The 72,089-nt window shown below is 41.2% G+C and overlaps 3 protein-coding genes across 3 annotated transcripts in view; 2 read left to right on the plus strand and 1 right to left on the minus strand.

Moving 5' to 3' along the window:
• Nucleotides 1-4,572: 4,572 nt before the first annotated feature.
• Nucleotides 4,573-21,374, plus strand: LOC134535385 (talin rod domain-containing protein 1-like). Its single transcript, XM_063374458.1, has 4 exons — nucleotides 4,573-4,788; nucleotides 15,570-15,782; nucleotides 18,251-18,460; nucleotides 21,054-21,374. Exons 1-4 carry the CDS (start codon nucleotides 4,738-4,740, stop codon nucleotides 21,372-21,374), a joined length of 795 nt encoding a protein of 264 aa, XP_063230528.1. The 5' UTR covers nucleotides 4,573-4,737.
• A 3,719-nt stretch (nucleotides 21,375-25,093) lies between these two features.
• Nucleotides 25,094-52,995, minus strand: LOC134535047 (transmembrane protein 161B). The gene is made up of 12 exons (XM_063373886.1): nucleotides 52,919-52,995; nucleotides 50,565-50,668; nucleotides 48,965-49,121; nucleotides 40,159-40,272; nucleotides 39,929-40,008; nucleotides 38,349-38,564; nucleotides 36,858-36,974; nucleotides 34,521-34,661; nucleotides 32,642-32,816; nucleotides 31,190-31,286; nucleotides 29,456-29,601; nucleotides 25,094-27,393 (listed from the first exon to the last, which is right to left on the minus strand). The coding sequence occupies exons 1-12, from the start codon at nucleotides 52,919-52,921 to the stop codon at nucleotides 27,274-27,276; spliced, it is 1,470 nt and encodes a 489-aa protein (XP_063229956.1). The 5' UTR covers nucleotides 52,922-52,995; the 3' UTR covers nucleotides 25,094-27,273.
• A 10,171-nt stretch (nucleotides 52,996-63,166) lies between these two features.
• The window catches only part of LOC134535048 (protein O-glucosyltransferase 2-like), an 11,891-nt gene continuing 2,968 nt past the window's right edge, over nucleotides 63,167-72,089 (plus strand). The window contains exons 1-5 of the mRNA XM_063373887.1: nucleotides 63,167-63,409; nucleotides 65,502-65,707; nucleotides 67,493-67,704; nucleotides 69,877-70,124; nucleotides 71,287-71,524. Of these exons, the coding sequence (XP_063229957.1) occupies nucleotides 63,228-63,409; nucleotides 65,502-65,707; nucleotides 67,493-67,704; nucleotides 69,877-70,124; nucleotides 71,287-71,524 (1,086 nt within the window). The 5' untranslated portion in view covers nucleotides 63,167-63,227. The remainder of the gene's footprint in view (nucleotides 63,410-65,501; nucleotides 65,708-67,492; nucleotides 67,705-69,876; nucleotides 70,125-71,286; nucleotides 71,525-72,089) is intronic.

The following is a 72,089-nucleotide window of genomic DNA, read 5'->3' on the forward strand; positions in this document are numbered from 1 at the left end:
TGGTATAACATGAAAATAACGCATTTTCCAGCATGTTACTATCCAAAAAAAATATTGCGTTAGTATTGCATCAAAAATATAAATGGTACAAACGTATATTTTAATTATTATTGTCTAGATTGTTAACATTTAACGTTCACGTCGAAGGCTTTCTGGCAAGCTGCTGACTGACCTATCTTAAATACACCCTCTCCCGATGTGGAAATAGGACCCTATGGGACGTCCATTAATTACGTGAGGCGATTTTGGCGATTTTTCGACCCCCTCCCCCCCTTTACAACAACACACGTGGGATTTTTCAAAACGAGTATTTTTAGTGTAAATACGTTAATCTGTGCTTGATTGCGTTGGATTTAATAAAAAAAAACATAATTATTTGGTTAATTATTTTTATTTAAGACTAGTATTTAAGACAGAACGTAGTCTAGAATCAGAGTAAGAAAATCGAACAATAAAATACTTAAACAGGAACTACTAAAATTTCGTAAAAGAACATTCATTCTAATTAAGTCCACGGGGACTCGTGTGTGATCTCAAGAGTGGAAACTGGAACCTACACGTCCATGTGATTTTCAGTAAACTCATCTGCTTCTTTCAACCTCGCTCTGGATTTAGCCACTCTAGACCGTTGTCGCTTGCACACAGAAGCTCAGTAGCTGGACGTGTGACAAGCACTTTGCTGGTGCACTGCGGACGGCAAGACGGTGCTCTGCAGCTCTTGTGACGGATGAGAAGTAGAAACCGCGTGGTACATAACCTCACTTCTACTATACAGTATACAAAATCTGCCTTAAAAAAAAAAGCTGATACTTTGTAGCTGTCTTTTCAGCATATCTCAATCAAAGTCGCTGTTGAACAAATTACTTAAATTTAAAGATTTTTTTTCTTTTTAGTTCATGCAATTAAAGAGTGTTTTTTTAAATATAATTTTATTATGTGAATAGTGTAAGGGGTTAGCTTTATAATTGTAACTAATTTTTGGCATGTGAACACTGTGATTTGAAATGTCAAAAGTATTTAGATAGACTTGTGAGATAAAATTTGTTAAGTGTAATTTATGTTCCATTGGAATTTTTTTGGTTCTATTTTTATTCAGCTGGAGATCGTGATTTAACATCATGCCTAAAAAATTTTTAAAAATAAATACAGAAGCAGATAAAAGGTATTACCAAAGGCAACATGGGAATAAACCGCCAAAAGAGGCGACAGGAAGTGCCTGTGAAAGGATGCGAGAGAGTACAGGTCGCAAAAAAAAAATGCCTTTTTTTTAATTTAAGGTTATATCAGCATCCTTACTATTCTCAATTATTATCTCTTGTTCAATTAAAAAAAAATTATTAATGATTTCTCTTTTATCTGTACCAAACATGCAAGAAGTTTCGCTTTCACGCGTGGACTCTACGCACGCATCACCCCCCCCCCCCCCCCCTCCTCATCCGGGGGGGAACATGTACTCAGTGGCGTAGCCAGGATTTGTGTATGGGGGGTGTTAAGAAGCATGGCCCCCCAGTATTAAAGCGGGGGGTCCGGGGGTCCTCCCCCGGGAAAATTTGGATTTTAAGGTGTAAAATGAGTGCTATTTTAGCAGTTTTCGGTTCTTAAATTTAAATATTGTAATGGTAAAAATTTTATTAATTTTAATATGAAATTTGTTTGAGTGATAAATAAGAAATTAATTAAAGATTTTATGCTAAGGGGTAGGGGGGGGTTGAACCCCTAACCCCCCCCCTCAGGCTACGCCCCTGCATGTACAATGCCGTGGAGGGGGGGAGGTTCACGGACGCGCCACTGACCAGCGATGAAAAGGTCGCCCGCCGCCGAACGCGAAAATCAGGGACTTCCTGACCGGCATCGCGTGCCCCTGCTTCCGGGCCAACGGCCCTCCTCTCCCCCCCCCCCCCTTATGTGGCCGTGACGTCGCAGGAAGTGGAGGCGGTCAACCACCCTCGGCGCGAAGGGGGAGTCACTACTGCCGCCGCCGGCCGCGCTGGGAGGTGTCGTGGCGACGACCCGCCGCCGCCGCATGGGCCCCGAGACCTGCCGCCCCCGGGGGCGGCGCGAGGAGGCGGCGTGGCTGGGCGCCAGGGCGCTCGCCCTCACCTGCGAGCTGTGCCAGCGCCGCATGCAGACCGCCGCCGACATGCTCCTGCTCACCAGGTACATACTCACTCTCCGCTGCTCCTTCACGGGGGATGCTGCGACCCAACTGAACACTAAGTGTGTAAACTGCTACATAGCCCGATCCATTGGTATCACCTGCTTGAAGAAATGTTTAGAAAAAAGTACATTTTTGAAGATTTGAAATTGAAGCGGAAGGATAAGGTGGTTACACTAGCATCTGTTTCCTGTTCTCTTAAAATCAAGGACAAAAAATTTCACAATAGACCCACTCACTCTATTCCAACGAGTTTGCATCATGAAGCAATCAGAGGCTGGCCTCAGGAATTTGTTCGAATATGAGCTAGCCCCTTTTCCAATGTCCATTCACAGAAGAAGGTGTATGCACAAGGGCAGAACGTCAATGATGTTTATGTAATTCAGTCCTATGCAAGAACAAGTGGACTTTGGCACCAGAAAATGCATTGTCATTTATGGTGGGTACTTGCTTCATAAAGTTGTCTGGAGTAAGTCCAATGAAGCCACATTTCAGTTTAGGTAGGGAGAGTAAGTAAGTCTCAGGCCGAAGCCTATACGCTCTGATCATGCAGGGTGTTAGCCATGCAGGAGAGGTAGCATGCACCATGCGCCAGGAGGGGGGATTGGCCTTTCCATGGCTGCGATTGGCGCCAGGGCTGACTCCCCTCACTGACTACTCTAGACTAAAAACTAGACAAGTTGGGCCCAGGTAAAACCTGCATGGACACAGGCAAAAAAAACCTGGGCTCTGACACGCGGGATAAAAAAGTTTCATGCATTAATATCAAGCAGGATGCTTTCGGGAAATCAGAAGGATGGATCTGGAAGAAGAGTTGGACAGAGTAGAAAAGAGTCTACCATGCGGGGGTTGGGGGCTTGGGCATTGCTGTGACGGGAGTGAAACCTCTTTGGCAGTTCAGACCTCGACTCGCACGTATATCGTAAGGGTTAAAACGTCAGGAAGATAACGAAGACAAATTTTCTAAATAAATATTACTCACTGTTGTAATACTCGCATGATAAACATAAACTGTGGATTTTTACTGTTTCATCAAACAATTCTGCCATTTGTAACACGCCATACCTTTGAACGAAATATGAGATTAATAACAGGTAGCGCTATCTATGCGGGAAATGCAGGGACTATTTCAACAGCACTCTCTACGCTGCTTGTTCAACAAAGAAAAATCGCGAGCACACGGTGGTAGCAAATATAAAATGCATGGCACTCACAGCTAACTGTATAGGATACCTATAACTATTTTCTGAAACAAGCGCATGCGCACTTTCTCTGTCTTATTCTTTCGTGCATCTATTTCTCTCGGCTTTTTTTTTTTTTAGGGTGGGGGACGAATCATCGTACAAAGACGAGAAATAAAAATGAGCCCAGCAATGTATTACTACATAAAATTATATTATTATTTTAACATAGTAATTTTTTTTTTCCGTGATTAAGTTTTAATCACATCAAACTTCACCCTCAAGCTTTACTAGCGCGCGCTCTACTACTATACTACGCTGCCTGTTGAGAATTTGCAAGGATAATGTGTATTATAATAATAGTAATGCTAGTTTTTTTAGGTATTTTAAAATTTGTGATATTTTGTTACTATAGCTATTTTAGTTCACCAAAAATATTTCAGGGTAGTTTCACTATCATAAAGGATTATTTGTGGTGTGTACACTAATATTATCGAAACACACTATATATGAGCTTATGTTGCTACACGTGGGTTCGCCATTTTTGTTGCACATTTCCGTTCTTCACCTTCAGATCTATTTTCACGGAATTTCTCCTACCTATGCCGTATTCCGAGAGTTAAGATGTTTACACTTCAAAAAGTATTCTTACTTATTTTAAGGATCGGTTTAACTCACCGTCACCGTGTTAACTCAACTCAGCATGGCTCGCTGCCGGGACACCGTGGCTGCCCGCACTCTGGGACTGGTGGTTGCACGTTCTCCCGCCAGGAGCGCTGAACATGACAGAGGACCCGTGTTGTTGTCTGCGGCAGCGACCCGCGGCCCGTGAGGACGCCCAGCCTGTCGGTGTTCGGGCAGAGCGTGGCTCGCTGCCGGGACACCGTGGCCGCCCGCACTCTGGGACTGGTGGTTGCACGTGCTCCCGCCAGGAGCGCTGAACATGACAGAGGACCCGTGTTGTTGTCTGCGGCAGCGACCCGCGGCCCGTGAGGACGCCCAGCCTGTCGGTGTTCGGGCAGAGCGTGGCTCGCTGCCGGGTCACCGTGGCCGCCCGCACTCTGGGACTGGTGGTTGCACGTGCTCCCGCCAGGAGCGCTGAACATGACAGAGGACCCGTGTTGTTGTTTTCGGCAGCGACCCGCGTCCCGTGAGGACGCCCAGCCTGCCGGTGTTCGGGCAGAGCGTGGCTCGCTGCCGGGTCACCGTGGCCGCCCGCACTCTGGGACTGGTGGTTGCACGTGCTCCCGCCAGGAGCGCTGAACATGACAGAGGACCCGTGTTGTTGTTTTCGGCAGCGACCCGCGTCCCGTGAGGACGCCCAGCCTGTCGGTGTTCGGGCAGAGCGTGGCTCGCTGCCGGGACACCGTGGCTGCCCGCACCAGGGGACTGGCGGTGTTGATGAGAGACCTGGCGGCGCTGGTGGGGCGGGACAGCGCCGAGCACGACGAGGTGAGCCTTCGAGGGGGAGACATAGCAACTGAAAGACGCCATATTGGTTTCAACACTTTTCATGCCATACGAAATTTTTATCATTTGACTAGCTGCCCGACCCGGCTTCGCACGGCTATACTAATGGAAAAAGAATTATGCCACATCTCCCATTTACAGTAATGGTAAATAATAAAAAATTCTGTGAAAATTTATTACAATGCTGTATAATGTACCGATGGTTTCCCGACTCGTGCACGCAACATAAAACTGATGTACCCGTACTTCGCTACGGCAGTCTACAGGCAGATCACTCTTGCGCCGCTCATAATACATGCCCCTCGTTGTGGGTACGCCACTGCCGCGCGATGCCTGTTGCCATGGAGACGCAGAAGGCATGAACAATGCAAAATACTGTTCTCATGCAGACAAAGTACCCACTGTTGCCTGGTTTTAACCACCTATGCTATGGGATCTAATTTTCGGAAAATGTCATCCTGCGTAACATAAGGAACATTACTGTGAAGTTTCAAGTCTGTAAAATATATATACTTGAAAAAAAAGGGCAATTTTTGATATTTAAAGTACTTGCAAAATTTCAACGGTGATGAGGACTGCACTAACAATGAAATAGCCGTTGCCATAGAGACGAATGAAGCATCAACAAAGCAACAGCCGTTGCCATGGTGATTTCCTACCAAAAACTGGAAATAAAAAAAAATTTAGGGGTGGACTACCCCTAACATTTAGGGGGATGAAAAATAGATGTTGGCCGATTCTCATAGATACCGGATAAGCACAAAAAATTTCATCAAAATCGGTCAAGCCGTTTCGGAGGAGTATGGCAACGAAAACTGTGACACGAGAATTTTATATATTAGATATTGAAAATTTTTCTTCCTCAAGAGAGATGTCGCATATAAAGAAATTTTCATAGACATAGAACGGTATTACAAGACACAAAAATAATGGTTTTAGGCGTGGTATTCCAAGACATTGGGGTATAGTATCGAATAAGCACTACCTTGTTTGGGATACAATTGTTATCTAACTCGCAGATAATATTCCAGAACATGTGCGAACCCAATCCCTGTTGGTAACGAAAAAGCAACCATTTTAATGAACTCTGCCCTGCACGAGGCTAGAAACTGATTTCAGTGCATTCTAGTGTATGTTTGCTTGTGCCAAATATCATACAGGTAGCAGCACTATCGTGATAACTAAATTGGGGGCGCGGAAGACTACCATAATGGTAGTATTCCGCCTGACCTCTCCGAAAAAGGCGGAAAAGTACCATAACGGAAATCTGCCATTTATTCAAAGAACGAGGTGGAATTCTGCCATATTTCCTTATACGCTACATGGAATGAGTATAGCTGCTTTGCTCTCGAAGTAGTGTATAGAATACGTCGCTAGGTAGCACTGTTAACCCCCTAGCTGTTTCTTAGGTTAACTTAAAAGGCCACAGATAGCGCTTCTGACGGTTACTTTCTGTAGTTCCAGTCATAAATCAACTCAACAGATCGCGCACTAATAGAAACGAAAGTTTCCAAAAATGGGTTATAGGAAGCAGCACTGTATACTTATAACCGCGATCTGTAAAAATAAAATATGGTAGTTTTCAATTATGGCACTCTTCCTCCTGTTTTGACGGGGGGCGACAGAAGACTGCCATACTGGAAGACTGCCATAATGAAATAATTATTCCGCCTGGGGGCGACGGAAAACTACCATAAGTTAAAACATGACCACCATAAGTTAAAACATGACCATACAGTCCTAATACTCGATCGACATGAGTAAATTGTCTATTATCTTAGAAATAATTTGTATAAATAAGCAGCATCTAAGTCTTGTGATTCTAATTGGGTTTCAACTCCAGGCCACTAGGCAGAAAATCACAATTCCCTGACAACCGACGGTCAAGTAAGTAAAATATTGTATGATTTATATCATTTGTTTGAAATTCCACGACAAAATATCACCATCAGGTGTATAGTCATCTAGGTATACTACTGAGGTGGTAATTCATTTGAGTTTATTTTATGTAATGTCTATCAAAAAACAATAAAATAAACTTAAGCATTTCACAAAAAAATATATATTTACATTACTACATCATTAATAATACCCACATTATGTTTCTGATGGGATATTGGGGTTCACTTTTCGTGGGCTGATTTCACTACTACCTTACTTCTTAATGGCTGTGGTGTTTAAGTCATGTTGGGGATGTTACAGGGGCCATCATTATGTTTTTAATATGTGCTGTGAAAACCATTAGAAGAGTATTTAAACATATAGATGTACAGAAAAAAACAATTGCAATTAAGAATAGATAAAAACAATCACAGCATTTCCAACCTGTGAACTGCGAATACGGAATATTCGTTATACGTTACTTGAGAACGATTTACGTTTGCTGTTTAAGTTTTACTGATTAAGAAGTTGTGAAATTAGACCTATATTTTAACTGCCTCAATGACTAAGAAATAATGTAATGAGCTGGTTAAGTGAAACCATTTCAGAATATTAATTAATTTATGAAAGCCTTGAAATCATTTTTATGTATGTTTACCAGGGGAATAGCCTATTTCCAGTATTATTTTTCTTCCTATTCTTGTCTGTAAACATATTAATAGCGAGGTCAATGCAGACGGCAAAACACAACGCCACAGTAGAGCGACAATGTGAAAGGAATCAGCCATGACCTACAGTACGGAACCATCCTACCATTTTCTAGAAAAGATCGGTGGGACTGTATCGAGACTTACGGCCATTGATTTCACGTGAAACTTCTATGTCAGCGAGTCGCTTTTAGTGTAATGGTTTAAAATAAAAGCAATAAAAATGAGAAATTGACTACGTACTAAAAATTTTAATTCAAAACAGACACTAAATGGTAGCTTACCATCATTTCAATTAATATTCGGAAAACATTCGGTTTAACATTACCCTATGATATGATAACTGAGATACCGTAGGCATAATATAAAAATTTATGTTTTTTGGTGCACGTACAATCTGTATTGCCCAGTGTTATCAGTTATCTAAACGCAATCACAGGAATCGTCGCTATCACATCTGAGTCGTGAGCTACACTAAACAGAAATATTTTTTTCCGAACCTAAATTAAATCTAAGTGTATTTGGGAGGTCTAGGTAAGGAAGACTTAAGTGCGTCTCAGGCCGAAGCCTATATAGTTAGTAAAATGTTAAAGCAAGATGATACAGATCTTTTCTGGTACCCATATGTTTTGCTGTGATTTTTAATACGTTTATTTCAAAATCATATGACAATTACCACTCGGGATTTGAACCTATGTTCTCTGGAATACGAATATAGTGTCTTACATCTCGGTCCATAAACTTCGATAGTGTATCTTTTCTCATCTTAAGATTGCCTTGTAGTTATTCCTTATGCTACAGGCGTGACTGTACGATCATTGCATAACAGTACAAATACATAGTTTCAGACTTTAGTACTCCATGTAGGCTATCATCACATGTCTTGAAAATTATAAGTACAACTATAAAAAATTACGGTCTCCAAAATTTTTATTCACGTCTTTTGAGTATGTCGTCTTGTAGTGTGTGTAACTACATGTGATTTTGTTTACACATTTACCATAGGTGTAGACAGTATTTGTGGAAGGGGAGAGCAGAAGCCAGTCCCTCCTCTGGAAACTCTTTTACAAAGACAGTGATTGAAAATACATTTTAGGTAAGTTGACGATCCCTTAAGTACTTTTTGAAATTCCTGCCATTGTAAGTTTGTAAAATAAAATTCTTGTCTAAATAAATCTGGCCACCCTACTCCCCCCCCCCTTTTTTTTTACTACACTCTTGAAACTTATTGTTACAGAAACAGGTTCCTATTTTGAATAAGCTTCTCTGCACTAATACCTGTGCTTTGTTAACAGAAGTGTAAACAAATATACACATAAAACAAATAAAACACAAATCTGGTTAAAGAAAGTATCTATGTGAATATCAACAAATTCAGTGAAGTTCATTAAATAAAATTTCAACTGACAAACAACATTTTAAATAATAGGTAAATTAATTCAAGATGTAGTTCAGACAAACGCCATTACTCATGTATCATGACAAACCTCAGTATGTTTGTGCCTTAAGAAGTGAATAGATCTCTTTCCCGAAACGTTGAAACTGTTCTCTTAGGAATCATATACTTTGTTAGTCTGCGCTATCATCGTTGTGGTTTTCATAATATCTGATTTTTCGCTCAACTGTTGCTTACGTTATTTGTCTGTGCTGTCATCACTGTTTCTTCACATCGCTAGGTTCACCTGTGCATCTCTGTATAGCCGTTATTTTTTTTTTTTTTTTTTTCAATTTATATGTTAAGTTTCATTTTTGAGTTATTCTGTTTGTCGTTGTGCACCGTAAATTTTCTTGGTAAATGTAACAAAAATATTCATGTAAACTTTCATATTTGTTAATTTGTACATTTATGCTTCGTGTTGCCCCAGTACCTCCAATATTTAGTTATTTGCAAACAGTTGTTTGAATAGCTTTCCAGTTAAGGACGGTAAAACAAAAGAAAGCCAAAAGTAATTTTAAAAAGTTAAATTATATGTGGCTTTAAAACCAAATAAATAAATTGTGTATACAATAACTTCATGCTTGTAAGCATACACATATTTTAAATAAACACAGCCTTTTAATATCTAACATTTATTTCAACAGTGCAAGCTCTCACATGTATTTCTACATAATTATTGTACAGCGGGACTGTAAGTTTGTTTGCAGGAAATCAACTAAAAAATTGCCAGACTAGTTACACAAATTATATTTCACTGTTATGATTGTGTAGTGTAGTTTATTGGCAGAGGACAAGCAGCACAGGAGCTCTAGGGGAGACATTGGCTCGTACATGGAATGTTGTGTCTTTCAAAAATATATATATTACCATGCGTATAATATTGTCGCGGTTCGAAATTTTGCAGGATTGTTGAAATCAAATTTAGGGTCTTTACTGACGGGACTCTGGGCTGGCTGCTCTGTTCACTCGTCAGCGCAAGTGGCGTGACCATGTAATTGGGGCACGGGGCCGGCGCGGCGCGCTGCGGGCTTGCAGATTTTTGTTTGTTGTTCGGCCGCGCGCGGGCGCAGCAACGGGCCGCAGTTACTGGGGCGCGCTGTCGTAACAAGCCGCGCGGTGTGGCATGCACGTCGGGGTAGAGGGGGGGTAGCCTTCCCAGATGTTCTAGTTAGTTGTTTAGTAAATTTGGATTCAATAACGAGCGGTTGTTATGCTAGGCGCGGCAGGGCGCACGAATTTAAGCGCAAGTGAGTGGTAGCTCGGGGCTCACTCTGGCGGAAGCTATGGCCGTCGCCAGTGGAAACGAGTCGTTTAGTTCGTAAGTTTAGATCGTCATGTAATCGTCTTCAAGCTGACTCTGGCGGGAGCTAGGTCTCTCGTCAGAGGTCACGATTAGTTAGAGTCCTAGTTTTTAAAATGTAATGGTCGTTCGGGTTTTCAAGGGCAGGAGAGGCCCCTACGTTAGTTTTTAAGTAATCGATCAAGAAAGGCTTATTGGAAAATGTGAGCATAGAATTATCGTTGTCTTAATTTTAATTATAAATTAAGATGTAATCGGAAGGATTAGGGAAGAGCTTAGTGAAGCCTCTTTCTCTCTTGTAAGGTCGTTCATTAGTAATTAGGAAGTAATGAAGAGATTGTTGTAAATTTTAATCCCGCTTTGTAAATGTTCATAAGGACTGATTTGGATTATTTGACTTTAAGAATAAAATCATTTTAAATTAGTATTATGTTATTTTGCACAATCTCCTTAGTTCAGCTCTCTTCCCAGACATCCTGTACGGGATGACGAACCTATTAACTTCGATCCAAGATACATTAAAGGATTTTATGAATTTAAGAGAAATTGTGAGTAATGCCTTTCGCAAAGTATGAAGCCAGCAAGCGAGTGTTTTTATGTCACGAGCTACGATTCTCTCCCCCCGTAACTTTTGATGCTTACGACTTAATTACGACTAGTTTTTTTTCCCCCGTGACAATATTATCCTCCTTCATTAAAACTGTCAAATCAAATTGACATTAATTTTTTTTGTGCCTTACAGCACCTATAAACGAATTAAGACTTATGGCATAAAATAACAACAAAAACACATACACTGATACACATCAATGCGAAAAAAAAAACGCACAGATAAAGATCATGTTAACCAATTGGTTACTTTGGTTTTCACAAAAATCTTGAACCGAAACTAAAATGGTGTATACAAAATAAATATTTTGGGGAGTATATTTTATAATGGTTTTAAAAGTGTCACTAATTCTGTAATTGCAAGTTGGAATTCTTAATCCAAACTGAGTCATTATGTCTGAACCAACAAAAATGGTGATAGAATGTATATAATAAAAAGTGCATCACTGATCGAACGTCTAATAAATAGAAAATGCAAATAGGTTATATAGGAATGTAGCATATTCAAAATAATTTAAATGCCTGAAATATTTAAATATTAATTTAATAACTTTTTCTGCATACTTTCAATTATTTTCTAATTAAAATTATTGATACATTTTAAATGTATAAAGATCTAAAGATCTTCATGTGTTACTAATAGTATTATCTACATATTGGTATCTATATAATCAGAGACGTTTGCTATCATGAAAATCAGATCTCGACAGCTGAAATATTTTCACAAACATATTTCCCAATTATATCTATATATTTTTTCATCAGCATCCTTCATCAATTCTGATTACAGTGTGGATATCATTTATTAAATATTAACGAGTAGTTGAGATAAACTACTACTTTGCCATGAAATTGCATTTGCAAATTTGACTGAAAAGCGTCTATTTGTAAGATAATTAAAACATATATATATACACCACGCATTGTTTGACGAGGCTTAAAATTTATAATTTTTTATAATAAGATTGTGTTGGAAAGTATCAAAGGCTTTGCTCATGTTGAAATAAATTCTTTTTTTTTTATGTTTGGATGTTATACTGGTACATACACACACATACGATGTGGTTTTTCAGAAATAATATTTTTAGGAATAAAATTCATGTGCCTATAAAAATGTTTTCTTCAAAAACACTACATAACAAATGTATTAGTTTGTAAATAAATTAAACTGTCAATAATGCTTCAAGAAAATATATACCGATAAATGGTTGAACACACAACATCGGTATACAACCACTCACTGACTGATACACACTTAATTAAAATATATGTTATGTTCAAATGTTTTAAATGTTCGTTTGAGCTTTATTTATAACATGTTGGAATGATAATGCTACAGTTACTAAAACGCTACAAAACTAATATATATATTTTTTTTGCAAAACTCCGTTCCCCCGGAGAAACCCCCGGAATGGCCACCGCATGGGGAGCCCAAGAAAAGAAACGGGCTCCCCATTTGGAAGCCACCTGGAAGGTTTTTTTCTGTTCCACCCACCGTTTCTTTTGGTAGCCTGACTTGTTGCAAGGGATTGTATTCATACCAGAGAAAATGCCACCATTTTGTCTGGGCAATCCGCCTTGGAGGAGCCGGGGCGCGAACCCGGGTCCTACAAGTCACAAGGCAGGCGCTCTACCCCAGAACCAGAGTGGTAGAGCGGATACTTGCAGTCTTCTTAACACTGACATGATGTTATTCCACGAGTTTACTGTATTTTCGTGTCATTAACACGTGCAGTACGTGCAGTAACATCTAACCTCGGTAAGGGCTTGTCCATTAATCACGTGATGTTTTTTTTAGCAAATTTTTAACCCCCCCTCCCCACTAGTGATTTGTGGTGAGGTTCAGACTACCCCCCCCCCCCCCTCAATAAATCACGTGTATTTTTTGGTACAAAATATTTTTCAAAAATTCAGAATATTATCTTTAAATATAGGTATAATCTAATTTAATTCTGGAAAATTAAGCACAGTGATAAAAATGTCCAGACACACATTAAGGTTGCAGGTTTATTCTCACTAGCATACAAATAATAAAGGAAAGGCTTATATGTGATTTACGCATGTATTCGGCGCCAAAATCACAGTCTTACTGGCGACTGGCAAGCCGAGCCGGGTGGTTCATGTTGCGGCGGGCGGGGATATTGTTGCCCGGCTACGGCGAGTCAAGGTCACGCGTCGCTTTTCGGTTTAGTAGAAATCGTGCAAAAAAATAAATACACGTGATATCTCTCTACACCCCCCCCCCCCCTCCACCATTGTGATATTTCGTGATTTTTTTCGACAAACCCCCCCCCCCCCGCCCTTTCAGGCCTCACGTGATTAATGGACGATCCCTAACGAACAAATTTATGTTTTCTTATGAACCCAAATTTTGTCTTGGAATACCGATCTAGGTGTTGAATATGCGACAACTGTACCCTAACTGTATTCCTTGTGTACGATAATACACGGCCTGTCCTTAATTTTTAGAAAACCGTTAGAAAAACATTACATCACGCCAGTTAGCCGATCTAACTGGTGGGGAGCTTCACTCCCCCGCCGAACAACCATTAAAATTAATTCACATTATTTTTAATGTCCGCTTAGTTTGAAAATATTTATAATGTAACTGACCTGACCTAATCGACCATTTTAGTTCCTACTGTTCATCCTTTGTCCCGGTTTGTTTGGTCTGGTCAGTTACATTATAAATAATTTAAAACTAAACAACCATTAAAATTAATTCACATTATTTTTAATGTCCGCTTAGTTTGAAAGTATTTATAATGTGACTGACCTGACCTAATCGACCATTTTAATTAATTAGGCATTCACGAACATACGGCAAAATTAAAAATAATGGTCACGATCGAATGATTGCACATGTCTTGTATTGCAAAATCATGTCTGTAGAAGAAACGTTAATCGTTTGACATTTCCGTGTGACTCGTGTGGAGTACATTTCACAAACAAAAGTAATTTGATTAGTAAAGTATTTGGAATTTATTATCTCCGCCGGGTTTAATGAAAAGAGGAAGTGAAATAGCATATAATAAAAGCATTTTCGGATTTTTAGCATTTTTTCCCCGCAAATACCGCTACTCTACATATTTTTATCATATCATGTAATTTAACGATCGTCCACCGATTTTCAACACAATCGGTACGGTTAATTAAAAGTAATGTTGAATATTCAAATACGTTTTAAAACTTCCACAACACAAAACAAAATTGTTATTATATAACATCTGAAACAATTATATCTAAAATGGCCTCGTGGCCATGCGGTCAGCATCACTGACTTCCAAATCAAAGGTTGACAGACCGAATCTCGGCCGCTGCAATACTTTTTTGTACTTGTAAAAATAAATACGGCGCGCGCGTTACTTCAAAAGTAATAAATATATTTGAATTAATGAATGCAAATAAAAGTAAATTTATTAATTAAATTGTAGATTACATTTTACTCCTTCTTTGTATCCATACAAAATAGTGATAATTCAATAAAAATGATTCAATTTTATTCATAAAAGTATGCAGTGGTAGATTTTATCATACAAAAGATAGAAAAAATAAAAAACATTTCTTCCTCAAATAATATAATTTTTTAATGCCTAAATGGTTTGGTTTCAAAAACCTATTACGGCTCAGTCTCAGGCCGAATATGATATTTCATTTTCTTCTGGATCAATAATTTCATCAATGTTTTGTTATGACATTGTCACGTTTAACTATCATCCGTAAACCGACTTTACAGACAACTTTTTTTTTTTGCTCTTTCGTTATAAGTGTTGGACCTTTCGTAAGCTCTCAGTGGCAATGCTGCGAACAGATAAGTAAGATGTAGCAATCATTACATTACTCCTACCTGATACCCCATGGTAACCACATTGCCATAACATACGGCATATTTCTGGTTCCATGAGGTAGGTGGCTGTCTCCACATTCAACCCTGCTCACAGGATCATATTGGCCTCGGGGGGAGTGGTTGGGAGGGGGATTATAACCACTTTGCCCACTGTTTTCTTTTTCAAATTCTTACCTTTTGTTGTTGGGAATGATAGATTTTTTTAAAAAGATTTTGGGACCACCAGATCTTCAGAGACGAGCAGGATACCGTATTTTTTTTCCTCTGCGACACAGACTATGTACCATAATTTTGTCCTGATAGCGATCATTGCCACAGTGCGTCCAGCCACGCAACAGCATTTCCAGTTTCTAGTCCGACCGAATACGTGGGTAATATACCTACGAATATGTGTCTACAGGATAGTAAAGGTTGTATCCTGAAGGGCTAAAGTTTAACTTCCAAATTCTGCTGAGTAATATGGCGTATTCTGTGGGTAAAAATTTTTATTACTTAGAGTTTATATGTAATTGAAGTCTCTGATACAGCACTCCTAAACACAAATTGGATACCAGTACGTCCGCCATTATTTATATTATTTAATATAAATGTTAACAGTAATTTTTTTTAATTGTGGGTTTTGAATAGATGTACATTAATCAGTAGGGACACCTGTATTTCGCGAATACATTTCATCTCAAGGTATTTCACAAAATACTGTAGCTTTTCTCCTGTGGTTATTGGCTGAGGTCGGTGAGAGGTGTCGTCCCGCTCTTGACGGGGCCGATGAGAATGTGGTCACCATACTGCTGCACCCTCACAATTTGCCACGACTCTTAGAAAAAGCTACAGTGTTTTGTGAAATACCTTGACATGAAATGAAATCGCGAAATACAGGTGTCCCTATTAAACAGGGATAAGAAAAACTATTCTGGGTGAGGATAGAGAGGGGTGCATTATGACGTTGCTGTACCAGAGAGGGGGTGGCTCGTCGAAACGCAGGCGCGGGCGTGCGTGGAGGAGATCTGCTCGCTGGTGGTGTCGCTGACCGAGTGCAGCGCCCACGCCGGCTACCTGCTCGCCGTGCTGCAGGAGGGCAGCTCTCCGGAGACCCCGGGGCCCGTCGACCGCTACCAGGTGTGCCGCGCCGCCGCCGACGTGGCGCACGGCACTGCGCTGCTGCGCGCGCACCGCCTGCCCACCATCTCCTCCTTGGTACGTACCATGGTATTAGGAAAGAGAGAGGTACGTACGGCTCCAGCTTCCCTCCCGCGCTCGGCCAACCGGCTGCGTACTTCGCCTTTCCACGTCTCCCAGGATATTTTGACTTTTCACATGGGAATTGCCACGTCTCCCAGGATATTTCGTCTTTCCACGTGCGAATTGCCATGTCTCCCAGGATATTTCATCTTTCCATGTGGGAATTGCCACATCTCCCAGGATATTTCATCTTTCCATATGTTAATTGCCACATCTCCCAGAATATTTGTCTTTCCACATGGGAATTGCCACATCTCCCAGAATATTTTGTCTTTCTACATGGAAATTGCCACATCTCCCAGAATATTTCATCTTTCCACACGTGAATTGCCACATCTTCCAGGATATTTCATCTTTCCACATGGGAATTGCCACATCTCCCAGGATATTTCATCTTTCCATGTGGGAATTGCCACATCTACCAGAATATTTTGTCTTTCCACATTGGAATTGCCACATCTCCCAGAATATTTCATCTTTCCACATGTGAATTGCCACATCTCCCAGAATATTTCATCTTTCCACATGTGAATTGCCACATCTCCCAGGATATTTCATCTTTCCATGTGGGAATTGACACACCTCGCCATTTGCCACATCGCCATATCTCGCCTTCCTACATGGGAACTGCAACATCTTTCAGCATTTTTAGCCTAATTACATAGGTAATTGTGACACATACCAGAATTTCTCTCCTTTGCACGTAGGAATAATTTCTCTCCTTTGCACGTAGGAATTGCAACATCTCCCAGCATATTTAGCCTTTCCACATGCAAACTGCAATATCTCTGAGTATTGTGCCTTTCCACGTGAATAATTGCGAACCATCCCAGCGCTTCCCGCCTTTACACGTAAGAATTACATATCTTGCTTTTCCCAATGGGAACTGCAACATCTCCCAGAATATTTTGCCTTTCCACATGGGAATTGTAATGCACCTCCCAGTATATGTCTGCTTTACACAATGGGAATCGCAACATTTTTTTTTCTATTTATATATCTTTCCCAGACAAATATAAAAACACGCCTAGCATTTTTCGTCCTTCAGCATTAGAATCGCAATGCGCCTTAGAGCATATCTACACTTTACACACGGTAATCGCTACACACACCTCACAGTGTATTTGCCCTTCCAAGCTATAGTTCCCAACACGCCTAGCATATTTTTTCTTTACACATAAGAACTGCAATGCATCTCCCAGCACATTTTGTCTTGCAATGCGAGAATTTCCGCACTCTCACCATCAGAAAATCACAGACATGCGTGACAATACAAGCTGATTTTAAAAACATGGGTTGCTGTAAAAAAGATTTTTGTTATGCCACCCTTAGCATTATCTTGATGTCTGGGGAAATGCACATATTTAATTAGATGAATTACTCATCTTCAATTTGGACACTACCATGTGGATGGGCACATGGACTTGGCTAACGACAATTTACATACAAATAAATTCTACAAGAAATAATTTCATTTTTTAACTTTTTACAATACAAATATGGGAGAAATACCGCAGATTTGTACAAAAATACCTTTCCCACTCATAATTTCCGAACAATTTGTCAGAATGGAGCAGAGGCGGCCCAGTGGATGCCTGGGAAGTTTTGGGTGGTACGACATACCTGCCAGTTAAATGGGAAGTCCTGTATTTTCAAAATTAATAATCTGAGTGGTGACTATAAAAATAATATGGTGGAGAAATGACGATAAAAGTGTAATACAAGTGGTTTTAAGAATCTGTACCAGTTGTTATATGCCTAAACATTACTCTGAGAACACTCCTTTTAGCCATTTCAACTGTTCTAAAAAAATACACTTCCAAAACTTAATTCGGAAAACAAAACCATTTATCAGCCCTCACCGACATCTTAAATGGTATTCGTAAACAGACCCCATTCGAACATCTTGAGACGTTTTCAAATTGCGTGGTTTTTCCTGAAGCTCTGCACACACTATGTGCTCCGAGGCAAGGGCGCAATAACAGGGGGGGGGGCAAGGGTATTTTGCCCCCCCCCCCTCTGAAACCTTGAAGTGGGGGCAAACGGGGGCAAAGAATGTGCTGTGTAATCAATTTTTAGATAATAAAACTGCTTAAATAGCACCATTTTCCACCTTGAAATACAAATTTTCCCGGGGGAGGAACCCCGGACCCCCCCGCTTCAATAGGGGGGATCGATGATTCTTTATAAAAAGGTATATTGCCCCCCCCCCCCCTCCTTTTGGAAATTTAGTTGTTGCGCCCCTGCTCCGAGGTAGGCTGGACCTGTGAAAACTACAATAATAGGGAGGCCTTAAATTTTAATTTTAAAAAAATAAATAATAATATGTGAACCTACTCCAAAGGTGAGGAGCGATATGGAAGGGGTGGGAAGGCGATCTCGCCACTAGCGTGGAGACGACGAGAGACTTGTTCGGCCCGCAGCAGGTGACGGACATCTGCACGGGAGTGACGGAGAACGCGAGCGTGCTGGCCGACTGCTGCCTGGTGGCCGCCGACGAGGCGCCCGACGACGGCACCCGCCAGCAGTTCCGCCTGTGCCTCAAGAGCGTGACGGCCGCGGCCGACGCCTTCTGCGGCAGCGTCGAGTCGCTCAGGGACCGGCCCGGCGACCGCAACTACAAGGCCTGTCAGGTAGCTGAGGGCGGTGGCAACACGCAGTGGCGTAGCAGGCGGGTGGCAGGGATGGCCCCAGGGGCGTAGGAACCGGGGGGGACAGGGGGGACGTGTCCCCCTGAAATTTTTGGGTGGAGTGGACTGCCCCCCCCCCCCCCCCAACTTTCTAGACCGTGATATTTTTAATTTATAATATTATTCTGCCCAACTATATTTGTAATTTCTTCACTCATCAAATTTTATCTTACGGAAGCAATAATAATTTTAACATCGATGTATCCAATGGTTAGATACAAAAACTGCTTAAAAAGCGCTATGTTGCACTTTTAACATCAAAATTTTCCGGTGGAGGACCCCCGGACCCCCCGTCTTAGTAAAAGGGGAATGGGTTTACATGACATCAAAATCATTATTTGTCCCCCCCCCCCCCCAACTTTATGAACACAGCTACGCCAATGGATGGCCCCCCGCCAGGGTCGCCGGAGCAGGAGGGGCTGCCGCCGCGACGGCTTTGAATATATAATACTGTATAGAAGTCGCCAGCCCAGGTTAAAATTTCTAATACGGTTTTGAGGTGGTTGGTTAATTCACCGCCGCAATCGCCACCATCTCCAGGGCATCGACTAGTGGTGGTCCCTAGCTGACAAGTGTCGAACTCTTCAAACACCCCTTCCCCCTCCCGTTGAACGACCTTGAGCTGCAGTGAATGATAGGTGGGGGGTGTGGGGTGCGGGGGAATGACAGCGGGCGACAGTGCTGCGCTCTAACGTGTAAATAACAACTAAGACGATGCAGGGCGTTACGGCAGCGCACTGCAGCGGTGAAGTTCCCAAGCTGCTCATCATACGCTTCTGAAAAACGTAGAGTAAATCCTATCCACTCGCGACTTCTATACAGTATATAGGTATATTCAAAGGCGACGGTTTCGCAGTTACTGAACCCTCCCCCTCCCCTCTTTTTTAATCCATGAGGGGGCGCCATTTTCAAGTCTGTCCAGGGGCGCCAGTCACCTTAGCTACGCCACTGGTAACATGTCGCAAATTAATAATTCTTAAGCGTAACCGCCAATTATTCCAATTGAAAAATTTTTAAAGTGCTACCCGCAATGGTTTCAATGACATAAATTTTGCGAAAGTGACATACCTAATTTGCAGTGGTTTGTAGAACTTAACTCGATTAAACTTAATCCAGATACTCAGTGATTCATCTTAAAAGACTTTATTATCTATATAGTAAATAAAAGTGTAAAGTTTGTTCGTTCAAAATCTTATATCTGCGAAAGATCTTCACAAAATTAATTTGAAATTCTGACACAACTTTGCATTTGAGGAGTGTGTTTTTATATACCCATGTCCCACCTATGCCAGGTAAAAAATAAAAATATTATATTCGTTTGATCAAACTTTGATATTTGACTGCGGTTCAAATTAATACACCGATGTTTACATCCCTTACATTGAATTATTTTATAGCTTTCCATAAAATGGTAATTCATTTCTATGAGCTATGAGCAAACAAAATATTTACATTTTATTTCTTTCTCTTTTTTTACAGTTTATAATGGCTCAGGAACATGTAATTAACATACAGCGTACCAAGTTTAGAATCTTAAAATACTGCATAGTATGTAAAATTACTAACAATGTTTTTTAACAAAGGTTTTGTCAATTTCCCTGTATTTTCTGGGTATCTAATACGCCAGTTCAATTCCCCGAGTTTTCTTTGATTTCCATATGTTCCCTGTCTGTGTAAAAAAAAATGGCCCATCTACAATAGCAATGTCCTAAACTGTGTCCGAAGGACACTCGTCGCTGATTGGTCCACGTGACCCTCTGACATCATGTGTCAAGTGGGCGAAGGTCCGAACCTACCTGGTCTGAAGACATTAGTCAATTTTGAACTTTTTGTCCCAACCTGTGTACTTCGGATCGGACACAGAAAAAGAACAGAACACTCACGATATTTGAATTTCCGGTTCCCGTTTGAAAAAGTGGTGTTTTTTGGGTTTTTGTTACTGAAGGAACGGAAGGTGTTGTTAGTCACTTGTAACTTACATAATATATAATCTCAAACTACAAAGTAATCAAAAACAATAAACAAAAAACATTTGGTTTGGCAAATTTACCGCGCTCCGGTGACAACTTTAGAAATCAATACATTCGGACATCGGACATCGCAATTGTGGAACAGGGAAGTTTTCGGTGGGACAATGTGAAGTCACTTTTACATTCGGATGAGGACACGGACCACGCACAGGCAGGGGCGTAGCCAGGGGGGTTTTAGGGTTTAACCCCCCCCCCCCCCCTTAGCACCAAATCTTTATTTAATTTTCTTATTCATCACTCAAACAAATTTCATATTAAAAATTAATAACATTTTTACCATTACAATATTTAAATTTAAGAACCGAAAACTGGTAAAATAGCACTATTTTACACCTTAAAATCCAAATTTTCCCGGGGGAGGACCCCCCCGCTTTAATACGGGGGGGGGGGGGCCATGCTTCTTAACAGCCCCCATACACAAATCCTGGCTACGCCACTGCGCACAGGTTCGGACTATTGTGGACGGGCTATTGTAGACCCCCGCCTGACAGCGGCGTCGCGCGCAGCAGGTGTTCGGGGAGGCGCTGGCGACGACGTGCGACGCGCTGGCCGTGTTCGCGACGCAGGACGCGCGGCTGACGGGCGTCGCGGCGACCTTGGGCGCGGCCGGCAGGGACGCGCTGCGCCGCGTGCTGGGGGCCTGCCTGGGCGTGGTGTCACCCAGCGTGCTGGCCTGCCAGCTGGCCGGACGGCTGCCGCGCGAGCCGGGCGCCGCCTCGCGGCTGCGCCTCTGCTGCGAGGCCGTGGCGCGCGGCTCCGGCGAGCTGGTCCGCGCGCTGCACGCCTCCTGCGACGACCGGGGAGACGGCGCGGAGCGCAGGCGGTAGACTGCAGACTGGGGGCCCAGCTCCCGAGGCTGTCAACATGCGACCTCAACAATATTCCTTCAAAAAGACACAAGAATTTTTTATTTATGTTACCAATAGGTAGAGACCAGGGGCGTAGGAACCGGATGGGGGGGGACAGGGGGGGACGTGTCTCCCTGAACTTTTTGGGTGGAGAAGACTGTCCCCCCCCAACTTTGTAGACCGTGATATTTTTATTTTATAATATTATTCTGCCCAACTTTATTTGTAATTTCTTCACTCATCAAATTTTATCTTAAGGAAAAACTAATAATTTTAACATCGATGTATCCAATGGTCGGAAACAAAAATTGCTTAAAAAAGCGCTATTTTGCACTTTTAAAATCAAAATTTTCCAGTAGAGGACCCCCGGACCCCCCATCTTAGTAAGAGGGGAATGGGTTTACATGACATCAAAATCATTATTTGTCCCCCCCCCCCCCCCAACTTTATGAACACAGCTACGCCAATGGTAGAGACCGGAAAAATTCGCGAATTCATTTCGCGATAGGCTAAAATACAAATAGTTGTACCTCAGCGCTGCCACTGCTATTGGCTCACCACTCACCTGGATGACTCCGGGGCTAAATGAGAAACACCCGACCACAGATTTATCGAATCACAGGCTGCTACGTTGAAACGTCTCAAAACACAGCAGCCAATGAGTGGGTGACATTTGACCGAGTGTGCGTAGAACTATGGAGTTCATCCTACAGGTCATTGAACCCGCAAATTTTTCCGGTCTCTATCAATAGGGACCGGAAAAAATTCGCGGATTCAATGACCTCTAGGATAGCCTCCATTGCCCTCTGCATTTCTCAAGTAAACACGCGTGTTCATTGGGTACTAAATTGTGAAGCGTCTCCACTGGGTAGTTTGTGATTCGACGCTTCATTTGGTCGATGGTTTATCGTTGGCCCAGAGAGCTCCAGTTAAACTGCGAGCCAATAGCAGTACCGGCAGAATTTTGTACACGTGTTTGAATTTTCAGCCTATCACGAAATGAATCCGCGATTTTTTTCCGGGCACTAGTTATCAAAAACAATAATACAGGAGCACTTAAAGTAAATTCAGTCAAAAATTAGGCCTGTGCGAATACTAGTTTTTTGATGCAAACGAATGCCAAATCGAATGTTTAAAATGTTCACGAGATCAGATAAAATTTTGAATATTGTTATCAGCAACGCTGTAGGTATTACATTGGGTTCAAGTTAAAAAAATAATATTTTAAATTTTGAAACTAAGTGATTAATAAATTGGACCCAGCTATATATAACACCATTCAATAAAAGTTATAACATAAGTATGAAGCATTCATAAAAGCAAACCTTGGATTTTTTTTAAATAACCAATTCTATTTGAGCAAAAAATTAACACAACAAATTCAACAGCAAATACAGCAACAAATTCCTAGCTTCACAATGAACGCAAAGCTTTACATCACAACTGAAGATTCACATAAAACGAATAGTAAATTTCCTCGCAAAGTCTAATTGAATATTAAAAAGAACTTCATTTGATTTGCTTAGTCGAAGCTATAAAAAATTAAGATGGATACAGAAACAAAATTTATGAAAACACAAGTTCTGTATTAGTCAAAATTACTGTTTTGGTGAAGCAATTATCATTGAACAAATAAATGTCGTATTTTTTGAAAATTGTGCTATATTTATGAATAAAAGTAGTTAACAAAAAATAAAAACAATAACACCAAAATATTTTGTTTTAAAAACACAATTGGCTAAAAATTATCATAATAATAATTTCTTGTCTCTAATAATACTGTATTTTACTCTATTCTATGTTCCTCATAACATCCCTAAACACATACAGACAAAAAACAATGCCACTTGAAATATAGGTTGGCTTAGACCTGAACAGTCAGTCATAGAAGTTCAAACTTGAACTGAACCAACATACATTATGAAACATAACTTGAAATGCTCTAACTCTGGTTTCAGTGTTTGATGAGTGCGAACAAATATTGTTTACTGAATCTAGGCCTGTGCGCATCTTCGATTAAGTGAATTAGTCGATTCTCTTTATAATATTGGATATGACTTCAAGCAATCCTGCATTTCATTCAGAAAGTGTGATACAGCTTCAACGAAAATAATATTCACGATTCAATTTGGTATTCGCTTCACATCAAAAAATTTGTAATTGCACAGACCTAAGCTTATTCTGAAAACAGAAACATCGAGCTTCATGCAGATACGTGCAGCAATAGTTTTTAACTGCAGCAAAACATCTAGGAGCCACAGGTTGATTTACTTGCGAAAAGCACGAATTACAGCAGCTGATCACCGGTTTTTTGGTGTTTGCTTCCAAGGCTTCAGGACAGAAAGTGGAGCAGCCAATGGGACGTGCAAACAACTGTAGCTGCAAAGTAAGAAAAATAAACTTTCGCTAAGAAAAGTGTTCAACAATATTCTTTCATTTGTTTCAAGTACTAGAACTTATAAAATAAAACTACAATGTTGTCCCCCTTTCACAACAAAGTAATAAAAGAGACACTAACTGGCAGAAAATACCTTATTTACCAGAAAGGGTGACTGAATACACTGTTGACTCCAAACTTTTTGATTTTGAGTTTATGAAAAAGACTTACATGATTGGAAATCACAAATTTAAGTACAAAGTACTTGAATATTATTTAAATTATTACATTTATTCCATACTTACTAGACCATTTCTGCCACCACTTTCAGTAGAGTGATTTTTTACATGGTCTCTTTTTAAACAATAAGCCACAGTAGGAGGGGAAAAAACAACAGAAAACAGGTGTTTTGTGGCTGTGGTTCAGTAGCGGGAGCTGTTCAGAAAGCAAAGAAAATGGTGATATACGGTGGTTAGTGGTCACCTGTGATAGTGAAAAGGAGGATTTGGGGAAGGGGGGGGGGGGGGGGGGAATGGGGTTTGCCTTCAGCAGCCACAGTGAAGAGAAGTAGAGAGAACCCAGTGACAGACTCTATTTGCACCCTCTCCTTCATCCTGCTTCTCTCATCTGTCACGCCTGTGCAGAGTTCCAGTAAGCCCCGGACTATAGTGGCATAAGTGTTGCAGTTTACAGGCAGAGCTTGTAGTTTTTCAAGTAAGTGGAGGAGGTTCAGGAGACGATAATTAACAGAGTCTAACGTGGCATAAATGACACATTTAAGAGGCAGAGCCTGTAGTTTTTCAACAAAGCAGTTTTTCAGCCAAACCATTTGCCACACTTTTATTTTCCACAGTTTTGGTAAAAATCATAGCACTATATTCAGGTAAATACAGAATCAATGTAGAAATACATCATCATTGCAGAGGCTGCTAACTAAGCTGTTCCTTTCAGGGTGAAAACAAAAACATAAAACCAACACAAAAAGATGTAAAATAGACACTGTTATAGAAAAAAAAAAGGGGTTGAAATAAGTATTTAGTCTTGTACTTGAAACTATGAAATTAACAATTAACAGTATTGTAGTTGTTCAAGCTCCATGAAAAATAAAAAAATATTGTATATATAAGGTACTCTTGTTACTTGCACATAAAATCTGTACAACCATCTATGACTTTATGATTCTTAATGTGTTGTTCAACATTTTCCAAAACCATTTCAGGGTGAAAACTGAAAATGCCCAAGATATAAGTGCAAACGCAGTCGAATAAAAAACAAAAATTTTTGTTTAGAATATTTTAATAAAAGCAAAACATAACTCATTTTAACATAAATACATAAATTTTCATGTAACAGCCAAATACATAAATTTTCATGTAACAGCCAAATACATAATAATTATTTATATCATTCAAAAATGTAAAAACGACTTAGTCAAATTACACTTTCTTTGGATTCACACTAAACACAAAACTAAAATTATCTTCACTCCCATTGAACATATCTCATTCTAAATCACTTACATGCATAAAAAAGAATAGGGGTCCAACAAATGCTACAAAAATGTTTTTTCTCAATAGAAATAGCACAAACGAATGTACACTTTTCAACCATTTCTCTTGGACATAACTGTATGAAATTTATTAACTTATGCTCATCAATTACAAAATACAATGGATGCATGTGTATGTAGCATTTACATAATAAGAATATGGTCTTCTCAAACATTTTGCAGGGGATTAGTCAGCTACCATTGATTACACTTTCTAGTCCTTATTTACAGCTATTTCATTACAAACTTTTGTTATCCTGAAGAAGACTTTTAAATAGGTGACAACAATATTGTATAACTTTCCAGTCAAATGTAGTAACACATTTCTACGAGCTAGGGGCAAATAACAAATAAAATTGCATTTTATTTCTTTCTCTCTTTGAAAGACACATGGAAAGCTCATCAAATTATGCAAAAAAAAAAAAAATACTTATGATTACAAAATCTGTATCCCAAATGGCCTGTTCCTGAATCTTTTACAAATGTGTTGAGCTCAATCAGACAAATCACAAATGCTATAGGGATCCAAAATTACAGACGGTAATTCAAGTCAGCCATTCCGTATATTAAAATACCTAAAGATATATTTACCTTCCAAATAAAAGCTTTTTATCATTTAACACCATCTAATTTCAACAGCATTACCAGAGATATACTTATGGTTTGAAAATAAAAGAAAAATTGCAATTGTTTTGAAGTTCAAAAGCTATTATTTACATATATCTAAACAAAATACATCCTGACAGATAATTCAATATGTTAACAGTTCAAAAGTTCTGATTTCGCAAATTTGAATGCTAACAAATGGCACATCAGCAAGCACACAAAATTCCCCCTTACTTAGAATGGTGAAGGTGATAAGGCACTTATTTAATAAACATAACACACACACTCTCAGAAAAAATCAGCAAAGATGACAAATCCACACAACATGCAAAAACTTACTTCTCGTGGCAGCTTCCCATTTAAAATTTCCCTCCAGTACTAACAATGTACGTATTTTATTTAGGGTTTAAATTACACATCACTTAAGATTGTGCGCTTAATTATGTTAGGACATAATATTTATATATTTAATTTTTTTTATATTTTTTATATTTTATATTACTGTATTACTTGTGCCTGAAAATAACCTAGTTTGTTCTGATATCTTATAGATGCATATTTTTCATTGTTCTTACGTCTGTAACATATATTTAAAAAAAACACGGAAGACAAAAAAGTCAATTTTTCCCATCTTTTTTTTGTTTTCAATCTGCAAGGAATTCCAGTTTAAACATTTTCATAAATAACAACAAAACTATTCTCTTTAATTTGAGGATCGTGTATACACCACACATCGACCACAGCTGCCATTGTGTAATACTAAGCACTCTTTAACTGTCATTTATAGTAGCGGGTGTAGCCTCAAAATAAAAACCAACAAATGCTACGACTGAGTTGTGGTCACACTGAAAGACGAGTACTACGCTGAGATGTTTGAGTAGACAGCTGTAACGCCTGTGCTTTGCTCTCAATTTGCACCGGCATCGTACTGCTCACATCTGCCCGTACACTCGTCCGTTTTTCCCAGAGATACATAGTCAGCGGTGTGAAGCAATTCTATTCTAATATCTTTGTGGTTCAGGTTGATCTCGTAAGCGATTCTGCGCACAATGCCGTCAAGTGACGGACCCCGTGTCATGCACGCTCGTTTGCGGAAGCCTCGAGTTTACATCACAAACACGCATCGCCCTATCCCGGACGCTGCTTCGGTCAAAAACTGACGTTGCCGGTAGCTTCGACATTCCTCCGACCATTTTGAGCATTTCACAGGATTCACTGGGGGAGGGGTGGCGGGAAACACTTGGCGAAACTGAGGACTTCATCTAACCACTTGTGGACAAAACTACTGCTTTTACTTCCCAAGCGCTTCCAGCTCCGTGGATGGAACAATCCAGAGCCATCCATGACTATGCGTGGCTGAAGTACGACTGGTACACCATCCCCAAGGACGTGCTCGCAAACAGTGCAAAGCACGTCCACCAAGTCGTGAATCCATAAAATCCTCTCAGGACTTCTGTAGTGAATATCTAGAAGGAACAAAAAAAATTTTTTTTCATGGTTAGCTACTTACTTGTTTATAACATAGGTGTGACACATAAAAGTCAGGGGAACATTTTCAATAGAGAAACTGTGTAACAAACACCTAATTAAAGTAGATATAATAATTCAGTCATAATAATTGTAGCTTAGAGATAAAATACTTATGGTTACGTACCACAAAATTTCGTGAACAGCGAAATTCGTGAAATAACATGAAATTTGCTCGTTTTCAAAGTTTTACACAAAATTTAAACATTTTTGATGAAACACAAAGTTTGGTCGAAATACAGCTGTTTTCACAAGATAATCTCCGCCATTTCTGAAAATCTCACCGGTCATATATGTGTAACACAGTAATCCAATTATGTATAATAGCAGAGTACTACACAGTTTATATTATACCAAGTTTTATGTTACTTTTCTGCAATTACTTCATGCGAAACAAACATTTTTTTTTTCAAGTGGTCAAAAACTTCCGAACAAATGTGAAAAATAATACGGAAATAACCTATCCTCTCTGTTTACATTTTACGTTTTTGTAATTTTATATTTCAGGCCATGGTCATTTAGATGGATCTGTAACACCTTCATTCTGCGTTGGCTTAGTGAAGCTCACGTTAGCCTGTGAACTAACAGCGCTAGTAGTGTGGCTGATTGATTATGTTTGGTTAGCCACATTAAAAATACTTAGATCATTAAGAATTACCAATTTTAAATGTAACTAGGTAACTTAACCAACCATCCTCGGTGTTTTAGAATTTTTTAATGTAGCTAAGCTAGACATTTGTTCACACCATTTCACAGAATTTTTTATGTAGCAACCAAACCAACCATTCACACAATGTCATAGTACTTTTAATGTACCTATCCCAACAACTTGTTAACAGATTAAATTCCTTTAAGTATCAAACCACCCTCTTAGAGAATGATTGAAAAAAAAAAGGAAGTAAAAGAAAGTAGTATTTTGATTTCTTTTTTGGTAACGGGGCTTTTTCTTCAGAATTACCAAAAGTTCTTAAGTTTCAATTCACAGTGTATATAAAACAATTTTTGATACAATTTTTTTGTCCACAAATGACATTACTTGAATTTTAAATTTAAAAATTTTATTTAAGTGAAAAAATTTTAGCTGCATTGAGTGATTTTTGGTGGGGGCAAAACTTAGGGTTCGCGTCACCGACATGCTAGTGACGTGTTGTGAACTCGGGCGACGCACAGAGGCCTGTGTACATGTATATTCAAATAAAAACTCATACATTGTATATACTCAACTGTATCATGTGTGTGTTGAACACTTTTTGGATTGGTAAAAGGAGAGTTCACGTCACCGACATGCTGTAGTAGCAGTAAGTGAAGTTAAATTGGCCGCGTCGAGCAATTTTCTTTTGTTTATTTATTTACGTAGTAAATGTTGATTATTTGTGGATTAATTTTTTTTTCCAATGATAAAACTGCATTTCTTCTAATTTTAAAGTTATTATTGGTAGGGGCAAAACTTATGGATACGCGTCACCGACATTTTAGTGATATAATACCAAAATAATTTTCATACGTACATTTGATTTAGAAATGATGTCATATCAATATCATACATTTTAAAAGAAGTTTTAAGTTTTCACTTCTGTCAACAGAACCCATGACTGCCTTTTCGTTTTCTTTTTATAATGATTTAAATTAAGTTCTGGTTAAATGTTACTTGATTCCATGGTGTAACTTGCATTTCGGTGCTACATGGCGTCGTATCTTTCATGTCTATCTTATGCTATGTTTTAACATGCTTTCCGGGGTTATTTTGGTTTTATCGCAACCCAACAATATTATCTGTCCCTAGTTACCACGTAACACAGCAGGTAACACTTTTAAAAACCACTAAGCAAGTAGATAACTAGGTCAAGCCATTCAAAATAATAATTTTTTTAGATATTATGCCCTAAATTTGTTCATATTAGCTGTATTTCAGATTAGCTGAATTCACATGATTTAAGCATAGTTAATACTATCCCCAATGTATTCATAAAGCAAGCAAAGAAAAAAAATTGTGCACCTCACCTGCTTGAGAGAGTCCAAGGTGAGCGTGAAGTGTTCTGCAGTGTGGAGTAACGAGTCGTTATCTGTCGTGTCTGCCAGCCTGCTCAGAACAGGTTCGCCATCGAGTGCAGTCACGTTGCTCGGGGCCCCCAGCCAACTGTATCCACCTGAAATCATGTAAGACATCAACTGATAACTAACACCGCATTCAGCACTAAGCGTATGTGACGTTAGCTAAGCCAATGGTACATTTAAAGGGACAATATTATATGGTGAATTGCGAAATAACCGAAATAACTCTTAAGAGCATGTGAATACACCACATAACTCCTAAATGCAAGTTAATAAACTATAATAGCATCAAATTGCATGTTATATCATGGAATTTAGCAGCATTTATACCAAAAATTTATATTAAAATTTAAAAAAAATTTAATCTTTTCAAGTTTAAGATTCAAAGGAAAGTCATTTATTAATGACAAAAATTGTGCCAAAGTGCATAGAACAGAAAAATTAATTTAATATGTGTAGTTGTGAATCTTTTATTGAATCACTTTTAAACCACAAATACTCATCAATTTTCTTTATTGTTAATGTATCTGTTTTACACAAATATATTACAAATTATTTTATCATGAAAATGCAGAATAAAAATAAGTTATTTCGGTGGAGTAAGTATTACAAAAACAGTAATCATACAAATAAAACTAGTAACAATGAAATCTTCCATTTTAAAAAAGAAATTGGACTACAAATAAAACTATAAAACCTTGTCTCTATACATTCATGATAGTGCACACATAGCAGACAATTAATACAACAGCAGCACCAACACAGCAATAAATTCTTTGCTACAAACAGTGGTTTTAGAAACATTCTAATTACATATTACTTTGTTTTACACATTTCACTACACTAAAAAACACCAGAAAAATCCAATTTCATTTTTCAAACTAATAATATAAAATACATAATGTAAAAAGCTTTCACAGTCAATTTGAAATTTCTTTTCAGTAATAGTAATATAAATCCTACTGATACTAGTGCCAATTTTGTCTATTTATGGACTGTTTTCAAAAAATAATTACCCATGTCAAATTATTATTATTATTATTATTATTTTGTAATTTAAGTGAAATTTTACTTGAGTAGGTATTCCTTCAAAATACCATCTTCACCTGAAAATAAGTCCACCTTGAATGTAAGACGACCCCCGATTATAAAGGCAAGGTTCCAAGAAAAATTATTAACTCACCTTTTTCCTTTCCTTGCTTAGTCAGTTACTGCACAGAATCACAAAAAATAAAAAATAAAAATAAAAAATCTAAATTTTTTTATTACCCAAATCTCTGAGTACATATTAAAAATGCTTAATTTATATTTAAAATCATTAATAATACTTTTAAAAATATTTAAAAATAAAGCAAAATTCTGTGAGTTTATTTGTGCCTTTTTTCCCACATTTGTACACAACTACTAAACATTTTTCCCATTTACCCGTTGCTGTCAGTTATAAGACGACCCCTGATTTTTTTGGGTGGTCTTTCAATGAAAACCTCTTTCCTTATTTTCTGGTGCATACGGTACATACTTTTATTTTCTATAGTATGTGAATGTTCTCCAATGTAGCCCGTCCTGCAATCTTACATGACGATGACTACTGTAAATACAATTGCAGCCAAATGCTATTGCCAAGCAATTTAATTTGTACGGTTGTAAACGGAGCACTACACACAAAAGCTGAACAGAACATACCTAAAGTCTTGTATGTGAGTGTCAGGTAAAGGCAGATCAAAAGAGGTGCAATGTACTGCAACATGACGACACAGAGGTAATAGAACACAGCTGCAATCTGCAAAGGAAAACAGTGTGTGTAAAAAAAAGAACGCATACAACAATTGGCATTTCCTACAATATATCAACTGCAAAGATTAAATCACCATTATGTTCATTTGTTCAATCATATGTACATTTTAAAAAAAATGCATTCATAAATGAACTACTATACAAACTTTATCAGAGAAAAAGGTTAATGAGAATACATACAAAAATTATATTTTGCAAGTAATTTATTTAATACGAACACAGTATTAAGATATTAAGAATGAGTCCATGATTTGTTTTTTATTGTATAATTTAGTCCTATTGCAAATCATTCCAGTGTTTTCAACTATGAAGTTTTCCTAAAATTATGTAATTAGAGTCAAAACTCAATCTTTGAAAGAAAAGAAACAATTGTTGATTCAAAATTACTTTTACCTCTCTTCAATATTAGTGTGTATTTTATGGAAGATTAGAGAACTTATAGATGATGCCAGCTTTACAAAAATTTCATTTATATACATTCAAGTTAATTTTTTTAAATATTTTTGAGTGTAATAATAATGTTTATATCAAGAGTTAGTACTCAAGATAATTAGAATCTTAAGCCACATTTACGCAGGTGCAACATTGTTGGCAACACATGTTGCCAACCATTGCTGGCAAAAAAAAAGTGAAAACATTTGTAAATTTTGACATTGATGTTGGCAACATGTTGGGAACAAACTTTTATCTTCCCGTCAGTGCACGGCAAACATCAAAGAAGTGTTTAAAAAAAATGTTGGCAAAATTGTTATAGATGCGCAACCTATTCCAAGATTTGAGGTTAGTTTCAGGCTAATGCAAATAGTACTCCTCTATTCTGTGTTTATGAATTTTTTTTTTAATAACAAAATAATGACACAGTTAACCTCATTCATAGAGACCTGCGAAATTCGCGGATTCTTTCGGTGATGGGCTAGAATTCAAAACACATATACCTCTTAGATAATTTTGCTATTGGCTTACTGTTCATCTGGACGAATCTCAACCAGTTATAAACCCTCAACCAAAGAAGGATCGAATCACAAGACAAACCCAGCTGAGACGACTTACAAGTCGGCAGCCAATGAACTTGCGTTATTTGCCCGAGTGTACAGGGGGTATGTGCAGTCTATCCTGAAGGCCATCGAAACCGCGAATTTTGCAGATCTCTACTCATTCATATTTAATAAAAAAATATTTTTTTTTTCTTTTTTTAAGAATCGAAACCAGGGCCACGAAACAAGGTTCTTGTTGTAAAACCAAGCTGGAACCGAAGCGATCAATATAAATGAGAATCACACAACCCTAACGAGTACAAACCAAAAGTGTAATGGATACTACGCCCACGAACAAGGGCCTTACCTTCTTCTGCAGCTCGACGTTGGTGATGCGGCCGGCCTCCTTCTTCTGCTGCTCCACGCGGTGGTAGGCGATGTTGAGGTAGGCCTGCAGGTAGACGGGCATGGCCGCGAGGCGCGAGAGCACCGTCGCCACGACGAAGCACACACGCAGGCTGTCGAACACCCGCTCGCTCATCCTGCCAACACGAGCGGGCTCGTACGTCACCCCCCGCACCCCGCCCCCCGCCCCCAGCCCCTCCGTGGCACCGACGGGACGAGATCACCCGAGCGGGGCTCACGAGTCGCCTCGCTGGCAAAGAGAATTTTCATCCATTTACTTGTAATTATCTAGACTCTAGAGTACTAACTCTTGATGGCATCATCTATAAGTTCTCCAATCCTCCATAAAATACACACTAATATTGAGAGAGATAAAAGTAATTTTGAATCAACAATTGTTTCGTTTCTTTCAAAGATCGAGTTTTGACTCTAATTACATAATTTTAGAGAAACTTCATAGTTAAAAAACACTGGAATGATTTGCAAGGAAGGAAGGAAGGATTTTTAAAGCCAGGTGCAGGGGAAGTAACATGCATATCGTAAGGAACTATCACATAAATTTCCCTGCGGTGACTTTGAGAAATCACGAAAAAAAATTGAAATCAAGGTGGATGGTTTAACGGACCTGTCCAGTCGTGGTGTACACGTGTCGGCGAGGCGTGTGATGAGCACAACACTCGCTGGTACTTCTAGCGCGGTATCGCCTCTGAACTGGTGAGCCGTTTTTTTTTTTTTTAAATTTGTGATTGAACAGATGATATACTTGTTTTTATCTACCAAACAAACTCTTTTTTTTTTCTAATTTGTTTTTTTGGGCACATGGCCATCATGTCAGTTAAAAGTTAAATTACAAACTACAATAATCCACTTGAACAAAAAAATAATTCAATAATTCACTTCAATGATAAAACTAAAAAAAATTAAGTACAAAATAGATGTTCGCAATTGTAAAAAACATGGCAAAGAAAAAACTTCAAAGAGTCTTACAATTGCTTGGCTCTCTACTTACTAGTTTATTATTTCCCCTCTCCCTCCCCCTCTCCACCTATCATGTAACCCACTCATGACAATTGCACTTTTCATAATGCTCTAGTGACTTAATTTGCTGGCTGTAAAGAAGTTTCTCTTCAAAATCTTAAGTTGTATTACAATCACAACTAGTGAAGAAAGAAAAAAGAAAAAAAAAAAGAAAAAAAAGTGTGTACTTATATACACACTTTAGAAGTTATACTTACTTGGAGTAATTAAGAACTAACTTTAAATATGCATTCAAATAATTTATAGTAATAAAATAATTAAAGGACTTTAGTGATATAAATAGGGTTGGTAAAGTATAAATTCAATGAAATTAAAAATTTAAATGAATACTTAGTATTCAATATTAATATTTTAATATAAACACTTGTATAAAATTTATTATTTAACTCAAAATAATAAAGATAAATTTTAGTTATTTTTAAATAATAATGTAATAATTCATAATGAAAATAAATTATACATACAAGATCATACCCTCTGTTGTACTAATACACTTTAAAAAGGTTTATAAACAGAATTTCTATCACTAATATTCATCATAAACAATGTTTTTAATGATATACAGACTAGTGTTCAATATCAATCTCTGAAGTATACGATTTTTAAATTATATAATTTTTATTATGTATGTAGCCTTTTTTTATCCCGTCAATTTTTGTTGCACGCTGCGTGTGCATCGTACAAATTCAATCTCATCATTTTTTTTTTCTTAACGCACCTATAGAAGTATACCTTGATAAAATACAAGTAAACCTTCACACATCGCATGAACTCATGCTGAAAGAAGAAGTATCTGCACTCACAAGGGCTCAGTCATGCCGCTGAAGACCCGGGCCGTCAGGTAGTCGCGAGCGACCGGCCGCACCCACAGCAGGACTGCCACGAACGGCGACGCGAAGCTGACGTTCAGCAGGAGTCGCAGCAGGAAGTTCTCTCGGCAGTACCTGGAAAACACCGCACAGCGCGGCCGTTACCGACCAACGCACGGCACTGCGCACCGCGTTTGACCACGGGTTCGGTCGCAATGCCGTGCTTGCTGCGTAAAAAGATGTCCAAGTCCAAAATCATAGTTTTGAGAAAATCGCAATTGAAAATCATCAGGTTTCTTGAAGTCAGTTTTTATTTTAGCTTTATTAACTGCTTTAGAACTTTGGAAACTCATTAAATGTTTTAAAATAATGTCTTTAAAATCTCCCTTATCAATTTGAAAAAGTAAATAAATAAATTTTTAACCATTTGTAACTTAACCCCCTTTATGCAACAAGCATAGAAAGATTAGCAGAAAACTAAGGAGTGAGATTGAATAATAGTATTTTTATTTCACAACTATTCACAATTATGTACCAATAAATTGTTTTATTTTCCTTGCAAATACATTTATCCATAGAAGTATGTATTTACAGCCATCAAATATTTTTTTTAAATTATGTAAGTTATCGCTCTGAGTGAGAAAGCTTTAAACAAAATCGTAACTGAAGTGACAAGTAATGTAGATAGCAAGCAAATAAGTAAAATTGTGGCCAAAATAAACCCTTTCTCCACAAAAAATTCTGAGGTTAAGATTTTTTACAGTACAAGACCTACGAGTATTCACCAATATGTGAGGTTGCATGAATATACTTTCATTAAAATTTCTTTGAAAATAAAATAATGTTTAAGAGCCACACCTTCAAAAAAATAAAAAATGATGTGCATGTACCGCACCAAGTTATTTTGTTTTCTTGAATCTAAGTCTCAAGTTGGTTAGACAGTTTTTTAAAAAAGTAAGATAAGTAATTTTAAACTGAAAAAAAAAAAAGTGATTAAGAAAGACTAATACCTAAGTAAGAATGACATTAAAGTTAAAATTACGATAATATGGCAAACAAAAATACATTCTGTAATTGCAACTACTAATTACTAACAACTATAAGGTTTTTTTTGGCTATATTACAATTAAATATGTAGACATAATAGGCTGGTACAGATACAATTTTACCTGCATGTTTTTTTTAATTCATTGGTTTAATAGAATTTGTCCCAACTACGTAGTAACTTTATAAAACCAAGAATGCTCCTTGGATTTAAAACCATGCATATTTATAAATTCTCTTTCCCAAATCCTTTCACAAACCAGAAGGAATAATATATAAAAAAATCCTAACTTTATAAATTTTAAATTTATTTTTAACTGACCAAGACTCCTAGCATAGCTTGTGCCAGACATATTTCTTGAGCATTATAATCATCAATATGTATTTTTCAGCCAAAACCAAACACATCAGGTGGAGGAAGTTGCCACAGAGATGTTAAGACATAAAAATAATCAACTCTGCATACCAACTGGCATTTACAGGCAAAAGTTAAGAAAACAGAATTTACAATTTCAATAAATTCCTGTATCCCAAGGGAGTTAAGAGGAATTCAAAAAATTAGAGAACTCCATGAGAACTAGAGACAAGATTTTATATTTTTATTTTCATGTCATTTTAATTTTTAAAATGTAAGATTTCTGTGTTGCTGTTTTTATTTTCTTTATAAAAATGCTGTTTATTTATGAAGATGGTGCAATATAAAACATATAAGACAATGAAATATTACCTAGTGTTATTATCAACAAAACAATATCATTTTGATTGTGTTACAAGCTGCATTTCATAAATAAAACATTGGTTATATTTATGTGAATGTCTAGGACAAATATCTAAGAAAAAATAAATTGGAAGGTACGTATTTGTGTATTTTAAGTGCACATCAGAATCCTCCATGTAAAAACAGACATGTGTTATAAATCTGGAAACACAATTAATTTTCACAATCCACTTGGTCCGTACATTTTGAAACGAACTACATTCTAAAACGATATAAATCATTGAATTATGTATGTTTTTTCATTAAAACTTTGGTAATTTGCCTAATTTGTTTAGTGTAGTTTTAATATTATTTTATATGACTTAAATTGCATGTCAGTGTTAAAAATGGTGTATTTATGTGCATTTTGGTGTTACGTGACTAACATTTTGATTTTATGTATTTTGGTTTTATCGCAATGCACCATAAAATCTTGTCCCTAACATTAACTAGTATTTACAGTACTGTAGGCATGCAGGGTGTAAGCAAATGAAGCAACTACCAAACACAAGGTTGTAAACTGCCCATACTTCAAACAGTCCCAGTGCATTTTAGCCATTCTCAGACCAGGGAATGTGAACAATGCACCGATCATGGCACACCACAGCGCCATGAAAAACTTCAGCACTATCTTGGATGCAGGGCCTCTGGGGAAAAAAAATAAAGAACAAAAAATATTTTAATTACTACTTCTACGATCAAATTTAATTCAAGAGAAATAACATCAGTACCACCAGTTACTAATCAATTTATCAGTAGTTTAGAACTTATTCTGTAAGAAAAAATTATGTAAAAGTAATAAATCTCTTAACTGTAGAAGATACTAACTATAACAGTTCAGACCTCGGCTAGCTCTAATAGGTCAGAAATAAAATAATTTCTCCTGCAAAATAACAATTGAAGCTTAGAATTCATACTTTTTATTTCAAAATGTATACCACTGTAATAATCCTTTCAAACAACACTATTTTATAGTCTTAGAAAAATCAACAAATAATAAAATATTAAAGCTTACCTATTACAATTATCTATGCTATAAAATATAAAAAAGATTGCACGTAACTCAGTACACGTGATAGAAGTGAAACTTCTTTAGCAATTCACACCTCGACTTATAACTTATAAGTATATTGCAAGGAGTAAAACGGCAGAGAGAAAGAGAGAGAGAGAGAGAGAGCAAAGGAAAGATGACAATTTTCTAATATTAACACAGCAAGGAGTATTGGCTTTCATTTTTTTTAAGTATTTAAGAATCCTAACCTGTTTTGAATTTATTAGGAATTGTATTACAATTAAAATTAATTAATAAACATGAATTAACAAAATTATTACTCACTTAAAAATAACTGCTAAGTGCTAAGAATATCAATATTTATTGAACAATGAATAATGATTAATTAACAATAAATATTACTTACTCACTGTTGAAATACTCACACCATAAAGAAAAACTTTGCTTGTTACTGTTTCTTCAAACAATTCTTCCATTTGGAACATGCCAAAACTATGAAAGAAATATGAAATTCATAACAGGTAGCGCTATCTATGCGGGAAATGCAGGGACTGGCCCAGCAGAACTCTCTACACTGCTTGTTGAACAAGGAGGTTCGCGAGCACGGAATTAGCAAATATTAAATTTAAGGCATTCACAGCTGACTGTATAGGATACCTACATCTATTTTTTTTTTAATGAGCGCATGCACAGGCTGCCTTATTCTTTCGTTCATCTATCTCGCTCTGTTATTTTTTTTTTTGGGTTGGGGATGACTCATTGCTCAAAGAGGAAAACGAAAACAAGCACAGCAACGTACATAGCATAGCGCTCTCTTCATATCTCTTTGGCCAAGTACCTTTTCTCAGTCCTTTTTGCATCAGAAAACGTTGCATTAAAATTTGACCTGGAAATTTCACTCTCATTGCACCCAAAAAAGTTTCACTTAAAAAAAAATTTTTATGATAAAAATCCCGGGTGGCATCAATCTGGAAATGGCGTCCGAGCGTGGAGCGCAACTGCGACTCACGTCGAGTTCAGGCCCTGCAGCTCGAGGAAGGCGCAGGCGCTCGCGTTGAAGCTGCGGTAGGCCGTGTCGAGGCCCACCTCCAGCCTCTCTTCGTCCACGATGAGCACCATCATGGCCACCAGCAGGTAGGCGAAGCCCATCACCACCACCGTCGACCGCTCGCCCACCGACTCCTCGCTCTTGAAGTACTCCGTCGTGAGGGACAGCAGGAGCTTGCTGGGCTCGCGGTCAAGGAACGCTCGTGGATCCACTTTCCCTCGCTTTCCCTCGCGTGGACGGAGGCTCTGTCCCATCTCGTCACCGCCCCCGCCCACCCGGGCACACACACGGTCTGCAGAGCTTCAGAAAAACCCGTGCGATTTTAAAAGCCGTCCGAAACACCCAAGTGGCATTCGTTAGCAAACACGGTATTTTAGAACGCTGATTGCGGATGAGTAGTAGTTCTGTTTCCGTATTTCGTTTTTAAACTGAATTTTTAGAAGAGTGAAAAAAAATATGGCTAACACTCATATTTTCAGGCTAAATTTTAGGCACGAAACACCCAGTACAGATTCTTTAAAAACACTCGAGAGATTTGAATTACATCTTTATCTTAATTTCCCCACCACATAACGTTATGGTCACCACTATCAAAATCTCATATATTTGACCAGTTCATGAAGAGAAGACTGCACGCCAGTTCAGAACCTTGCACTTAAGAGGTGATATACTGCGCTAGAAGCACCGACGAGTGTCACACTTATCATCCCGCCCCACTGACACAAGTACACACCCTAGACTAGGCGGTACCCTTTAAGAGCTGTTCCAGTGGATGTAACACTTAACCTCTCTTGCAATTTATGTTTTGCCACAATTATGTCACCAGTAATTTACTAAGCGGTAAAACTAAGTCACACTATTATTCATGGTTACAATCACGTGCGATACATTTTACAGCTAAAAAGTACTGTTTAGTTCATATGTTGTGACACAATTAGCAAACCAAACAAAAAATGTAAAATAGCATTTTGCGAAAATATTTTACAGAAATGACCATTAAATACTATGATTGACAAGAAAATTAAATTGGCTAACCAACATGACATGAAGACTGAACCTAAACACTTTGTCGAATATAAAGTCCACGAGAGACTATGCAGCAGTGGTGAAATGAGACTGGAGCACTGACGGGATGATATGTTTCAGCCCCCCCCCCCCCCTTCCCCACCCCGCCCTCCCTTTTTCCACTCTTAAAACACCATTTGAAAAAAAAAATGCTTTCACACACTGTGTGATGGCAGAATAGAACATGATAATTTCTCCTATAATTTATTACTACCACTGGGGGAATTCCTATTGCTTTTCCAGGATTTAAAAGTACCTTCCACTGACTTTTCCTTACCAATTTCAACTTCCCTAACTTTTTTCTCAGATTTTCCAAGAAGCGAACACAGATGTGGATACCAAAATCAGCACTCGTTAATTTGCTTTGCAATGTGGCTGAGGGATTTCTTTTTGCCAACTCTTAACGCTTAATCACTCCACATGCATCACAGCTTCATGGGCACACAGTTAAGATGCATTTTTCATCAAAAGGATACGTGGCGAACCCCACAACCACCAAACACCAAAAAATGCTCATGTTCATCTCGCCTTTCATGTGGAAAACCAATGAGCTAAGCTGGAAAAAAAAAAGTTCAGCTACCAACAAGCACAGGTTCACACACTGACTGAACTTTATAAAACTCTAAATATAATATTATGCATAAGCCTGCATAATTAACACACTTATTTAACAGGAAAGTGTATGCAACGAACGATACTTACTTACCTCGGTTGCAATGTACACAATGCCAGAGTACAGTGCAAAATCAAGGAGATACGAATACTCTGTGTAGTACTTCAGATGGATTACGTCCAGGTAAGTTATCGGTGCAGTTTCTAGCTGGAAACAATAAATATTTCAGGAGATAGATAAGTAGACTATATGGCTGCACCATCAAAAGATAGAGAAAATTATTATATCTGCCAATTAATTATTATTGCTGTGTACATTACTTATAAGTAATAATTGGAGACAAGATTTTATGGTTTTATTTTTAATAGAATTTTGTTTTTAAAATAGAAGATTTTGGTGTTATCATTTTTTTTAGATTTTGTAAGTACTGTTTTGTAACACTTATTCCACCATTTGTATTCTGCCTTATTACAATAAAATAATTTGTAATAAATTTGTCTAAAACAAATATTCAGAACAATAAAAATAAATGTGATTCAATACGACATGCACAATAAAAAAATTAAATTTTCTGATTTATGCACATTAGTGCAATTTTTACCAGAGATAACGACATTCCTTAGATTTCAAACATTAAAAGATTGCTTTTTTTTATGTGATTTGAACTAAGTATTGGTTAAATGCTGCTAAATTCTATGATATAACGTGCACTTCGGTGCTATTATGATGCATTAACTTGCATTTTGGAGTTATGCAGTACATTGACATGATTTTCGGTGTTATTTTGGTTTTACCACAATTCATCATATAATATTGTCCCTAGTAATAATATAAATGTGAACAATATAATTACAGTGTTGACGTCAGCCGGGGCTACGCCCCATGAGCCTAGTCAGTCTCCGTTTCCTCAACATTCCTCTCCCCTTCCCCGGCATTTGTACCGCCATGTACGTAGTCGTGTGTTTGAATTGCGCGCCACGAACTACCACAAGAGGGCGCTTAGAAGCAGTGCGGCGATCCCTAAAATTGCTATGTTAATATTAATTGTAAGCCTTTTTGTTGTTTTCATCCATCTTCGCCCCAGTGCTGTGTAATTTACTTGTGTTTTCTTTAATTTAAATAGGTTACCTTAAATAACTATAGACGTTGCCCGGGCGGACCCGAACAGGCACGGACTTGGACGAGGGTAGGAATGCTTTTACATAAATTGTCATTAAATAAGTAAATAGTAACGAACTTTCCATTGTCAGTAATTTTTATATATTTTTAATGTTTATCTGTAATTTACTCAACTTTCGCCGGGGCACGGAATCGTAGAATATAGTAACGGTAATTGTGTTGGCGCGAAGGGCGCCATGTTGCCACCTGCGAGCGATGAGCTCAGCCCAGTCCATCTTCATCACTGACCGAGAGCAGACGCGCCAGCACCCCGGGGACTTCACCTTTGTTCTGCACTGACCAAGTAATTCTGTCTCGTTAAGTATTTCTGAATCTCTTTCGCTCGTCATCCTCGGGGCAGCTCTCGGCCAGCGGGCTGTTTAATTAATTAATTGTCTCAGTCGAGTTTTCAGCAATCGTGTAATAAGTAAATTTTGTAGCATGGCCACGTGTGTGGACCATGCCTTCACCTAAGTCGATTCGTGCCTCAGGCTTTTTCTACCGTGTAACGTGTAACGGACGTGGAGATAACGTGTTAGTGAAATTAAATCTGGGAATAAAATATAAACTGAGTATTTTATTTAACCACGTGGTGAGTGACTTAGCCTAGGAGTGTGGCGTGCCCGACGCCTAGAGCGGGCCAGGTCTGGAAAGGTAGGATAGAAAGGGCTGGTAACTCGTCCCCACTTGGGCTACGTAACGCCCTGAGAGAGAGACTCCGCCGGGTCCACGTGCCCTTCCACGTGGTGGCGCCCATATTTAACATCTTAAATTCACCGGTAACGCGCGAGCAGCCCTCAAATGGCGCCCAAGAGCGTGGGGCGAGTTACATCTTCCGCGAAAACCAGACCTGTACGAGCGTGTGAGATAGGCGGTTGTTACGCGGAGCGCGCGGAACTAAAGTTCGCGCTGGAACTATTGTTCGCGCGGAGCGTATAGCGGGACTCTGGCGCGCCGGCCACGTGACCAGCCGGGCGCGCGCTTCCAGGAATTCGCTGCGAGCAGCCAGGTGGCCGCATTCCTCGCGACAACAGCAGCCGGGCCAGGTCAGTGTGTGTGTGTACCGCCATCCGCGTCGCGTCGCGTAGCGAAGGGAAGAGGGGCAATCGACCGGCCTCACCACCACACGACCATGTCGGACAACCACGGACTTGACAAAAATCCGGGCGCGATTAAGGCAAGTGAGTTGTTTCAAAAGAATAGCTTATATTGTGTTATGTGCGCGCGACCGCGCCAGGTGAGCGGGACGGCGATTTCTTCGTGGACGGACACGTGCGTGTGCGTAGGACAGTATGAAGCGCAGCCGAACCACGAGCAGGCAGAACGGGCGGATCAGTTTGAGGCGGGACACGGGAAGTGCACGGATGCGGAGTGTGAGGGCAAGACGCGGGAGGGAGGCTGGTGCCGGAACTGTCGCGCGTTCAAGCACACGGCGTGTCTCGCGAAGTCCGAAATAATCTCCTTTCAAGACGGGTGGTACACGTGCCAGTGGTGCCACCACGTGAGAATAGCGGGCCCGTCAGGCCGCAGCCCGGTGAGAGACGCCGCCGACACACCACGGAGCAGGGTACCTCTCATAGGACACGTGGAGCTACCGGAATTTGCGGGCAGAACCAGCGACGATCCGCGGAGATTTGTACACGCGTGTCGGGAACGCCTGAATCGCTACGGAGTGCCGGAGTGTGAGTGGGCGAACAGGGTGAGCACCGCGCTCAAAGGCGACGCCAAGACGTGGTGGCAGATCGTCCAGGAGTATGACATGCCGTGGACCGAGTTCGCGAGATTGTTCGAGGCCAGATTCGCGGACGTGAAGACAGAGATGAGAGTGCGGACGGAGCTGTATTGTCTCGAGCAAGGCGCGACGGAGGCGGCGGAGGCGTTTATCATGAAAAAAATACGTCTGTACAAGCGGCTGTTTCCCGGAGAAGAACCTACCGGAGTGCTGGAGCGGGTAGTTGAGCTGATGCGCCCGGAATTTCGCCCGTATTTACGCCCGATGACGCGGCGTCCGGCAGAGGAGTTCGTCCAACAGGCGCGCGTCTTAGAGCAGGACCTACGAGCTGTCAGACCGACCAGGATCCACGCCACCCTGAGCACCAAGCAGGAAGACACGACGCCCGCCGACACCAAGGCGCTGGTGCCCTACACGGCGCCCACCCGAGACCAAGCTAGGCGCGACGAACCCGGACCGAGCGGCCACGCGCAGCTGACATGGCGGAGACGGACTACCGGCGGCAGCCCACCACCTCAGTGCCACACGTGTCCACCAGGCACGTTCCATTGGCACGAGAACTGCCCGGTGAGGAACAAGTTCCGGCCTGACTTCGCGGCGCAGCAGCCGTCGGGAAACGGACGGCAAGGGGGCGGCGCGCTAAGACAGCCCACCTCCCCCGCCTCACCTAACAACAACAGACCTACGGCGGCGGGGCCTCTCCTGGGTCACGTGGGAGCGGCGGAGGCCGACCTGTTGCGCATTCCGGTGGTTGTCAACGGGCGCGCAGTCCACGCGCTTGTTGACACCGCCGCCAGCCACAACTGTGTGGCGGCACGCGTGATTGGCCGTGACAACTTCGAGTACCACCCGGGCCAACTCCAGCTGGCTACCACGGGGGACGCCTGCTACACCCAGGGCGTCGCGACGCTGGAGGTGGACGTGCGGGACCAACGGTCCGTCACGACGGCGCTGGTGGTGGAGCAGTTACGTGATGACGTCATTCTGGGGCTACCCTGGCTCTACGAGCAGCACGCAGCCATCGACATCCGGGCCGGCTGCGTCCACGTCGGCACCCAGGGGCGGCGGACCATCCACGGGCTGGGTAAGCCTACTCCACCAGCAGTAAACCAGGTCAGTCTCGACGAGTTCCAGCACGGAGTTCCCCCCGAGTTTCGTGCTACCATCCAGCAGGTCCTCGATCATCAGTGTAATGTGTTTGCGTCCGCGGACCCGCTGAAACGTACCACCATAGCTGAGCATGCCATCCCGACCCATCCTCACGAGCCAATGTTTATCCCACCCGGTAGCTACGGCCACGTTGGTAAACAGACCATCCTAGACCAGGTTCAGGACATGTTGCATGACGGGATAATTGAGCCTAGCGAAAGTCCGTATAATTTCCAGGTCGTGTTGGCAGAAAAAAAAGACGGGAAACTACGCTTCTGTGTCAATTTCAAACCTATCAATAGAGTGACAATTAATGCCCCACCCCCCCTGCTGAACATGGCCGACACACTTTCAGGCCTGGGTAACGCCAAGATATTTTCTTCCCTCGACCTAAAATCTGGGTATTGGCAGGTGCCGATACGTCCGGCGGACCGACCCAAGACGGCGTTCACAGCCCCAGACGGGCGGAGATTTCAGTTTTGCGCGATGCCATTCGGCCTACAGGACGCCCCCGCTACCTTCCAAGGGATGATGACACGGGTCTTAGACAACTACTCGGGCAAGTTTGCGGCCGCGTATCTGGACGACATAATTGTTTGGTCTCAGACGTGGGAAGAACATGCGCATCATTTAGCATTAGTCTTGGAACGCCTGGCGAGCCATGGTCTGACATGCAATCGCGAAAAATGCCACCTGGGGACCACAGAACTAGATTTCCTGGGCTTAGTGGTTAACGCGGACGGAAACCGACCCACGGAAAAACAGCTGAGTGTAATTATCAACAAGGAGCCCCCACGCACGCGCAAGCAACTGCAAAAGTTCTTGGGGCTAGCTAACTGGCTGCGAGCCTTCGTCCCAGAGTTCTCGGTAGTAGCGGCGCCGATGACAGAACAGCTGTCACCCAAACGTCCGTTCAGGTGGACCGTGGAAGCCCAGAACGCTTTTGACGAGCTAAAACGCAGATTTCAACAGTGCCACTTACTCGCGCGGCTGGACCCAGGCAGACCCCTGATCGTACGAACAGACGCGAGCGAGAAGGGCATCGGGGCCATCCTGTTACAACTCGGCGACGACGGCGAGCCCCGGGTGATTGAATATGCAAGCGCCAAGTTCGGCGACGTCGAGCAGCGGTATAGCGTGAACGAGCGTGAGTGTCTAGGCGTAGTTTGGGCCCTCAGACGCTACCGCCCACACCTGGAGGGGCAGAAATTCGTACTGAGAACTGACAGCCAATGTCTCAAATGGCTGGCCACGATGCAGGGGCGACGTTCGAAGCTGACGCGTTGGGCCATGCTTCTACAGGCCTTAGATTTCGAAGTCGAGCATGTACCGGGAAAACAGAACGAACTAGCGGACGAGCTGTCGCGAGATCCGGACGTCACCGTCACAGCCTGTGACGATGCGGAGTGGGAGGAGCTTTTGCCACCACCCAGCGGGCGCATACCCAGGACCCCGCGCACCCCGACAACCCAAGCCGCATTGTGTGCCCTAAACCTTAACGTCACACCGACATTACCGCCAGGCGCGGAGCTTGATGACTTAGACGCCTACGTGCGAGCGGCCCAACTCACGGACACAGACACACAGGAGATCGTGCGCCGTTGCGGGAGCGGAGAATGTGAAGGCTACCGTGTATTGGACGGGACACTGCAGGCGCGACCTAAGGGGACAGCTGGCCAATGGCGGACGTTCGCGCCAGCCGCCACCCGCCGGGAGGTGTTTGACATGTATCACGTGAACAGGCTAGCCGGACACCCCGGCGCAGACCAGACGCGACGCGATCTGCGGGAACAGTTCTACTGGCCAGGGGTAAACAAGTTTGTACGGGACTGCGTGAGGAGATGTAAACATTGCCAGAGGCACAAGGCGCGCCGCACCGACGGGACAGCCCAGCAGGTACCCAGGCAGCCCACCGAGCCATTCCATACAGTCGCCATAGACCTAATGGGACCATATCCCCGCACGCCCCGAGGGAAAAGATTTTTGTTGGTGGTGACAGACTGCTACACGCGTTGGGTGGAGGCCTACCCCCTGGCGAACATCCGCGCCGGCACCATTGCACGCAGCCTGGAAACGGAGTTTTTTCCTAGGTGGGGGTACCCCCGGGTCCTGTTGTCGGACAATGCCACCCAATTTGTCGGGCGCCGGTGGGCGCAGCTGGGGAGAAAATGGCGGGTAATCCTACACACCACCCCCGTGTACCACCCCCGCGCGAACCCCACGGAACGACGCAACCAAGAGGTGAAGGTTCAACTGCGGTTGAGGCTCGCGGATGACCACGCCCAATGGGACACGCACATCCCGGACGTTCTGTACTGCATCCGGCGACGGGTGAACGCGGCAACCGGCGAAACACCAGCCACCATGGTCCAGGGGCGGAACCTCACCCTCCCCGGGGAATATCACGTGCGGCAACAACAAACGGACCCGGACGTAGAGAGCCCCGAAGGACGCCTGAGGCGATTGGCCGAGACGCACGATAGGGCGCGACGTAACCAGGCAGCTTACCAAGCACAACGCACACCCGAGACGACCCGCCCGCCCCCTGAACTGAAACCAGGCCAGCTGGTTTACGCGAGGCTCCACCCCCTCTCCTCCGGCCGACGCAACTTCTGCGCCGGCCTGGCGCCAAAGTGGTTTGGCCCGGTGGCGGTGGTCAAGGCGGGGCCCACGGCGGTCGTGATAAAGTTACCCTCAGGCCGGGCCGCGAAATATCACCGGGACGATGTGCGCTTGGCACAGGAAGAGACGGAGGCGGCGGACGAGGCGGAGACGGGGCAGGAAGAGACGGAGGCGGCGGACGAGGCGGAGACGGGGCAGGAAGAGACGGAGGCGGCGGACGGGGCGGAAGAGACGGAAACGAGACGTGACGGAGCAGGGACGCGGCAGAGAGAGACGGAGGCGGCGGACGAGACAGACGGGAGGGCGGCCGCACAGCTGGTCACGTCCACCCCAACAGACGGGGGCGGGTTCAGAGGCTTCCCGGACCTGGGGGCGGGACAGGCGACGCCCCTCGCAGTCACAGATGTCCGGCCGAGGCGGCTGTTCGAAGACTCGGGGAGTGACGTCTCGCCTTCCAGGGGATTTCTCAGGGACACGCCCGGAGTGACGGAGGGCCAGTCGACATCCCAACCACTGATAAGGTGGCCGGAGGAAGTAGAGAGTAGGCCGGGTTCGCCGGACGAGCCATTATGGCCGCTGCATTACTCGTTGGCAGACTCCACGTTCAGGGTGACAGTAACCGAACCGCAGGAAGACGAAACACCGCGGGAAGAGAGGGGAGACCGGGCGTCACAAGACCCAGTTCCGGCTCCGCGATACACGCTACGACCCCGAGGGATCGCGAGGAAGCACAGCTGTTGTTGATAAGGGGGCGACCACGCCCACAGGCGACCCAGCGGAAACGTCGACATGACCGGCTATTCGAGGGGGGGGCAATTGACGTCAGCCGGGGCTACGCCCCATGAGCCTAGTCAGTCTCCGTTTCCTCAACATTCCTCTCCCCTTCCCCGGCATTTGTACCGCCATGTACGTAGTCGTGTGTTTGAATTGCGCGCCACGAACTACCACAAGAGGGCGCTTAGAAGCAGTGCGGCGATCCCTAAAATTGCTATGTTAATATTAATTGTAAGCCTTTTTGTTGTTTTCATCCATCTTCGCCCCAGTGCTGTGTAATTTACTTGTGTTTTCTTTAATTTAAATAGGTTACCTTAAATAACTATAGACGTTGCCCGGGCGGACCCGAACAGGCACGGACTTGGACGAGGGTAGGAATGCTTTTACATAAATTGTCATTAAATAAGTAAATAGTAACGAACTTTCCATTGTCAGTAATTTTTATATATTTTTAATGTTTATCTGTAATTTACTCAACTTTCGCCGGGGCACGGAATCGTAGAATATAGTAACGGTAATTGTGTTGGCGCGAAGGGCGCCATGTTGCCACCTGCGAGCGATGAGCTCAGCCCAGTCCATCTTCATCACTGACCGAGAGCAGACGCGCCAGCACCCCGGGGACTTCACCTTTGTTCTGCACTGACCAAGTAATTCTGTCTCGTTAAGTATTTCTGAATCTCTTTCGCTCGTCATCCTCGGGGCAGCTCTCGGCCAGCGGGCTGTTTAATTAATTAATTGTCTCAGTCGAGTTTTCAGCAATCGTGTAATAAGTAAATTTTGTAGCATGGCCACGTGTGTGGACCATGCCTTCACCTAAGTCGATTCGTGCCTCAGGCTTTTTCTACCGTGTAACGTGTAACGGACGTGGAGATAACGTGTTAGTGAAATTAAATCTGGGAATAAAATATAAACTGAGTATTTTATTTAACCACGTGGTGAGTGACTTAGCCTAGGAGTGTGGCGTGCCCGACGCCTAGAGCGGGCCAGGTCTGGAAAGGTAGGATAGAAAGGGCTGGTAACTCGTCCCCACTTGGGCTACGTAACGCCCTGAGAGAGAGACTCCGCCGGGTCCACGTGCCCTTCCACGTGGTGGCGCCCATATTTAACATCTTAAATTCACCGGTAACGCGCGAGCAGCCCTCAGTGTCAAAAATAAGGCAAAATTATGAAAAGTGAAAATGTGCCACAAAAAAAACTAATTACAGATAGTGATTGTCTATGAACAGTAAATGCTACCGATTACCAAAATTGATAAACAAAATATCTCAGCAAGCAAAATAACAGATCACCTGAAAAAAATCTTAAGTCTGATTTGCAAATGTTAATTGTTAAATTTAAGCAAAAGTCATTAAAAGTTACAAGATTTTTGCCCCCTCGCATTTTACAGTATACATAACACAACTGTAGTTTCAAACAAACACTAAAAATGAAATACTACATATGTATTTAAATTAACCAGCAAACCTGAATATCTAAATTTCTTGGCACATGAAACGTCTCAGCTGTCTTTCCATTCTCCAGGTGTTTTGTGCTTCTTTTAGATTTTGACTTTCCAGTTTCTTTTGGCACTCCCGCGAGTGCTCTCAGTTCGTCGTTTGTAGGATACAGATACCGGAACAAGCTGTTTAAAAAAAAAACACAATCAGAATATAAATTTGGTATAACTAATCGTTCCTTAAAAAAAATATCTTAAGGCGGTTGAATTCTAAATTATTTAGCTTCTTTTTATTTTGTTTTATGCACATAATTTTAAATAAATTCATAATATAACTGTTTATAAAGATTTTTTTTACCAAACAAGTACTTATTTAATGATTTACATTAAAATAAAGGCAAATTCTTATTTCAGTCCTAGCCTGACTGAATACCAGAATCGTGTGGTATACAGTTTTATATTAACGATTCACATGTAGCCTTCGTCTTCAAATCTTTATTTTAGTTTATCATTCATGAAACAATAAAATTGAGATTAAAAAAAACACAGAAATCTTAGTTTTTCAGAGTTTTGGGGAAACCTATTTTTTGTTGATTTATGAATGATATAATAAAAATAAAGTGTTTGACGACAAAGGCTACACACAAATGTTTAATCCAAAACTGTATACCACATGATTTCATACATTCAGTACACACATGTTAGAACTGACATCAAAATTTGCCATTAAGTGCATAAAAAAAATATTACATAAGGACTGGTTTATTAGAAAAAGGCTTTTTTATAAACAATTAAATATTGTTAAATTATGAATTTATTTAAAATCATGTGCAAAAGAATAAAATATTAGAAGCAAAATAATTTCAAATACTAAAGCCTTAAGCGTGTTTGGATAGTGACTACACTGCTACCAACGCTACAGAATTTTTTTTTTTAAAGGTAGCATGGGTTCTGTTGAAAACCAAGTCAGTAGCTCATAACTTGGCAGTCAGAGAGAGAGACAGAGACTGCCTCTCCTGGTGAGCCTCTCGGACAAGTCGCCAGATGGCGTGCGACACATCGCCCGCAGGGGAACCGTGAATATCACCCGGTGGGAAGTTGTGCGTCAGGAACACCCTAACTTCGGTACCCGACAACCTGATGTGTCGGTACCACGCATATCTGAAGTCCGGCCGGGGGCGCATAGCATCGCACATTTCAGCGCATGCGAGAAGCAGACGCACTCACAGTCCTGGTAGCTCCCGACTTGGGGGACGTAGAAAAATTTCTGTTATTTGCACATGGAGAGATCAGACCACGCCCTCACACCATACGACACCATGGTTCTTACTCTCGTGTGGAAAAAAAAAATTAAAGAGATTTTAAGGACCCTTGTAATTCATCGCCTTCACCACTATGACAAAATACTTCAAGAAAAAAAAAACATGTTAAATAGTTTTGCTGATTAGTTAAATTATTACAGGTTAAGCCCATATCGTCCAGAATTATCTCCGGTACACATATCTAAACTAAGCATAGTGGTTATCTGAAATTTATGGACCTTCAACCAAACAAAACATTATAATTGGATCTTAAGTAAATATAATGAATAAGACTGGAATGAAACGACACAATAATAAGTTAGTTTACCCAGTGGAGCAGAGGAGCCATCTGGCGAATGAATAGTGTGGCCCTAGCTTCTGTATGAGGCTGACCATCACTAGCGTGATGACCAGCTGTGGACCAAGGAACACCTGCAACAAAGCCAACACACTAAGAAATTAAAATATCAAAGTTTTATTCACCTAAAAAAAATTATAACCTCCTGCCTACACACTATGACTAATTCTATAATATTTGGGAAGGAGGATACCAAGACTAAGAAAACCTTTTGGCAAAAGTTTAAAAATATACCTAGGTACACAAAAGAAAGTAAATATTTTCATGAGCAAATTTTATTAACCGAGTGTTTTAAAGCTTTGCAGCAAATGTGAAGCTTTGCATCACAACTGAAGCTTCAAATAAAATGAATAGCAAATTTTATGGAGAAGCTTCGATTGATTCTCTCGGTTCAAGCTTCGCACAGGCCTAGTCCTGGGACTCCTGTCGTTCACAGTCGTGAGTGTGTTTGCACAAGACTACATGATCTACAAAGTTCTGCGGAATATGCTCGAGGATATGGACAGATTTAGAGCACAAGCAAGTGGTAAACGGTACAGGAGTAGGCGTGAACAAGACAAGGATAGTTAAGATCAACGAATAAATTAGAAGGTAATGAAGGAATTTACAATTAGAAGGGGCAAGAGATAGAGGAGGCGATGGAGTACAACTACCTGGAGGTATACTTGCAGAACTACTTATCTACGGTGGCAACAAGTCCAACAGAGGTAAAAGAAGGGAGGCCCTGAAGCTGTTTGAGGAAACAAATAAGATGAGAGAAAGAAGATGAGTTAAGGCCAAAGCACACTCCACATGGGTCAAGGCAATCCTGAAATGTGTGGCAGTGGCATGGAACCCACACCTGGTAACCAGGGGCACAACAACTAAATTTCCAAAGGGGGGCAATATACCTTTTTATAAAGAATCATTGATCCCCCTTATTGAAGCAGGGGGTCCGGGGATCCTCCCCCGAGAAAATTTGTATTTCAAGGTGCAAAATGGTGCTTTTTAAGCAGTTTTATTATTTCAAATTTGATTACACAGCACTTTCTTTGCCCCCATTTGCCCCCACTTCAAGGTTTCAGAAGGGGGAAAAAATACACTTGCCCCCCCCCCCCCCCCCCCCCCTGTTGTTGCGCCCCTGCTGGTAACAGAAAAACACGAGTTGGAAGACACACAACACATGGTATAAACAGCAGGAAGGTAACCACCAGCGGGCAACGGTTTTTTGCCTACTTCAGCACACATTACCACTCAAAAATCCACCACTCTTAGAGCTATTGCACTTGTTTCGAGAGAGAAAAAAAATTAAAACTGTACTTTACATTTTCAGTTGCATGCGCAGACTTAAATCAAGCAAACTTATTTGCTCAAGCATATTTTAAGTCAGTGGTGCAATGAGCAGAGCACTTATTCAGCTGTCATCAACTGTCAGCCGTCACTCCCGGCATGCCTACGCAACTACCTTCTCTACAATGCAGGGCAGTGAGATGTGTGAAGTGTATATATATAAGAGAAGCCAAACAGGAGTTAGAGTAGGTAGAGTTACAAAATAGAGACAGGTGGAAAGGCCAGTGAGGCTGTGGTCACAAAGAAGCAAGACTGGATGAAGCTAGAGCAAATTTTTTTTAGGGTAGGTGCGCTTCTGGAAAAAAAAATTACTGAAAATGGTTTTTAACTAGTATTTACCACTTTGAAAATGTGGTTAGGTTACATTAGCTACATTTAAAATACAGTTTAATCATGCAAAAAGTTATATACATAAGATAAACTTCAATTAAAAAAAACTGTACAATGGTGTGAACGACTGGTATAGCTATGTTATAACAGTAACATTAAAAATACTGTAAATTCAAGTCAACTGTTGGTTAGGTTGGCGACATCTAAAAAAAATTGTTTCAGAACAAATAGGCTACCTACTTGGTACCAAGAAATTACGTTTTTAGATTTTTTATATTATTTTATCAGCACTAACTCTAGGACATTAAAAAGCAGTAAAATAGACTGAACATTGGGGGGTTCAAGGGGGGAGAGGGGTCAATACAATGAGTGGAGGATAAAAATGTTGATTATAGACAAGTGGAAGATGCAAATGGTTTGGAGAATGAAAGAGAAAACATTCATTTTTTTGTGAAGATCGATCGGGAAAAGAATGTTCTTAAACACGTGGGGCTAAAGAAGTCCAGAGGGAGCTGGTAGACTGCAAGTGTAACAATCAAACTAAAACTAAATAGAAAACAAAAATTAAATCACATGTTCACGTAAATATTTTTAAAAAACTATCACTTTTTATTATAATATTATAAAAATTCAATTTTAATTCTCTTAACTGTAAATACCCTTACCATTTCTAATTGCTATGCTTTTTCATAAAAAAAAAAATGCTATATTTACTTCCCAGCGTACATTCGTTTATCCTACACTTCTTGGTGGGGAGTAGAGTAAGGTAGGGAATTTTTTTTTTAAATTGGTTGAATGCTTATTTGCTTCAGCCCACAACCAGCACTAGATGAATTTTCTAAGTCAAAGCCTTTTATTACCATATCATCAATCAAATATCCGTACGTAGATAAACACCCAAGCTTTACCCGGGACTCGAACCCAGAGCCCCTCGCAACGTAAGCCAGTGTGCATCCGACTACGCTACGGTGGTGTGCTAAGGCAGGGAAGAATACCATTGATCCCTTTAATTATTTTCAAAAAAATGCCGTTCATATCGAAGAGCATGTGTTTTGACAATTCGTTTAAGCAGTTTATGAACAACATAAATATTATTCAATTTAACTTCAGCATTAATAAAAAATACTAATCAAACAAATGGAAAGCAATGTGATTCAAGAATAAAAATATAATCTCAAGTTAAAATAATGAAAAACAGTCAGAGATAGAAAACATAATACGCCAAATTGTTTCAACAATTTTTTTTAGTCATAATGAATGACAATTTAATATTTAAAAATTAGGTAATATAGCATATCATAATATTTAACTATTTATGGAAGGGAGTTGAAAGTGTTGAAAAGGAAATGTAGGAGGCTGCATGCGAGGGCAAGGAAGCTTGGGGGAGAGGAGATAGAGGCGGAAATGAAGGCGCTTGGGAAGGAACTAGGGAGGAAATCGCGGGAAGCAAGGGATGCTTACATGGAACAGCTGATGGGGGAAGGGGGGACGGTAAATGGGACGGAGCTCTACAGATACATAAGAAGAGTGAAGGGTGAGGAGGGAATAGGGGTTCTCAGAGGAGGAGGGGGGCAGGAATATACAGAGGACAGGGAAAAGGCAGACTTACTGCAGGAGAAATATCTGGCAGTATTTACAAAGGGGGAGGCATGGGAGGGTAAAGAGGACGACAGTTTAATGGGCAGGAAGGCCTTTGAGCTGCGACTGACAGATGTAATTAAGGTGATCAGGAGGTTGAAAGGGAGAAAGGCAGCTGGGCCAGATGGTATAGGGAATAGTCATTTGAAGTTGGGTGATAGGGAGATTGGGAAGTACCTGTTGGAGGTTTTCAAGCAGTCTCTGGAGGAGGGGAAACTACCAATGGAATGGAAGGAGGCAGTGGTAGTTCCCATCTACAAGGGGGGAAATGATAAGGCGGAGCCAGGAAGTTACAGGCCGGTCAGTTTGACGTCCTGTGTAGGAAAAGTGATGGAGAGGTTGGTAGGAAGGTACGTAAAGGGGGAAATGGAAGATCTGGGGTGGGTGGATAACAGGCAGCATGGATTCAGGATGGGGTTTTCATGCGAGACCCAGATGGCTGGGCTGTTGGAAGACCTGGTGGAAGCGGTGGACGGGGGGAAGCAGATAGATGCAATCTTTATAGATTTTGAAAAGGCGTTTGATAAGGTCCCCCATAGGAGGTTAATGGAAAAGGTTGAGTTGCTGGTGAGGGATGGAAGGGTGGTAAACTGGGTGGGTGATTTCCTGAGGAATAGAAGACAAAGAGTGAGAGTGGGTGAGGAAAGCTCCGAGGAGGGGGAAGTGACGTCGGGGGTGCCACAGGGGAGTGTGCTGGGGCCTCTGTTGTTCACAATTATGATAAACGATCTGGGGGAGGGCATGAAAGCCAGATGGAGGCTATTTGCAGATGACTGTGTAGTGTATGAGGTTGTGGGGGAAGGGGGATGTTTAGCAGAGGACTTGATAAGGTTGGAGCAATGGACGGAGAAAAATGGAATGTCCTTGAATGTTGGTAAGTCAAAAGTTGTCAGATTTACAAAGAGGAGGAAAGTCACACGGAATGTATATTACTGGAAGGGGCAGGAGATAAGAGAGGCAGCAGGATATAAGTACCTGGGGGTGACACTGAAAAATGACCTAGGATGGGCGGAGCACATAGAGGGGGTGGTCAGGAGGGGAAGGCAGGCGCTGGGGTTGCTTGGTAGGACCCTGCAGGGAGCTGGGAGGAGGACAAAGGAGAAGGCATACTCCACATTGGTCAGGCCAATGTTGGAGTATGCGGCGGCGGTCTGGGACCCCTACCTGGTGACTGAGGTGAAGGAGCTGGAAGGGGTGCAGCGCAGAGAGGCTAGGTGGGTGATGGGAATGTGGAGAAGGAGGGAGGGGCAGGATGGGAAACTGCATAGCCCAACGGAAATGATTAAGGAGTTGGGGTGGGAAACGTTACAGAGGAGAAGAAGAGTGGAAAGGTTGGTCAGGATGTTCAAGGTGCTGAAGGGGGAAGGGGGATGGGGGCAATTGGGAAGCAAAGTACATAGAGGGGAGTACAGAGGACGAAGAGACCACAGATGTAAGCTCCAGAGGGTGTGGAGGCGGATGGAGAGAGGGCGGAACACCTTCCTGGTGAGGACGGGGAGGGAGTGGAATGAGCTGGGGGAGGAAATGGTGGAGGTCAGGGATGGGAGGGAGCTGAGGAGAAAGCTGATGGAGGGGGGGGGGAGAGGGGAGTGAGTGGGAGTTCCTGCCACCGGGTGAAAGCCCAATTGCAGGTTAATAAGTAATAATAACTTACTATGATGTCGACCCAAGTGTCTCCTCTGCTCATAAAGACTATTATGCTGCGCCAACCCCTGTTCCACCCCTGCCCCGTGCAGTGTGATATTGTGTTAATTGTGTATTAAGAACATACTGACGTCGTCCGACCGAAGGCCACCCTAAAGCCCGACCTGCAACCACCAGTATCCGACCCCACTAACGGAATGCACCCCTAGCCATGGCCCACCCGAGTCAGGCGAGCGCCGGAACAAAAGGTAGCATTAAAAACCATGCCCTAATAAACCAGCCACCGCAGTCCCCGTGTATGATAAATTAAAATAATTTAATGGCAACACCACTTTTAATTAAAAAAAAAACATGCGAGGGAAGTGCGAAGTAGCACGTAGGAGTACCCGGGTCACTCACGTGTGAATTTTTATTAATACATTTGTGAGTGCTCCCCTTGCGGCCTTCAGCCTAATTTAAATAAAGTAGTGTCTGATGTAATTATAACCTCCCCAATTTTTGTTTATCAATCGCCACTGGAGCAGTCAACAAGTGACGAACAGTCTCCAGTGAGACTCGCATTGTTCAAACTTAATTAATGTAAACTTGTTAAACCCAATTCCCAAAACATATATGTGTATTAGGTTAATTTTTATTATTTAATGTGTGAATTTAGAGCCACTTTCAATCTCCTATTAATTTTATAATTTCTGAATAACGGAACTTTATAAACTTTGGCGCGGGCGGATGCTGAGCCCTCCCCTCGTGCCAGGGCCAGACGCCAGTACCGAGCGACTCGTGGACAGGGACGGACATGCGTCGCACGGGGAGTCTTCAACCTTTGTCTTCACCGCATTCACTCTTGGTAATTATAGTCACTCTACAAAACTTTTTCTTATTTAACTCCCTGTGTGCACCCAATCCTTTTACGGTGTAGGGCCTATCCCAGCCGCTTAAACGTAAACTCCCCGCACAACGCATTACGCGGGGCAGTGCAGCATATGGCTCGGGCCGACTCCCGCAACCACAGACTTTCGGGTAATCGCCGTGTGCACAGGCACCGGCAACAACGGCTTAAAGACTTTTAACGAATTTCATAGTGAGCCGTGGTCCACACAGGTGGGCCCGGGCATCGCCATTCGCAATTTACGGGATTGGCCACCTCCAATCGAACTCCCTCCCCCATTTTCAGTAACAACCAGCCTTCCCGCTATGAACTAGACCGGACCTCGAACACGAGAACCCGGACGACGGCAATACCTATATGTTTAATGTTTAATATGTAATATGCTTAATGTGTAATGTTTAATATTTTTTACATAATATTTAGTAGTATTAATGATTATATGTTTTTTCTAAAAACTATATAAATTGACGCTGTCCCCGCTGCCTGTTTTGGAAATTACACTATTTGAAAGGATTTAAAGAATTTTGAGCTCAAGGGCAGGGTTCCTGGCCTCGTGGCTGCAGGCAGGGACGCGTTGGCAAAGGACTCCCCGGGCTTTTATGGCCTCCCAGGACGCCGTATTAGAGAAAACACACACGTACGTTTAACAGATTTATTACGTCGCACAGGTTACACTTCTCTACGTCACACGAGGCACTCTCACACGACTGGCCGCCTCATCGTCGACCTCCGCTCAGCCTACACCACCCTCAGTTGGCGGTACTTTTTACGGTCGCTTGATAGCCCGGCGACTAGTACTTTAAGAGAGGTAGGTAACCCGGCGAGTTATGGAGACGAATGATCGGGTGAGCGGCGAGCCCGTTATGCACACATGATTTATTGGTGCGGGATGTAACACGGGCACACTAACGGCTGATTTAACAAGTACACTTAACAAAGAACATTACGCTAGAGTCAATAATGGTTAGTCCCGGGTTCAGGGTGAAGTTCCAGTGTCCCACTCAGGTGGTCACGTAAGGGTAGATAGTCCGCGTGGTGGCGAGGGCCACGTTAAGCTGGGCATGGGCACGGCGGAATCCGGCGGGATATCTCGTCCGTGACCGTTGCACGTCCCAGGTGATGAATCGTCTGTAAGCTTAGTTTCGCATTCGGCACAGTGCCGCCTCGCGTGGGTGATGAACTAATTCCCCGAGGTTTTTTTTAAAAGTGTGAGGCGCAGGCGCCACGGCGGGCCGCCTAAATAATTCTACGTAGCACAAGAAAGAATCGGTGGCGAGTCACACATTTTATCGAAAGACCGCACGAAATATCGTATGGCCGGTTAGGGCCGACCGGGGAGCTGTTGAAACGGTTTGACTATAATTACCTATTGTTGTTAATGTTGAGATTGGCACGAAAGATGAGTGCTCCCCATGCGCGGGGCTGCCGGCCCTGGTGAGTGCTGGATGGCTACTGCCCGCTCACCCTGGCGACCGGGCCAGGAAGGGGGGAAATTCCGCGGGAAACTGCGGAGCGCGGGAAGATGATTCCAGCCAGTTTTGTGAACGATATTGGTTTACAAAATGCTTAATTAATTAACAATAATTATTGGTTGTTTTAAAAGTTTTAGTTTTTGATTATTTTATCAAATGCATGTACACAAACTACCTAGTCGCGCAATGCCACACCCGGCCGGGCGCTTTGCACACGTAGGGGGCCGTGACTGACGTCACGCTGTTCGGGGCACTACACTACGTTGCACGCGCGGGCGTGTTCGTGGCACAGCACTGGTCAGGTGTTGAGGACACATAACGGCCTGTGCTCTCAGAGGGAGCACCGACGACGGCATCAAAATAATTACGTGACTTTGTTCACCGGGCGACGAAGCCGAGGACAACACCCGGAATCTCTCTGAGCGCAGCACGTGTCGCGGAATGGGGAGAGGACGTGTGGAGAGGCGCGATGCGAGGCAGGAGAAGGGCAGTAGGCATCTGGCGACTGGACGAGGCAGACGTGTGCGGAGACCAGAGTCGCAGAGCAATGACGGGTGAGACCGAGCCTGAGAAGTGGGGATTTTACGACTACGTGTGATACGCCGTAAATCATCATTGTAAATAGTTTTTAATTGTATATAAGGGTTTTTGTGACTAGACATTGCGTGTAGCAGCAGGCACGTCATTACCGTAGCGAGACGGACTTTGTCTTTAACTTAACTTTCTCACCGCTATCATCTAGAAGGGGCCATAGCTAGCTTTTCGCACGTTCGCACCACGAGACCACGGGGGGCAGCCCGCACTTGGCGCCTGCCCACCGAAACAATTGCAGCCGAGATTCACTCCGCGGAGGGACGGGTGTTGTGCCACAGGTAGCCCCATGTAAAGGGACTGTGTGAGGGGTTAATTAAATAAGTTGCATCCAAACTGACAAACTTTTATTGTAGTGCGGATAATGGTATTTTCCCCCCGCCACAAGGCCTGAACCCCTATCCGAGTACAGAACGCAACCAGCATCATTGGGGGGTGATATCCGTGACTACGAAAAGTGTCGCACAACTAGTGTGGCCAGTTCATAATAAATTCATGCTGACGTCGTCCGACCGAAGGCCACCCTAAAGCCCGACCTGCAACCGCCAGTATTCAACCCGCAAAAGGAACGCGCCCCTAGCCATGGCCCACCCGAGTCAGGCGAGCCACCAGCAACCAAGGTAGAACCTGGCCCCCCCCTAATAAACAGACCGTTATTACAGCCGACCACGTTACAAAAACAAACACAGAATATTAAACAGTATTGCGTATAAATTAAAAGTTGGTTAACGAAAGTGCGACGTAGGAGTGCCCGGGCACTCACATGTGTAAATACGCCGATACGTGTGTGAGTGTCCCCCTGGCGGCCTTATACCTAAATTAGTCAATGAACCCATGTGACATAATTATTAACCCCTTGTGTTGCGTTATTACCCCCACCAGAGCAGTCCGGCAAGAGATGAACAGTCGCTGGTGTGACGTAAAATTTAAATGAAATAATTCTTAAACATACTAACTTCAATTTGTAGAAGAGACGAGTGATCTTAATTCAGCCTTAATAATTAATGTAAGAATTTAACGCCCTTAAATTCTCTTATTAACATGTCACATTAGAAACTAACGTAATGAGGTCAACCCTGGCGCGAGGGACACCGAGCCTCGGCCGGACGCCATGACATGACGCCAGTACAGCGCGACTTGTGGACCGGGGCGAACGCACGTCCCACGGAGAGACATCATCCATTGTCTGCATTGAACTTACTTCTGGTAATTATAGTCACTTCCTCGAAACCTCTTTTTACTTATCTCTCCGTGCATACCCGGTCCAATTTTCGGTCCAGGACTTAATCCGGCCGCATAACATTTAAAAACCCCTGCACCACACTTGGTCTGCGGGGTAGTTTCAGCATACGGCACGGGCCGCCTCCCGAAGAACAGAACTTTAATTAAAACCAGTCGCTCCGGCGCTGACCCCACCCCGTAAGGGAACTTTGAGCGAATTTAGATGCGGTCCACGCTCCACTACAGTGGACGCGAACACCGCCTCGAGACATTGTTATACGGGATTGGCCGCCTCCAATCACCCTCACCCCTCTTTTGAGTAACCAGGCTCAGAACCGCCTAGTGCCACGCTAATGCGTAATAATTAGTAACTTTGTGCGACGCCTTGAATCTAGAACGTTTTCTTTTGTAAACTTGTGCGACGCGTCACCGCGTAACATTCAATAAACTTGTGCAACGCACTTTCGCGTAACATTTTTTGTGAACTTGTGCCACGTCTTATTATGTAACTTTCAAACTATCTTTGTGTAATTGTGTAACTTCTGTATTGTGTGACATCACCCTCTGTACGACGTGGCGTGTAATCAACGGTATTACACCTAAACCACAGTCGCATGAATAAACGACGCACGTCATTTGTTGCATCACTTCAGCGTATGATTAATTAACCATACGACTCCCAACCACCGCCAAGTAGGGAATTCCTCATAACCCACGCAACATCGCAGACGGTCCTAGTGGGCCACGCAGGGCAATCGACCCCACGACCCACCTATCGACTAGAAATAGAGCTAGTCTGGCGCCCACCCGGACACATTACATTCACAACAGCCATTCCCGCTAGGAGCCGCACCGGTACTCGAGCCCGAGACCTCGGACGACGGCAATGCTGAACATTTTTATGAAATATTTATTAAATTTTGAGTGAGCCGGGCAGAGACGCGGCGCGGCAGTGCCGAGCGTGGGAGACGCAGCTGCGAGCGGAAGCCGGAGCGACAAGATAGCGGCGGATCATGTTGCAGCGCGTCCCACGGCTCTGGCACAACTGTTATAAGTTAATAGTGACCTACTGCTATAGCTAGTCATCAGCAATTTGTATGAGTTAATTTTTAGAAAAGTTTACAACTTCAATAGAACTATCAACAAATACAGTGTATCTCTTTGTGTCTGTTATCTGCCTTAATAAATGAAAATGTTTATTCTTAAAAGGTATAAAATTTCAGAACATAAAAATTGATGAAATTTTTTTTGAGAAATTCCAGATCTCTAGTCTTTTCTTAAGGGGAAACATAGGAAAATTGTCGTAGTCGCGGATATCACCCCCCCCCCTCCCCTCCTGTGATGCTGGTTGTGTTCTGTACTCGGGTCGGGGTGGTGGGTGGGGATGTGGTTGAGGCCGGCAGACGTTTTCTCGGCTGCGTTAACTAAAGCTCTGTCTCCTGGAGTCGGCCAGGTCCGGATAATGGCTGTCCTTAAGGCGTCCTGTAGCCCATGGCCTTAAGGCAGAAAATTACGACGGCCGGGTTAATCCCTGCACCGTAAAAACCGACCCGGGGTCGCGTGGGGAGTTGACGTTAAAGAAGGTTTGAGACATGACTATAATTACCAGTGTGAAAGATCAGAGAATTGCAAGTTAAAGGCTCCGGAATAACAAACACTTTCGTCCCGGGCCGCGAGCTGATCAGAATTGCCGGAGGCGGTTGCCGTGCTTTGTGTTGGGGTGGGTGGGGGGGGGGGGGGACAGTTACGCCGCGCGCCAAGCCACGAGTCAAGAAAGAGATTATCGTTATTCGGTTTAATATTTTATAACTTACTCACTAAATGTACATGACCCGTGTGTGATTAATTATTCAGGTGATAATTTCATTTCTAAACATTGACTAAAGTTTTAATTGCTAACATTCAAACTTTATTATTTGAAAAAATTAGTCAAAAGAAAGACTCGCAATTAAATGCTAAAAACCACTGGTTCTGTTTATGTTTGTGGTTTTTCCTGGATGTTGCTTCAACACTTTATCTTACACTTAATTTAAGCCCTTGGGCCGTGATGAAACTTAAGGGCGTTCGTTAATTACTGTGCCCTGAGGGGACTTGCACTTGTGTGCTACAATGCACTTCTCGACTCATGTGTTGATTAAATAAGATTGTTTTACCAGTGCGTTCAGCGATTAATTGACAGTTGTGCGCGCTAGGTGGAGTTCTGTGGCAAAATTGTAACACTGGGAGTACTTGCGTCACAGCTCCGCGCTTGACCTGGGTTGGGTTTACTAGGGGTGCGTTCCACCAGCAGGAGCTAATACTGGCGGGCTGATACAGGGCTCGGATGGCCTCCGGTGGTACGACGTCAGTATTAGGTCACATACCTTAAAGCTTGGGTTTTTTACATCATGTGTTCTGTGTTAGCATACTTTTCAATCATAATAGGATCCCCATGTAGTATTGTGTTGGGGTCTTTTATTCAGCACATCATGTTCAGTGTATTATCCCAGTGCATCAAACCTGTACAACACGAGTGCCTATTAGGTAATTAGTCTGGTTCAATGATCAGTATCGTGGTCAGTAGTAATATTCGCTACAGAAGAGATCCCGCAATGATCTAGAGGACCAGCTTCCTTCCGCACTCCATAATGTGATGCGTACCAACGAGTCTCCGACTCCATGCAAGGAAAAGTTCATGGCATACAAATTAAATGTACAGTGAGTGTGTTTATTAAACAACATATACAAATACATCGCCTATTATTCGGTAGGGTAGTAGCATCCTTGGAATTTGAAACACACTGGGATAAACTTTTCTGGCTCCACACTCTACTGCCTGGAAGCCACATGGTGACATCAGGCCCTAGAAGTCATGCAGTCTCTCATTACTCTGTATGTTGGTGCACGGGTAAATCACACATAAACTGGCGCCATATCATTACCGCCCTTAAGAGTCGTCACAGGAGGCAATAGGTATCGTATATTTTTTTTTATCGAGTGTTCATTCTCTATGAGTTAAGTAGCATTGTTCCAGAGTGTTTTATGACTATTATTTATATCAGATAAAAGTTTAATTTTTGGCTTCAGTAAGTCCAATTTTTTTGCAGTGAAAGGTATAATTTTCGGTTAGAATATGTATAATTTTTTTGCCATAAAATGTTTGGGTTTTTGGCTTTGAAAATTTATATTATTTTGAATTTAAAAAACAACAACATAGAACTTAGGTAATGTGCACTTGAATGGCCACTATTTTTCTCGAAACTAGTGTTTCACAACGATAATTAAAGTTCAGGGAAATAATTGCATGCTATAAATTATAATATAATAAAACCTGTTGGAAATATGGATTACATGATCTTCACATTCAAATTGCGCGCGCTTGGTTGTGTAGTTGAGGTTCTTCACTTGGTTGGAGCGCTACAAGCGGTGTTTAGTTTGTAAACTTGTGAAATTCCATTCTGTGCTCTCTTTTTCTCTGACTATATACTTTACACTGACCGCTAATAAGGTTATGAATTTTACGCGGACTCAATAAAAGCAAATATGTGTTTAACATTATTAATGGGAATTAGTATTATATTTTTATTGTTACCGTGTGAACCAGTATTAACTCTTATGATAGATCCGAAACTGTGCGAAGTATGGGGACCAGGATTGTCTGCTTCTGATATTGTGATGCCGGCGCGGTACTTCTTCATTCAGGCTGTTGATGTTTCTGGTACCAAGTAGGACATTTTTGTCTATTGGTTTGGGAATAATTTTTAGTTTGAATTAATTGAGCATTTCCAGTTAGCAAGAAGTGTTTCAGACCTCCGTAGCGTAGTCGGATGCACACCGGCTTACGGTGCGAGGGGTTATGGGTTCGAGTCCCGGTTGAGGCTGGGGTGTTAATCTACGTATGGTAATTTGATCGATGGTATGATAATTAAAAAGGCTTGGAATACGAAACGAAATCACCCAATGGCCATTGGCGCTTCTCTGTATGTCATCAAAGATTAATGAAGTGAAGCCAGAAGTGTATGTTGCTTAAATAAATAAAAGAGGAACACCAATCAATAACATTGTAGTTTCTTTATTGTTTTTAAAGTTGTGTAGAATTTTGTCTTAAACTTTGCATTTAACGAGTGATCAACCTTAACTAAAAAAAAATATTTTGCTGTCCATGCAGTAAACAATCATTGAGTTGTTTCCGTGGAATAGATATTCATAAAAAAAAAATAGAATTGTATACTCAAAAGTAGTAGACCATAAAGAGAGTGGCAGGAATACATTATTATTTATTATAAGTAGGTATCAATGATTTGCCATCTATAATTTCTAATAAAGCTGAGCTCATTCTTTTTGTTGATGACACCATTATCTTACACTGCAACCAAATCTCTCAAAACCTACTCATATCTCATAGCACTCGTAGCCCCGAACTAAAGTAGTGGTTTCTTGCAAATAATCCTACGTACTCTAAATATGGCTCAATTAAGCTTATTTACATTTCCGACAGAAAATTAACAACATAATTTACTGTTCGTTAATGATGATTCCTACCTCAGTGAAAGCTGATTGACTAAATTCCTTGTCTTAATATTAAACAGTTATTTATGTGGAAATTAACAAATTAATAGCATTATTCCAGAACTCAGTGCAGCATGTTTTGCTTTGTGTAAATAATCTCTCATTGTATCAACATCATCCCTTAAACAAACAAATATATTTTGCAGATTTGCACTATATAATGTCATTTATAATTTTCTGGGCAATGTCTTCACATCAAATACAGGATTTACGCCTTCAAAATAAAGCAATACGAATCATTGTTGGTGTAAAGTACCAAGAATAATGTCGACCATTATTTAAATAACTCGGAATACTTATCCTCATATCTCATTACTTACTCAAATGCAATAATTAACTTTGTTATAAAAATTTACACCACTTAATAAGAATATTGGCATTAACAATCATAACAATCAGAACAATAATTACATTTACATCCAAATAAATAGTACAAATGTTTTCCAGAAAGTTGTCCAATTATCTGGAAGCAAGTTATACAATAGTTTACAGACAGTCTTGAAGTACAACAAATATAAAAATTATCTAACTTAAGATTACATACTACTTAATATACTGTATACACTGGATGAATTGTATATTATAAATGCTAGCCTTCAATACTTGTACAGCAAAAAGTTAAGAGAGAACCTATGTATATTGGAAATGATGAAATCTGCTGGAGTACAAATGTGCCTCTTTGGTCAAATATGGATACAATAACTTTTGGAGTAGGCAGAATTATGCAGCAGGAAGAAGAAGTTGTGTAACATGGCAAACATAGTGAGCCAATTGCACAAACAGGAGCAGCAACCTAGTGTAACACAGTCTGCACAAACATGCATGGTATGATAACAAAATGATAACAAAATCAGGGGATACAGTTTGGTGTTGCAGCTACATTTCTATCATCTCCATCCAAAATTTAATTACACCACTGGATCAAAGAATTCGTTACGCTAAGCGAGGACTGTGACGCATCGTCACGCGGTGGTGGGGGAAGCACCGCCATTTTGAGTTTGCTGCGTTTCGAGATTTCCATTTTAGTATAATGTTTGACTCGGAGAGCTACGACGTTTGGTTAAGTTAATCGTCAGCTCTCATCGAAATCTATCGATTGCATATATAAAACATTAGTGTAAAATAGTTACAGTAAATTTTTATGGTGTTAAAATTAAAAAAAAATCTAAAATATATAATGTCAAGCGTATTCACGTACAACACACGGCCGTGTCCATGATACAGCCACACCCTATTTTATTCCACCAGGCTGACGCTGTCCCCGGGTGAAGTGTTCACCGTGGAGATATCCGGCACGAGCGGTGCGAGGGTGTGTCGGGTGTGGGTGAACGTTCTGGATCGGAGGGACGGCAGCTTCATCGTCCGCTACAAGGTCTACAACAGCTGTGTGGACTTCCGCATCCAGATAACGCACCAAGGAGAGCACGTTGCGGATTCTCCTTACGCGGTGACAGGCAGGTGCCCAAACATATGACCGAACAAATGATGTATTATCATGTCTGAGTTACACATTAAAGTAAAATTTTCAGCGTGAAGGTATGTTTGTATATTATTTATTTTGTTGTTTTATTTAGCACAATTAAGTCATACATGCTTTCTGTTACATTGAACCATTTTACATAATCAACATATACTAAAAATAAGTTATATCTGGCAATCAAACATGAAACCATATATGTATGTAATAAGGATCACAAGCTTTCACTGCCATTGTCCTGAAGTTTCTTGGCTTGTGTGTTCTAGCCGCTTCAAAGACGAAGATTTCATCGACGCTTCAGTCAACCTTGCAGTCGCCATCTTCAGAATAGCAGTTAATCTACTGAGATTCTTGGACATTCTCCTGCCTTTAATAACTCTTGGTTAAGTAGGGAGTGTTTCCTGATTGGCTCTGATTGGCAGCTGCTACCAATCAGGAAACACTCCCCTGTAGGGGAGAGTTTTTAGTCAGGAGAATTTCCAAGAACCTCAGTGGGTAACTCCTACCTTGAAGTTGGCTACTGAAATGTCAACCGTCAGTGAAATCCTGGCCTTTGGTATACCCACTAGCCAAGCAACTTCATGAAATTATTACATTCTAACAAATTACAATTAATTACTGATAAGTAGTTCTTCTTAATAACACCCAAGTTTAGCACTATCATAAACCACAACAGATATTGTTTTAATTAGAAAATTATTTACCTAGTAAACTTCAGAGGTAATCAGTGTAGAATTGTTTTAATTTACTATATTTCCTCTAATATTTTTCATCGAATCTTTTTCCTTGAATATTGAATTCTTTGAATATTAAGGATTTGATGGTATTCAAGGATTTGATTAACCCATCCCTAATTACAAGTTATCCATAGGGGGAAGGAACATGTTCATTTTGGATGAGTAGTCCTTGTAGTTGGTCCGTTGCACAATGTGCGCTCCACAACTTTCACATAAGGCCTAGTAGCTGGGGCAGGTCAATGGCTTGGGAGGCACTTCAATATCAACGATGATGCAGTGTGCTTATCCTTCCTTTGTGCAAACGCGTGTGATTGGTTACTACTTGTTTTTTTTTTTTTTTTTCCATAGGAATGGGCCAATCAAATTTGTAGCACTTCAGGAAACATTTGTGAGAAAAAAAAGAAATTGCGTACATCACAAACGGACCTTGTCAAATCTTGAAACCCTTCGAATCTCTAGTATTTGAAAGAATAGAGTTTCAAGGTATAAGAACTTAAGAAAAATTATTAGAGGAAATGTAGTAAATTCTACTAAAATTTAACACTGAAAAGTCTTAATTTACCAACTCTAGTTTTTTTTTCTGTATACCTATCATGTTACCATTTCCCAAGACATAGAACATTTTATATGTAATAATGTAAATAAAATTTTGACATGTGTTGAACCTGGAAACTTAGCGAAAAAAGCATTTAAATGGTTGAATGTTTCAACACAATAGTTAATGTTTTTCTTTTCATGTACAGTATTTTATTTTTGACACCTTGACACCTAGATATTGGTTCGAGGGGTATAATCGAGCTTCTCTTTGGGATGAAATTTGGAGAAATTTGGAATGTATTTTATTATATTTTATACATTTTACACTTTTTACAACTAGTAGTTTTCACTCAATTCAATGCCATTCATAGCCAGAAGAAGGAAATGGTATTTATATATGTATTTGTAATATTATAGTAGATAGAATTACATGTAAAAGTTTTGTATTGGTGCTAGTGTGTTCAACACGATCACTTCTGTCTGTGCAGGTACAGTTAATGGAGAAGAATGTCTATGTCCAGTCGAATCCATGTCGACGTGGTTGAAACAGTACGGTTGTCCATCCTCATACTCGCAGATAGACTCCGATCTGAACAAATTCACAGCAGTCAACTTCACAAGTTTACGCAGCGGTTTGATTAAGAGATACGACCACCCAGGCAGCATGAGTATCTGCAACTACGTAATTAAAGACAGCCAGGTTTGTCCACAAATGATGTTACGTGTTACGTAATCATATTTTGGTAATGATAACACTAAAAAAATTACTAATTTACATTAATTAAAAAAAATTGTACTTTAAATTAAAATATGCAGATAATTAATTATAATTATGTCAATGAAGTTCATTACACCCACCAATTTTTCATCCCCCCTTCCCACAAGTTTTGTCTACTATATGCTGAACTTTAAACCTTAGCAATAACTCTTAACTTTGTGTGTCAGGTGGTGTGTCAAAGGTTTTGCTCACTGAAACAAATAAATAGCTTTGTATGTCAAGTTTTGTGTTCGCGGCAGATACAAATCGTATCGCTAACAGCTGAAACGGCATGGCGTACCCACTGTGACGGAAATGAGTCGCCATGTGTTCGATGTGATTTTGTAAGTTACTCGACTGCTTTGAGTATTGTCTTTGAAGCTTTGTATAACCCTTCATCTGTTAATGCAGCAACCACCAGGGTATACTGTACGGCACACAACAGGATGCCAATTATTGCAGGGAAACTAATTGTGCCACAAATAGTTTGGTTTACCATGTTTTTTATTTAATAATTTTTTTCCCCCATAAAAGTATACTGTCTAAATTTTATTGTGATAAAGATTAAATCGCAAAAATATTAAAACAATAAAAATTAATTTAGTTTTTTTTTTTACGTCTTTTAGTGATTGAACGTAGGCATATAATATTGTCTGTTGGCTTCTATTGTAGTGTAAAATGTCCCTCACATTTTAGGTAAATCAACATCATAACTAAAGGTATTGACAAAGCTTTGAAGATTCACCACAAAAAGTGAGTAGTTTCAGCTAAAATTCCCCCCATTGCTAAATTGAATTAGTTCCAATTCAAGTTCCCCTACTTCTAAAAAAAAATGTTTTGGTTGATGTTCTTTAAAAAAGGAACTTGCAATTCCATAGAAGTTCCATTTGCACTTCTTTTTTAAAATTATTTTAAACAGTATTTGGTGCAATGCTTAGCCTTGTAATGAATAATTCATTATTTCACTCATACTGTATATGCTTTTACATTCTTTATAAACCAGCTACAGAAACACAATTTTTGATGATATTGGGACATGTCAATCTCAAGATATATAAGTTTACTCGTACTAACATATAACACAACTGCACTGAATATTTATATATCTACGGTATTATGAACTTATGGCTAGGGATACTTAATACCAAAAATTAAGCATCTGCATTCGTAATTTAACACTTAAAAAACGTCATAGTGAAGAAACAATACATAAATACATCAAGATGGATGGAAAAAGGATGTAGTAAATGTATGTTTGATTTTGAGTTTGCCGTATTATTGTTCATAAATTACTAAAAGTAACAAACTTTTGATTTATTTAAAGAAGTGTTATTAACAACAAACATATTTTAACTTGCTTAACACTGAAAATTCTAGACACTACTGATAGTGATAGCATACATCTGAGGTTCAATAATAATTTATATTAATTTATTTTGTTTTCGGAAACTAAACTAAAATGTTTGTCAAAACCAGCCTTTGGTAAATGTTTCGTACATTATTCCTGATCCATGGCATAGAATAAAAAACACTAAGGTAATTTAGTATCACATTACAAAAAATCACATTGCAAATTAAAAAAAAAATGGCAATACCCTATGTTTTAATTGTTTTATTTATTGTTATATTAATTTATTACCATGCTGAAGTTTTTGATCTGTCTAAGATAATTATCATGAATAAAAAAAAAATAATACAGTGGCATCTGCTAATCCTAACTATTTGGGGTTGAAACCTGTTGAAATTATCATATTTCCAGATTAGGAGAATAATTGCTGTAATGCAACAGCATGTAGTAAACTACATCTCTGTGGCCTTTAATTTATTACATTAATACAGTCTTCAACAGTTTTACAAGTACAAAATCATCAAACATGTTGATAATTTGGCCAAGATATTGAAAATAATATTTATAATACAAAATTATTCTTTTTTAAAATATCATTTTCACCCTACTCAACGAATTAGCCAGATACTCAGATCAGTAGGGTTCAGATTAGCAGGACTACACTGTGTAGGTTATTATGATATTCACACATAAATTTCATCTCTGTTCACTCAACCCGGGGTTAATATATTTTGTTTCCTCTTGAAAATTGTCGTGCTTTGTTGCAGATCCACAGGAAATGCTACGGGCAACATGTTGGGTTCAAAATGTTTGTGGACGCAATCCTGCTGTCGCTGGCACGCAAAGTCCGTCTTCCCGATATGGAATTTTTCTTTAACCTGGGAGACTGGCCTCTGGTGAAGGCAGAGCAAGGACACCGGGACCCCGTTTTTGCTTGGTGCGGGTCTGACGACACAGACGACATAGTTGTGCCCACCTACGACCTCACAGAGGCCACCCTAGAGTGCATGGGCAGGTGAGTGTCGACTAGACAGTTTTGCTATATTATTGTATTTTTACGATTTATGTGGGGAGAACTACCGAGTTTGTAAGGGATAGCCCAGTTAATTAGTACAGTTGTATTTATTACTAATGTTTACACTATAAATTTAATCACTGCACTCGAGATCTCTGTCCACAACAATATGTCTTACAATTGATCATTGAAACATTTAACACTTTCCGATGGAATTTGGCTCGACAGTGGCGTGCTCTTTTGTTTGCCTCTGTCCGCTTCCTTTGCACACTCACCCACGCCGCGCCGCAGTGCAGTCCCCAACTATCGCTCGTCACACCCGACTGGCTAGCCAGGTCTTCTTGCAGGTATTGCCTCCCGATAGGTCCGGTTCGTTCACCAAGGGCCACTTGCCCTTGTCACCTCTCGCTGATCACACGGGTATCGCCAGTATTCCTCCTCGACGAGGAGACTCTTTCCCCTACTCTCAGAATTCTTCAAACCCTTGGAACTCGCTTGGAACTCTCGCGGAAGCCAGCATCATCATGTATATATATACCTGTGGCATCCTTCTCGAAGGATGAGAGCGGCTGTGATGTGTCGCGTCATCCCTGGCCGACCTGACTCCCTAAATACCCAGAACAGCAACGCCACTCCTCGCGGCAGCCTCTGTAAGTCCGGAATTCCCAGGCCGCTAAATGGTAACAATACCTCGAGGCAGAACGGTGTGCGGGGAGCAGGGGTGATGGATAGCGAAGACTCTTGTAATCCGGCCAGGCACGCGTGGCATGCTTAACATCAATGGACGGCGCATGACGTCATTGGCCGCCAGCCCACTCCGAACCTGGCACGCATCGCAGTGTTGCCTCTCGCGTTCGTAACAGCATCTACAAACTACGCGACTAGAAAGTTGTGCTATTGTGTCTAGAAACTCTGTGATTAGACAGTTGTGCTATGTGAGGAGGGTAACTAAACATTGTGTGATCTTTGTGTGGATACAACAATTTTGTTTCAAATTTTTTTTAAATCTCGTCAGAAAAAAATACTTATGTTAAGTAATTAAATTGGATCTTCCTCAAAAATTTGGTTGTCCTTTTCGTACGTGTTGATTTTGTAATTTGTTTGTAAGGTCCAAGACCAAGAGTAGTTTGTTTAACGAGCGGCTTCACGCGCGTCCTTTCAGAGTGACCCTGGACATGCTCTCCGTCCAGGGCAACACGGATGTCCCGTGGCGGGACCGGGCGGAGAAGGCGTTCTGGCGCGGACGAGACTCGCGCAGGGAGCGACTGCAACTGATAGAGATCGCCCGCAAACATCCGCACCTCTTCAATGCATCTCTCACCAACTTCTTCTTCTTCAGGGATCAGGAGGCCGATTATGGGCCAAAGGAGAAGCATATCTCTTTTTTCAGGTTCTTTGATGTGAGTGCACGTGGTTAAAACAGAAACAGCAAAAAATAGCAAGAAAAATTTAAGGTTACGAAATTAAAGAAAATTTTAGATTTGGTGGTTCTTTAGAATCTTACTATAACATTGATTCCAATTTTTTTACAAGCTAAAATGAAGTATTTGACTAAACTAAATTTTAATTAAAATTTAGGTGCATAACAATAAATTAAATAACATAACTTTTCCGAAAACCTCAGTCTTAAATTCAATGTGCAGCTCATCTAATAATATTATTGTACGTATCCTGTTTAAATTTCCGCCTTTCAATTTTGAAGTCAGACTACTTTAAAAAAAGGTCAATTATTTAGCCTCATAGTAAAAATCCCAACATGGCATTATTTTCATGGGCAAAAATTGAACACTTTATTTTTCCAGAAACAGACACAACTACACGCTAGAGCTTTAATCCAAGTTTATGATAATAATGGTGACCGTGACAATTACGAAACAGTATCAAATATAAATATTCTTAAGTAATATCAACTCCAGGAGCTGTTCGTATGAAAAACGGTGGACAAATATTTCAGACAGTGTGCAA

This window comes from Bacillus rossius, chromosome 8 (assembly GCF_032445375.1).
Source record: "Bacillus rossius redtenbacheri isolate Brsri chromosome 8, Brsri_v3, whole genome shotgun sequence".
NCBI lineage: Eukaryota > Metazoa > Arthropoda > Insecta > Phasmatodea > Bacillidae > Bacillus > Bacillus rossius.

Excerpts from the sequence above, each read along its gene's own strand:
- LOC134535385 (XM_063374458.1), top strand. The coding sequence starts at position 4,738 with ATGAGAGACCTGGCGGCGCTGGTGGGGCGGGACAGCGCCGAGCACGAC. Across the intron at positions 4,789-15,569 it reads ACAGCGCCGAGCACGACGAG|GCGCGGGCGTGCGTGGAGGA; the intron begins GTGAGCCTTCGA and ends GTCGAAACGCAG. Across the intron at positions 15,783-18,250 it reads TGCCCACCATCTCCTCCTTG|CAGGTGACGGACATCTGCAC; the intron begins GTACGTACCATG and ends TTCGGCCCGCAG.
- LOC134535047 (XM_063373886.1), bottom strand. Across the intron at positions 49,122-50,564 it reads TGGCTCCTCTGCTCCACTGG|CTTGTTCCGGTATCTGTATC; the intron begins GTAAACTAACTT and ends TTTTTTAAACAG. Across the intron at positions 31,287-32,641 it reads ACGTCGAGCTGCAGAAGAAG|ATTGCAGCTGTGTTCTATTA; the intron begins GTAAGGCCCTTG and ends TTTCCTTTGCAG.